Here is a 72,089-nt window from a genome sequence, read left to right as displayed (position 1 = left end):
AAAACAATCTTCGGCAACCCGCTCAGGTCCCCTTCCACACTGTGGAAGCTTTGTTCTTTCCCTCTTCACGATGTCTTGCTGCTGCTCAAAAAAAAAATGAAAATAATAAAAAATAAATAAATCTTAAGCATTTGAGCTAAATCCAGAGATGGAAAACATATTCTGTAGCTATGGTTTTATTTTTGACTACATGTGGAGCTCAGAATGAAGATGTATATTGAACAAACTACTAGAGGACACACTAAAATTCCTCCTGGTTGTTGTTATAGTATAATGAATGCCCGCAGCTCAGAACACATTATAATGTTCCTCTGAAATATTTCCTGTCATGAAATATATTTTAGAATCATGTTATCTTAGGTCATTTAGGCTGTTATGACAAAACACCACAAACAGAGTGTCTGATAAACAACAGAAATTTATTTTTCACAGTCCTGGAGCTTAAGTCTACAATCAAGGCACCAGCAGATTTTGTGTCTGGTGAGAGCTCATACTTCATACATAGATGGTGTTTTCTTGTTGTGTCCTCACACAGCAGAAACAGGAATCAAGCAGCTCTGGGTCTCTTCTATAAAGGTATTTATTTCCATCATAAGGGCTCCACTCTCATAACCTAATAACCTCCTGCATGCCCTACCTCAATACTATTGCATTGGGAATTCAGTTCCGACATAGGAATTTTGGAGAGACACAAACATTCAGACAATAGCAGATACCTATTTGCAATTTTTATGTCATATTCTACTTCTTTACCTTTAGTGAAAAGTGGCAAGATTGTTTTAGGATATAAATATATAGAAAGTGAAATGAACAATTATAATCATTTTTCATTCAATAGGTAAATAATGTGTACATACAGACATAGAGTGTGGAATCATAGGCGTTGGAGACTTGGAAGGGTGGAGTGGGTAAGAGGAGGTGGCTGATGAGAAATTACTTACTGGATACAATGTACATTAATCGGCTGATGGATACAATAAAAGCCTAGACTTCACCACTACACAATATAGTCACCTAAGAAAACTGTATTACTACCTCTTAAATTTACTCAAATTTTTAAAAAGAAAAACAAAATAAAAAATAAAAACATATAGAGGTGGCTGAACAATTAAGGCAGATTCTCTGAAGATTTTTATGAGCAACTCCCATAATTCAATAGAAGTTCAAAACGGAAGAGCACAAATAACCAATTGACTACTAGAAATGGCCCCTAAGAGTACGTCGACATGAAAACATTTTTTTGCAATGTTGCATGGGGAGAAATACTATGCTAGATGGGAGCAATAAAACAATGTAATAATTTCAAGTCATTCATGGTTTTTGAAGGACAGTCCAAGTAGATGTCTAGTGCAAGGTTCTCAACTTTGCTGCCAGACCTTGGATAACATTTTCCACACATTTCGATAATTAATATATTTATATATGAAATGAATATAAGAATGATTCAGGTAGGATAGTTGTGATTATTCGAGAGAATGAATGAGAACATACTCTATATCATGAAATTGCATCACTAAGTAAAATTATTATTGTTATCATTAGTTCTGCTTCTACTGCTAATGAGGAGTGGGAAATTAGAAATATGATTTTTTCTGAAATTAACGTACAGGCAAGATAAATGATGATGTAGTATTAATACTGCTAATAATCTACACCAACTATTGATAGATTGTTTTAATGAATTATGGCCTATTGGTCATGGAAAATATGTTGCTAACCTTCATGTTTTCACTTTAAAGTGATAACAGAAGCTTTCTCTGTAAGTAAAAAGTAAATATTAAGAGTCTAATTTTCAAAATGCTTTCCTTTATTGATTTTATTTTAACAAGACATTAAATGCACTGATGCCATACCATGGTTATGACTAAAATCTGAAATAACGGTTTTTGTCTAGTCTGAATTAACACTACAAGATTCTTTAATTTTTGTAAACATTAGAAGATAAGAAGGCATACCCACCATAACTTGAATATGTTATGAATTATGTTCTGTATAACCAAGTATTAAATAATAACAATAAAAAGCAATAATTAAACACTTACATGTGTTTTGGAAGAAAGTTTTTCCATGACTATATTGTAAAGTGAATCTGGAGGGACAATTTCTCCTGTCTTGCTATAGCAAAATAAATAAATAAATAAATAAATTTCTGTGTCATAATTCTTATACATATTAGCCAATTTGTGCATAAATATGAATCTTTTTTCATTTTTTAACAACCTAAAAGTTATTAAAATGGCAAGTAGATTACAAATGATTTTATGTTTTTTCTTTAAGTTCCTAAATCACATGTAACTTTATTTTTTCTGAATTATTTAAGAGTAACTTACTGACATGATGCCCAATCATGCAAGTGAAAGTCGTTGTGTATGTTTCTTATTAACAATCATGTTCCATAAAACCAAAGTAAAACATAAAGATCGAGATTTTATATTTATGTATTATCACCATCTACTCCAAAGACACATTTAAATTTCTTGAATTATTCCAGTATTAATAATATTCATTGAAAGATAAGGATATAGTTTAAAATGAAACATATGCATTTATTTATGTCATTTTAGTTTTATTTGACCTGGAAAAGGACTTTAGTCTTTCATTGCTTTTGATGATCTTGATACATGGTAATATTATTTTTGTAATTTATTTGGTCAATTTTATTAAGGTATACCTCACAAATAAAAATTGTATATAATTGACAAAGTTTTTTAAAAGTATGCAGCCTGATGTCTTAATATTCACATACGTTGTGAGTAAATAACACAATTGAGATAAATAACATATGCATTAACTCACATTGTTACTTTTTTGTGGTGAAAATATTTAACATCTACTTAGAAAATTTCAAGCATGCAATATATTGTTATTAACTATAGTTACCATTATGCACAGTAGATCTTCAGAACTTATAACTGTAAGTTTGATATCTGAGAATATTAAAAGCCAGTAATTTTGTATAATCCCCTTCAATTTGAGATCTTCAGGTATTTCATCATAATTAGATTTAGATTAAGCATCTTTCACAGGAGTCACAAAGAAGTGATACTGTATTCCTCCTTTCCAGTCTATCAGGGCCACAGCGTTTAATTGATTTCGTTGTTTATTGATTCTGAGCCCTTGATTAAGATGACACATGCTAAGATTATTCATTCTGAAGTTATTCTTTCTCCCTCGTTTCTTTTTGTTCTAAATAAGTATTTGGATGGAGATATTATTAAATATCTCATCATATTTTCTATGTATTCACTCATTAATTTATATTAGTATAGACTCATGAATTTCTATATGATTTAATGGGTCATAATCCATTACTATTATTATTAAATGCTCAAATTCCACAGTGAATATCCCTTTAAGTTGATTTCTATGTCTTTTGACATGCACCCACTGTTCTTTGAGCATTTTTAAAAATTTTCTGTCACAGAAAATTCTCCAATCTCATTTTGTACTTCTAGAATCAATCTAGAAATCTCCAAGGACCCCTAGATCATTTCAGTGGATAGTAGAGAAAAGAAACAAATATCTTGGTTCTACATGTACTCATTGCTATTGGTATGACACTGTACATAGAAATATTGTAGTACATGGAGGTAGAGATATATATGCACACATATCTGTATGTACATGTTCATATTTATATTAATTTTATATAGATATATTGAAATCTCTGAGATCATACTGTTGTCTCCAACTTGAATCCAACACTACAGGGTTTACTTTAATTTTCCCCATTTTTCTCCACATTTGCATGTCCTCATACTTCTTGGGCTCCAAAACCCAATAATGAACTCCTCCCCATTAATGTGATGCCTTATCACCTTGACATGTGCTATGACTCCCTACTATAAGCTACTAGCCCACCAATGATAATCTCCTTACTCCACTTATTCAATGATATCCCAGGGTAGACTGCAGCTTCCTCATATGGATATCATTCTACCACAACTCTAATTCCAATACCGTGGGCTGAGCAGCCACTGCCATTTCTACCAACTCCTCTGCCCAGTATGGATTTTCTGGGTAATATTGTTTTGTGACCAAAAGCCCTTGTGAGGATGTCCTTTTTCTTTGAACACTGTCCTCACCTTACTCAGAGTCTGACTCCAGGTGTTGCAGTACCATGGCTTACCATCAACACACTCACACACATAAGCACCTGCTCTGCTCAGTCCCACCTAGTAGCCTTTGAACTAAAATATTCAGGAAGAGAAGGAGTGAGAGGCAGAGGAGAGAAGAGAAGAGGAACAAGAGAAGAGGAAAAGGCAGAAGAACTCCAGCTTGTTTTGAAATGTTGTATCACATGTTAGAACAACATAATTTACAGAACGAGCCAAATATGAAATCTCACAAAAACAAACTCAACAAACTATTATGCATGTCACAAACACTGTGACCTACTGTCTATGAATATTAGATGTTTTGAAGAATTGCCTCCTAGAAGATACTATTTTAAATCTAATTTCTCATATATTATTGTTATTAAATTAAATGTTTATTGTTATAAGCAATCTTTTTGTATCATAATTTTAGAAAGTAAAATTCTTGGGAGATAGAAATTTAAAGTGAGCCTACAGTTAGACTCACTTTAAATTTACAGTAAATTATATGTTGAAGTTATATTTTAATACATTTATATAAGTTTAATATTAAAATAGTAATGTAAAGACAACCATTTATAAATATTTTGTGACATAAATTATCAAATTAAGAAGCATACACTGTGAGTACAGGCTAAGGAGCTAAATAACACTCATGACCTTGTCATAATATTAATGAATTTATTTTCCGGATTTATACCCTTCCATTGATTTGTGTGTCTATTTTATAACTAGTTTATTTAGTATTAAATTGGATAGACTTATAAAACCATTGTCCATGTTATAAACCCAGTGTAATATTATAAGAATTATAAAATGGATAAAGATAATACATAGATTTATTGATCATGGTAAGATGTCAATAATGCTGGTCAATAAGAATTAAAAGTTATTTGAGAAGCTATAATTGACCATAAAATATTTAGATTAAATTGAACCACATCAGGCCATATGCAGAATAAGCCATTTTATACCAGGTTTATATCTACTGTAATTTGAGAAGACTCCTAAGGTAGAGCTGAAAGTTAAAATAACAATAGACTGTATATAAGATACAGCACTTAATACAGTAATTATTTTTGGGAAATAATTAAGATTCTAAAATTGAAGTGTTTAAAAAGGGGGCTTGCCTGCCTGCCATGATGAATATGAGTAAAATTATAAAGAAAGACTCACCAAAATTTTTGTCTCAGTACTAAAATCATAGACTATCAAACTTGTCCAAAACCTCAGCTCTTTTAGTAAAAAAAATAATAATTCTCCTGTCATAAATCAAAGCCCGGGAAAAAATACTAATAATTGTGAAATTCAAATTATGAATAAAATAATTTCAAAAAATTCATTTATTTAATTATACAAATAACAAAATCTGACAGAGCCATTTGTTAGTATGTGACTCCAGATGCTACATTACTGGTGGGATTTTAAGTGGATTCTATTTCTGAAGGTTGTCAATACTGTGTACTCTACAACTCAGCAGTTCTATCCCCCAGTATATAACAAAGAAAAATTTTGTCATATGTACTCTATGATACATTTCCAAGAATTTTCACGGCAATGCTTTTCACAGTAACACATTTCAGAAAATAAACACAATTTTCCTTGGCAGGAAAATAAATTAATGAACAAAACAATATTATATTGCTGTTAAATGATTAAATTAAGACAAAGTACAATAGGGATGAATCACAGATATTTAATAGTACTAAGTAAATTAATTAAGACTCCCAAAAATGGACATGGAAAGTGATATCCAGTTTCCAAGGTTAAAAAAAGATGTGTGTTTTTATGTGTTCATATGCATATGTACATTTTAGTAAATATGCAGATGCATTAAAACTATATAACACTGTTGGTGGAAATGTAAAGTCAAATGGCCAGTATAGAAAATAATAGAAATTTTCCTCAAAAAAAAAAATTAAAAATTAAATTACCATTTGATTCATCAATCCAACTACTGGCAATACATTAAAAAAAAAATCTATACTTCAAAAAGATTTCCACTCCCATGTTTATTACAGCACTATTCACAATAACTAACACATGAAGAAATGTGTGTCCATTAAAAATTAATGAATAAAGAAAATATGGTATACCTACAAAATGGAATACTATTCCGCTGTGAAAAGGAAGGAAATCAAGTCATTTGCAACAACATGGATGAACCTGGAGGACATTATTTAAGTGAAGTAAGCTAGGCAGAGAAAGATCCCACTCATACATGGAAAGATCTCATAGAAATAGAGACTAGAATGGTGATTACCAAGGGATAGAGTGGTAGGGGATGAGGAGAGTTGGTCAAAGGATACAGAATTATTGTATCCCAAAGGATACAAAATAGTGGAGATAAGCTCAAGAGATCTGTTGAACAACATGGTGACTACAGTTAGTACATTGCATTCTTGAAAAATGCTAAGAGTGAAAGTGTCTTGCCACAACAAAATAAGAAACTATGTGAGGTAATACATATGTTAACTATCTAGATTTAGTCATTTCACAATGTATGTATACTTCAAAACATCATGTTTTATGCAGTAAATACAGACAATTTTATCTGTCAATTAAAAAAAAAACATGACAACTATATAACCAGGATTGCAGGGTTCAGTACAGTTTCTCAAGTGAGATAGATGCCAACTGATAATGGTGCACAGGAGCATATCAGTTCAATTCCCCAGCGAGTTTACTGGTACTTACTAATTACTGAAAACTAGATAAACAATGTGAATACATAAGTACAAAACGACCATGCACAGATTTGAATGAGATTATGGCATAAGCAAAAGATTGTAATAATGTCAATTCTAAGCAACTGAGGTCTGTATACCAAAGTAATAATAATAATAAAAGTATACTCATTTGTATTAAACGATTTGTGACTACTGCAGTCTCAGAATATTAATGAGACTTTTTGTGTGTGCTGGGTTTTTTTTTTTAGTGTTTTTTGTTTTTGTTTTGTTTTTTGATACAGGGTCTAGCTCTGTCACTCAGGCTGGAGTGCAGTGGCACAACATGGCTACCTGCAGCTTCAACTGCCAGGGCTCAAGCGATCCTCCCACCTCAGCCTCCTGAGTAGCTGGAACTACAGGTGTGTGCCATCATGCCCAGATAATTTTTGTATTTTTTGTAGAGATGGAGTTTTGCCATGTTGCCCAGGCTGCTCTTGAACCCTGGGCTCAAGTGATCCTCCTTCCTCAGCTTCCCAAAGTGATGGGATTACAGGTGTGAGCAACCACACCCACCGCTAATGAGTTTTTTAAATTAATGCTTTATCGTTTTTAAGCTCTTAATTTTTAAAAGTGTTTAAGAAAATAAGAATTAGGTAAATGATGATGGTTAACCGTACAAAAAAAAAAAAAGAATGTTTAAGATCTAATATTTGATAGCACAATTGGGTGACCAGAGTCAATAACTTAATTGTACATTTTAAAATAACTTGAAGAGTGTAATTGGATTATTTTGTAACTCAAAAGATAAATGCTTGAGAGGATAATACTCCATTCCCCATGATATGCTTACTTCACATTTTGTGCCTGTATCAAAATATCTCATGTACCCCATAAATATATACACGTACTATATACCCACAAAAACTACAAATTTTAAAAAATTTTAAAAAGAGTATCTTAATTATGAAGAGTATATAACTAAGACACTAATTCATTTTAGATTGTGGGAGAGAATGTACTTTCTGAAATTAAAGCACGTTTTAATTTAATTTAATTTAATTTTTGAGACAGGGTCTCGTCACATTTCCCAAACCAGACTGTAGAGAGAGGTATGATCAGCTCACTGCAGCCTGGAACCTCTGGGCTCAAGTGATTCTCCTGCTTCAGCCTCCTGAGTAGCTAGGACTACAGGCATGTGCCAAGTATACCAGCTGTTTTATATTTTTTGAAGAAATAGGATCTCGCTATGTTGCCCAGGCTGGTCTCAAACTCCTGGTCTCAAGTGATGCTCACACCTTGGTTTCTCAATAGGTGTGAGCCACTGTGCCAGGCCTCATGGTTTAATAATTATTTAATCAGTAGGAGTGACAGAGTCCAATGGGGATAGGAGTACTTTCATGCCTGTATGGTTGGCAGTGATGAGTTGTAAAGTGTTGAGGTGAGAAGTGAATTAATATAGGAATGCAAACTGGCATGGGGCTAGAGCTGAATTGGGTGAGTCCATATGATAGGTTGGGGGTACAAGTTTAGAAGAGGGTTGTTAGTGTACACCAGTTTGAGCAAGGAGATATCTGTACACATTTCCAAGCTGTGCCAGCACTGGGTTACACACTGGAGAAAAGCTTAAATGAATAAACATGTTGAGAATAATGGGAGAGTGGCTTCTCTTTTCCTGAAAAGGGAATTACAAATACAGAATTCAAGAAATCGATGTGATCATTGATTTTGATAGACAATGGAGATAGGTAGATGACAGATGATAGATAGATGATAGATAGATAGATATAGATAGATGATAGATAGATAGATAGATAGATAGATAGATAGATAGATAGATAGATAGGATAGATAGATAGGAGACACATATATAGTAATGTACAGGTGTGTGTGTGAAGTTTGCTCTGTTCACTGTAAGAGCATGAGTGCAGCAACATTAAAAGAGCAATAAACATATTGAGGCCAAGATCTCTGTTTCCAAAAATCATTCTCCATGATTGTCCATAAAATAGGACACCTTGAAAAAAATACAGGTTCCAGTTCTGAGAGAGAGCAAATACAAGATGAGACTGGAATATGTTTTGTGCCAGAAAATAAGGAAGAGCTCAAAAAATGATCAGGCCATGATCAAAGTCACAAAAAGGCAGGTTAAAGAATTCCCATGGGGCAAATACTGGACATTTTGAGCATCAAAATACTAATGGTCATAATTTTATGAACGAATTAAAATAGAAATTTATTATGATATGAAAAAAAAATCCCTAATTAGGTGGGAAAAAATGCTGTCTGGGTGCCTGAGTAGTTAATTGCTTCATCAGACCTGCAAATGTAATACTGAGTCAAAAAACAACAAAAACAAATTGAGTGCACCACAGATATGAATTCAACAGGTTTCACTTTCAGTTTTATCACGGAACCAGAATTGAGAGTTATCTATAATCTTGTAAAGTTCTCAAAGCTATTTTAGTTTACAGAACCAGTAAGTTTTGGGGCACATGAAACAAATGCTGAAGAGAAAGAAAAGCTACTGTGTGTAACTGTTACCTTTCAAACAGAACAGCCTTTAGGTAAAAGTATTGTTTATTCATGCAATTGACTATTATTTTGAACATGAAATGTGCTTCCAGATATTTATACTCATATCCCTTCTCAAATTGAGGATTATAGAAGACTAGGCCTGTGATTGCATTAGACATTAGCATAAAATACAATGAAGTTTATATTGATTATGGGACATAATATCTGCAGATTCCTATTACATTATTCAAAAATAAATGGGTCTGTGCTTGGAAAGAGAGATATATAGACAAATGAGCAACATGTTAATATAAGTAAAGGGTATACAGGAGTTCTCTATACTGCTTTACAACGTCTCTGTAATTATGAAAGTATACTAACAAAAATTAAAATTGTTGCATTGATACTAATTTACCTAAAAATCTCTTTCACTGAGTGGAAGGTTTTTCAGAGACAATTTACACAAACTAAAGCTGGTAAGCAAGGAATAGGGATAAGTTTGCTATATACATTTCATGTTATCCTCTTGGCAGGAAGAATCATTTCCAGATCATTTCAGCTGAGCTGAAAATAGACTTCTGCTGAGCATTTCCTAAGTTACACTGCTAAAATATTCTCCTTAGCTCTGGTGGCTTGATGTTTTACTCATGCTATCTCCTACATTGTTGAGATTGAAAAGAGATGATATTTCTTTTTTTTCATACATACAGTTTTAATACAAATGAACTTATTAATATGACATCCATTTATTACCAGGAAAAGAGATGATATTTCATATCATTGATACCCCACTGCATTCAACTATGAGAGCAGAATGTTGAGCTTAAGAGATACTAACATAAATATTAATTGATTGTCACAGAATTGTTTGCCTATCTGACTTTAAAATGTGTGTCTATGTGTATGTACGTACTTCAAAATATTCAAGATTATGGAACAGAGTTTTTTTGCTATCATTGAAGGTAAAATTCATGTGAAACCTGAACTAGAGCTCTCAGTATTATGAATGATAGACTCCATCTATCCAAGATAACATGTAGATGAACATGCATTTTCATATATTCCTTTTTCCTCAATATCAGGTTTCTTATTGCTTGTCGAACTTTTCACCTCCATTATTTACTTAAGGGCTTCATTAATATTAGTTTATCTCACTTTATTTCTATCCCCATATTAAACACAGAGTTGGAAAAATAAAGCTTTATATTAAGCAGTGACCAAGAAAGAAGCTCTTAATTATATCTACCTCCTTTTTGGCCTCAACAAGGCCATTTTCAAATGCAGCAATATTGTTTATCATGTTTAATACTGTCTTGAGGTTTGTAAATATGATAGAATTTATGCTTCTTCTATCCATTCAAAGGAAAAAATAAGAACCATGCACATTTATGCAGATAGGCAAGGGGAAAATAATATCATAGTAAATTTTTGTGCATATTTTTAGAATCAAAAGTTAAACATCAAAATTTTCAAAAGTCAATGCCCTAAAATTGATAAGCAACTTATTTTACAGAATGCTTTTAATAGAGCTGTGAAACATATTTTGTTATACTGTGGCGTGTTTGTGTGCTTGAAAGGAGAGTTTCAGTGAAAAATGACCAATGTTACTTTTAGTCAACATGATAGGAGTAGTCTTTAATAATGAGACTAGTAAGTAAAACACTTCCAGATATCTTAAATTGAGCCACTATAGACTGCATATTATAAATATAGTCTGTACCTCAGGATTTAGACAATTTTGAAAATGAAGAATTATACAATAAAAATACTGAATCTTGAAATAAAACTAAGCATTTTGTAATGATAAATTTGGCTTGGAGATTACACACCAGAGCAAAAATAATTTTTAAATACAGCATCTGTCCATTTTATAACTGTATTTGCTCTGTATTTTATATTTTGTTACTTTATTGAGTAGTAAGAAATTTATATGATCCCCAAAATAAAATTATATATAAGAAAAGTGTTTTCAGTTATGTACTTCTCCCTCAATCCTTTCGACTCTGCTCCTACCTATCTATGTTGGTAACCAATTTAATTAGTTTCTAGTTTATCCTTCCTGCATTTCTTTTTATAAAAATATGCAGATAAATGAATGGTTTCTTATTTCTTCTTTCTTTAACATAAAATGTCACACATTTTATATGCTCTTTTGTTGTACTATTTTACAAATAAAGTTTCAATGAGTATACTCATGCAGACGTGTTTTCCTGTTGAAGATGATTGGATTTAAGGGTAAAATATTTACAGATTTATTAGATGTTATCAAATTCAAATGCATAAGGTTAAAACATTTTGCATTTCTAAAGCAATATATGAGTGTTTGGTTCCCAAATAAACATACTGTTGCACTTTTATTTTTGATCAACTATGAGAAAGAATTTCTCAGGATATGTTTAATTTTTATTCCTCTTATTATGAATAAAGTTGAAAATATTCCCTATATTAACAAGCAATTTTTCATACTTTGTGAATTATTTTTATGTGTTCTAATTTTTCTGCAAAGTTTCTATTTCTTCCCCTCAACATTTATAGAAGCATGCTGAGTGCTGTTGATATGGGTTACTTATTTGTGATTAATGTTGCAAGTGTTTGTTTGGCATTTGTCCTTTGACTTTTTAATTGCATTTTGCCCATGCTAAAAATTGTAAAAAGTAATTTCAAGTTATCAGTCACTTATTTTATGTCCTTTTATATTGGTATCCTTATTAAAAACCATTCTGTACATTCAAATTAGCATGATGAATTCACCTATATTTTCTTCTTGTACATACAAGTGTCTGCAGGTATGCATGTTTTAATATTTAGATTCATGGTACATTTGGGAAATGTTTGTTTTATTACTAAAATATAAAATGTAATTATGAAAAATAAATATTCATCAATCCCTTTTTTCTTAATGAATTTTAATCAGAAATTGATATTGAGTGTTTAATGTGTTATCATTATACAGATAGCCATAAAATTTTCACCTTTGGTTTATTGATGTGGTAAATTAATTTAATGATTTTCCTAACATTAAAATAAACTTAGTCCCCAGTAATAAATCATTTTCCCACTTTGTCATATTGTATCATTTAATTAGTATATTTCATTCTATTAGTTTATATTTTATTTAGGATCTTTAAATTGATATGCATTTGTGATACTGATTTGTAATTCTCACATTCATGTGCTATCATTAATGGTTTACGTATCAATGTCTGTATTAGTCCATTTTCATACTGCTATGAGGAAATACCAAGAACTGGGTAATTTACAAAGGAAAGATGTTTAATTGACTCATAGTTACCTATTGCTGGGGAGGCCTCAGGAAACTTAGAATCATGATGGAAGGCAAAGGAGAAGCAGGGGCCTTTCACACAGGGCAGCTCGAAGGAGTGAGTGCAAGCAGGCGAAATGTCAGATGCTTAAGAAACCATCAGATCTCGTGATACTTACTTATTTTCATGAGAAAAGTGTAGGGAAAACTGCCCCCAAAATCCAATTACCTCCACTTGATTCCACTATTGACACATGGGGATTATTACAATTCAAGGTGAGATTTGGGTGGAGACACCATTGATAGAGCCAAACCATATCAATGTCATACTGGTAACACAGAAAAGACCCCCTTACTTCTGATGTTGTAGAAAAATTGATGTATTTGGGGGATTACATGTTTATTAAATGTTTGCTGCATATGCTTGTAAAACTTTGGGCTTTAAGTGTGTCTTTTGTTTGGTTTTTATTTTTCAAATTACTTTTATTGTTTTATTTTAATTCTTCCATACAATTTTATTTATGCTTAAGGCCATGAGTTATCCTATGATTATCAGTATATCCTAAAATATAAAATTTAATATATTTATTATTCTTTCAGAAGTTTTGTAATTTGTTTTTTTATAACATAAATATACATAATGTTTATTTGTCAAGTAAAAAATAAAAGTGAAATACTGTATAGCACTTATTTGAATATAGAAATTTTTCTATTTGTTGCCCTGCAATATTTAGGTCATTAATTAATTAATTAATTTATTTATTTTTTGAGATGGAATTTCTCTCTTGTTGCCCAGGCTAGAGTACAATGGCGTGATCTCAGCTCAGTGCAACCTCCATCTCCTGGGTTCAAGCGTTTCTCCTGCCTCAGCCTGCCCAGTAGCTGGGATTACAGGCATGCGTCACCATGCCTGACTAATTTTGTATTTTTAGTAGAGACGGGGTTTCACCATGTTGGTCAGGCTGGTCTCAAACTCCCGACCTCAGGTGATCTGCCCACCTTGGCCTCCCAAACTGCTGGGATTACAGGCGTGAGCCACCATGCCCGGCCACTTAATATTTTTTATAATTTTTTATTTCAATAGTTTTCAGGAAAGAGGTGGTTTTTGGTTACATGGATAAGTTCTTTAGTGGCAATTTCTGAGATTTTCTTGCACCTGTCACCGAGCAGTGTACACTGTATCCAATGCATACTCTTTTATTTCTAGCCTCCCTCCTACCCTTCCCCGCCATGTCCCCAAAGTCCATTATATCGTTTTTATGCCTTTGCATTCCGATACCTTGACTCCCACTTATGAGTAAGAATATATAATGTTGATTTTCCATTTCTGAGTTACTTCACTTAGAATAATGGTCTCCAATTCCATCCAGGTTGCTGCAAATGCCATTCTTTTGTTTCATTTCATGGCTGAGTAGTATCCCATGTCATATACATACTAAATTTTCTTTATCCATTCATTGCTCAATGGACATTTAGGCTGGTTCCATATTTTTGTGACTATAAATTGTGCTGCTATAAACATGCATGTGCAAGTGTCTTTTTCATATAATGACTTCTTTTTCTCTGGGTAGATATCCAGTAGTTGGACAGCTGTTTTGAACAGTGGTTCTACTTTTAGTTCCTTAGGGAATCTCCATACCATTTTTCACAGTGGTTGTACCAGTTTACATTCCCACCAGAAGTGTAAAACTGTTCCCTTTCATCATGCCCATACCAATATCTCTTATTTTTTTTGTTTTTAAATTATGGCCATTCTTGCAGGAGTAAGGTGATATCTCACAGTGGGTTTGATTTGTATTTCCCTGATAATTAGTGATATTGAGAATGTTTTCATATGTTTGTTAGCCATTTGTATATCTTCTTTTGAGAATTGTCTATTCATATCCTTGGCCTACTTTTTGACGAGATTATTTGTTTTATTCTTCCTGATTTGTTTGAGTCTCTTGTAGATTCTCGATATTAGTCATTTGTCAGATGTATATGTTTTAATATTTTCTCCCATTCTGTGGGTTGTCTGTTTACTATGCTGATTATTTATTTTGCTGTACAGAAGACTTTTAGTTTAATTAAGTCCTATCCATTTATTTTTGTTTTTGTTGCATTTGCTTTTGGGTTCTTGGTCATGAACTCTTTGCTTAAGCCAATGAGTTTCTCCAATGCTATCTTCTAGAATTGTTATGGTTTCCAGTCTTTGATACAAGTTTATGCTCCATCTGGAGTTGATTTTTGTATAAGATGAGACAGGAAGATCCATTTATTCTTCTACATGTGGCTTGCCAATTATCCCAGCATCCTGTAATGAATAGGGTGTCCTTTCCACATTTTATGTTTGTGTTTGCTTTGTTGATGATCAGTTGGCTGTAACTATTTGACTTTCTTTCTGGGTTCTCTGTTCTGTTCAGTTGGTCTACATGCCTATGTTTTATACAAGTACCATGCTGTTTTTGTAACTACAGCCTTGTGGTAAAGTTTGAAGTCTGGTAATGTGATGCCTCCAGATGTGATTTCTAGTTCTGTGATTTTTTTTCTAGTTCTGTGAGGAATGGTGATAGCACTTTGATGGAATTACATTGAATTTGTAGAGATTGCTTGTGCTCTTTCAGACTTTTTGATGTAGGTATTTAACGCTATAAACTTTCCTCTTAGCACTGCTTTTGCTGTATCTCAGAGGTGTTGATACATTTTGTCACCATTATCAGCTTAAAGAAGTTTTTACATTTCCATCTTGATTTTATTGTTGACTCAAAGGTCGTTCAAAAGCAGATTATTTAATTTCTATGTATTTGTATAGTTTTGAGGGTTCTGTTTGGAGTTAATTTCCAGCTTTATTGCACTGTGGTCTGGAAAAAACACTTGATAAAATTTTAATTTTCTAAATTTATTGAGACTTGTTTTGTTACCTATCATATGGTCTATCTTGGAGAATGTTCTATGTGCTGAAGAAAAGAATGCATATTCTACAGTTTTTGGGTAGAATGTTCTGTAAATATCTGTTAAATCTATTTCTTCTAGGGTATAGTTTAAGTCCATTGTTTCTTTCTTGACTTTCTGTCTTGATAACCTCTTTGGTGCTGTTGGTGGAGTATTGAAATCCTCCCCCCATTATTGTGTTGCTATCTATCTCATTTCTAAATCTAGTTACTAATTGTTTTATAAATTTAGGAGCTCTAGTTTTGAGTTGGCTGGCCTCCAGCCAGGAAGTGGTACTTTCAACAGAGCACCAGCTATGATAGTAGTAGGGGACTCTAAGATTACCCTAAGGTGGCCAGGGTAATTATTTTGAATTCTATGTCAATGGGCAGGGCCATTAAGCTCCCAAGAGTTTCTATGTTTTGTGTACAGCTACAAAGGCAGGAAGGGAAATACCATCAGGTGGGGGCAGGGTTAAGCAGGTCTAGGCTCAAACTCTTCTTGGGTAGGGCTTACCTTGGCCACTATGGGTAATGGGGGGTTGTTCTCAGGCCAATGGAGTTTATGTTTCTTAGGCGACCTTGGCCACCTCTTCTGTATTATATAGTTCACCCGGGAAGTGAGGGATAACCAGTAGTGAGAAGTCCCACCCAGCTCCCACACAGCTGGCAAGATCAGTCTCATTCCAGCAGTGCCTTGCTCAACCTTGCCTCAGGCTGTGAGAAGCCCCACTGAGAAAGCAAACATGGCTTTTGCACCTAGCCTCTTCACATCTTCCCACTCCATCATTGGCAGCCCCTGTGTTCCTGCACTCGCTCATACCTGCAGCATCTTCTGCTTGTCCCCTGGACTTCGCTCAAGAAAATTTGTGCCCAGTTGAAACTTTTGCCTGGTACTCAGGCAAAAGGTACTCTTCTTGGTTTTATTTGTATTGTCATTATTTATATTTAAACACGCTGTTTTAGTTGAGTCTCATAGAAATAACATTGATTTGGGTTCCTCCCTTTAAGACATCTTAAATTTTTTAAATTGGTGATTTGATTTTTACATTTACTCATTAGAGAATATAATTATTCCAATGTTTAAATTTTATCTAAAAGTATAAATGTTTGTATTTTAAGTATACTTGTTAGATTTACTGTTAAGCCATTTTAATATGTGTAGTCAACTGTTTCTATTAATTTTTTTAGCTTATACATTTTTATTGGTATACTTTGCCTCATATTATTGTTTATATCATAATCAATAAATGTATGTTTTTTCCTGTTTCATCTCTTATTTTCCAATATTTTAGTTTCATTATTTCTATTTTGGCAGTAAATAAAATATGTAAATGGTTATTATTCTATCTTCATTCTGACCTATGATCAAATCTTAGATCTAAAACTAAATATTTATTCCTGGAAACACCCAGACTCCCAAGATTGAATCAGGATGAAATTGAAATACCTGGACCTGATAAATTCACAGCTGAATTCTTCCAGATGTACAAAGAGGACCTGGTACCAATTCTACCGAAACTATTCCAAAAATGTGAGGAGGAGGAACTTCTCTTTAACTTATGCTAAAAAGCCAACATCACCGTGATGCCAAAACAGGGAAAGACACAATGAAAAAGGAAAACCATAGGCCAATATTTCTGATGAACATGGATGCAAAAATCCTCAACAAAATACTAGCAAACTGAATTCAATAGCACATCAAAAAGTTAATTCACCGTGATCAAGTCAGTTTTTTTTCCTGAGATGAAAAGTTGGTTCTACATACAGAAATCAATAAATGTAATTCACCACATAAATAGAATTACAAACAAAAACCATATTCTCATCTCAATAGATGCAGAAAGAGCTATTGATAAAATTCAAAATAACTTCATGATAAAAACCATCAATACCCTAGATATCCAAGGAACATACATCAAACTAATAAAAACAATCTTTAACAAACTCATAGACAACATCACACTGAATGGGCCAAAGGTGGAAGTATTCTACTTAAGACCCAGAACAAGACAACGATGCCCATTCTCACTACTCCTATTCAACATAGTACTAGAAATTCTAACCAGAGCAATTAGGCAAGGGTAAGAAATAAAAGGCATCCAAGCAGAAAAAGAAGCCAAATTATCTCTCTTTGCTGATGATATGATCTATAGCTAAAAAACCCTAAGGACTGCTCCAGAAAGTTCCTGGAACTGATAAACAAAATCAATACACAAAAATGATTAGCATTTTTATACACCAATAATTTTCAAGCCAAGAGCCAAATCAGCAATGCAATTCCATTTACAATAGCCACAGAAATTAAAATACTCAGAAATACATCTAAGTGTAAAAAGGAGATTAAACATCTCTGCAGAGCACTGCTGAAAGAAATAGACAACACAAACAAACAGAAAAACATTCTATGCTTATGGCTCTTTTAATTTCATGTCTGTTTATTTTAACAATTTGAAATGGATTCATAGTTAAAGAGTGTTTTCTCTCTCAGTGCAAAAAATAATCTTTTAGTGGATGATTTTAGTTTTCTGAGGATGTTGAAGAAGAAAATCTGCAGATTTTTTTTCTTGTTCTCTTTGATTTTCACAACATACATTTACTTCTATTGCTTTTATCTTGTCATAACATCAGTATAAATAGATGGCTAATGGTGGGAAGCAAGTTTCTCATTGTTTGAGTTAGAAGTTACATATAGGCTATATGGTAATGTCCATGAGGTGATACATTAAAGTTGGATACCTCTGTTTAAACTCAGGTAGCTTAATGTGGATACAGATGTTTATATGTAGAAATATTTGCAAAAATGCATATACACATAGCATATACACAAATATATTTTCTTGAATGGTCTTCTGAAAGAAGTAGTAATACCCTAGTAGCAATAAACTCAAATATTGGTCTCTGATATAATTCTTTAATAAAAGAATCCAGGAGAGATAGCCTCATTCAAAAACGGCTGTCAAAAGACTCCTTGGAGAAATACCTGATTCTAGGGCTGGAGCAGAAAATGTAGAAGTTGAGCTTAGAGTAAAAACAGAAGTGCTGAAAACCAAACAAACCAAACCAAACAACCACACAATGAAAAGTATCAAGGGGACCAGAGCCTACCAAAATAGCTCCCAAAGAACAGAACTAGAAAAAAATTAAGCAACAAAATTAAGTAATGTTGAATTTTAACCCAAATTGTAACATAAATACCCATGAAGCCATATTTACATAAATACATAATCAAAACCAAGCTCTCAATAAATAAATAAATTTAAAGAAGAGACAAATTTCTAATAATTTATGTAGAGAGTTTGCCCACAAGGAGGAGCATAAGTTTTCACTCCTTAAATGTAGATTGCATATAATGACTTCCTTCCAAAGAGTACAGTAAAGGGAAGAGGGACATTACATTAAAAAAGAAGACACTTTAACAACTAACGGGTCAAAGTCAACCTCAACAGTCACACCACACTGATATCATGCAGCTTTCATAGAATTAGATAAAAATAACATTTAACCTCTGTGATTCCTACAACTCAGAACTCTAGTTTAATCATGTTAGAAACATAAAAGAAATATTAATTGAGGGACATTTTACCAATACCTGGTTAGTACATCTAAAAACTGCCAAAATTATCAAAAATGAGAAAAGAAGCTATAATAGTCAAGGGAAGTCTAAGGGACCATATGTCTAAGGGTAATGTGGAAATCTAAATGGAACCCTGGTTCCAGAAAAAAGATACAATGAAAAGCTGAGTAACTGAATAACTTGTGAACTTAGTTAATAATAACACATCAACTTTGATTAATTAATTATAATGAATGTTTGATACTACTGTAGGATATTGATAGAGAAAATGATTTGTGGTATAGGAAACTTTACAATATCTTTTTTTCTATATATGAAAACTTTTCTAAAGAGTAATGTTTATTAAATTGAAATGTAAACATATTACTATTTTCTATTCCACTAGTATATGACTATAATCCATTCCCTAGTGAATTATGAGATATTTATGTAGTCCTGACACAGATACTAATATGGTTTGGCTCTGTGTCTCCACCCAAATCTCACCTCAAATTGTAATAATCCCCACATGTCATGTAAGGGACAAGATGGAAGGTAATTAAATCATGGGGGTGGGTTTTTCCTGCGCTGTCCTCATGATAGTGAACAAGTCTCACAAGATCTGATGGTTTTATAAAGGGGAGTTCCCCTGTACATGCTCTTTCTTCCGTGTTACCATGTAAGATGTGACTTTGTTCCTCATTCGCCTTCTACCACAATTGTGAGACCTCCTCAGCCATGTGGAACTGTGAGTCAATTAATCCCCATTTCTTTATAAACTCCCCAGTCTCCAGTGTGTCTTTACTAGCAGTGTCCAAACAGACTAACAGTAAATTTGTTCCAGTAGAATGGGGTGCTGCTGTAAAGATACCCAAAAATGTGGAAGCGATGTTGCAACTGGGTAACAGGCAGAGGTTGGAACAGTTTGGAGGGCTCAGAAGAAGACAGGATTATGTGAGAAAGACTGGAACTTCCTAGAGACTTGCTAAATGGCTTTGACCAAATGCTGCTCATCTCAGATGGGGATGAGAAACACGCTGGGCACTGGAATAAAGGTGACCCTTGCTATGTTTTAGCAAAGAGACTAGCTGCATTTTGCCCCTGCCATAGAGATCTGTGAAACTTTGACATTGAAAGAAATGATTTAGGGTATCTTACAGAGGTGATTCGGGTGCTGTTAAAAGCATTCAGCCTTATGTATTCACAAAGATATGGTTTGGAATTGGAACTTATGTTAAAAAGAGAAGCAGAGCATAAAAGATTCAAAAAATTGCAGCCTGATGGTGCAGTAGAAAAGAAAAACCCATTTTCTGAGAAGAAATTCAAGCCAGCTGCAGAAATTTACACAAGTAATGAGAAGCCAAATGTTGATCACCAGGACAATGGGGAAAATGTCTCTAGGGAATGGCAGAGACCTTTGCAGCAGCCCCTCCCATCGCAGGCCTAGAGGCCTAGGAGGAAAAATGGTTTCCTGGGCTAGGCCCAGGGACCCCTTGCTGTGTGCAGCCTAGGGACTTGGTGCTCTGTGTCCCAGCTGCTCCAGCCATGGCTAAAAGGTGCCAAGGTATAGCTCAGGCCATGACTTCAGAGGATGCAAGCTCCAAGCCTTGGCAACTTCCATGTGGTGTTGAGCATATGGGTGCACAGAAGTCAAGAACTGAGATTTGGGAAACCTTTGTCTAGATTTCAGAGGATGTATGGAAATGACATCATGGAGAACCTCTGATAGGACAGTGTGGAAAAGAAATGTGGTGTGGGAGCCCCCACACAGAATCCTCACTGTGGCACTGCCTAGTGGAGCTGTGAGAAGAGGGCCACTGTCCTCCAGACCCCAGAATGGTAGATCCACCAACAGCTTGCACCGTGTGCCTGGAAAAGCAATAGACACTCAACACCAACCCATGAAAGCAGCCAGAAGGGGAGCTGTACCCTGCAAAGCTACAGGAGTGGAGTTGCCCGAGGCCATGGGAGCCCACGTTTTGCATCAGCATGATCTGGAAGTGAGACATGGAGTCAAAGGAGATCCTTTCTGAGCTTTAAGATTTGGCTGCCCTGCTGGATGTTGAAATTTCACAGGGTCTGTTGCCTCTTCATTTTGGCCAATATCTCCCATATAGAAAGGGTGCACTTACTCAATATCTGTACCCTCATTGTATGTAGGAAGTAACCAACTTGCTTTTGACTTTACAGTCTCATAGGCAGAAGGGACTTGCCTTGTCTCAGATGAGACTTTAGACTTGGACTTTTGAGTTAATGCTGAAATGAGTTAAGACTTTGGGGGATTATTGGGAAGGTATGATTGGTTTTGGAATGTGAGGACATGAGATTAGGGAGGGGCTAAGGGTAGAATGGTATGGTTTGGCTCTGCGTCCTTACCCAAATCTCCCCTTGAATTGTAATAATCCCCACATGTGGTGGGAGACACCCATTGGGAAATACTTGAATCATGGGGGCAGGTACTTCCAGTGCTGTTCTTGTGATAGTGAATAAGTCTCACAAGATCTGATGGTTTTATAAAGGGTAGTTCCCCTACACAAGCTCCCTTTCCTGCTTCCATGTGAGACATGGCTTTGCTCCTTATTCACATTCTGCCATGATTGTGAGGCCTCCCAAGCCCTGTGAATCTGTGAGTCAATTAAACCTCTTTTCTTTATAAATTACCCAATCTTAGGTATGTCTTTATTAGCATCATGCGGACAGACTAATAGAGATACCCATTGTTGTAATTCTCAATTTTTTCAAACATTTCCTCACTTGATGTGAGAATTACAATTTTTGGGAAACAAACAAATTTCAAATCTAAATAACTTCTCACCTTTTACTACTTTCAAAAATAAAAGCTTCTGACATCAGGAATTTCTTAGGTTATATGGGAAAACAAATAGTACGTAAAATCTATCATTTTAGTTGCAATGTTATGTATGAGAACTTATAAAATGGACACATTCCCTATAGAATGTGTTTGCTACAACATTAAGCTTTGATAAATACTGCACACTGTTAGTCATGTTTCGATTAGTGAAATATACAAAACATGGATGATACTAAATACTGTAAGAATTAGCTAGGAAAGATATTACACAAATAAATCATATTTAAATGTTTTATTAGTGTAAGACAAATAGCTTTATAAAAACTATTTTAATAATGTACCATATGTTGATTTGATTACCAAGAATAAATAGTGCTTTGTAAAAAGGAAATTATATGAGTCACTACCATCCCTTGAGAAATCAAACATCAAAATATTTTTGAGTCTTGTGTATAACTTCAATTCCCTGTACTTTTTAAAGAAGAGCTTTATGATTTTGCATTTATTCAAATTTAATCTCTAAAGTCTTTCAGATGAGTAACAAATCAGTTTTGTGTTTCTGAGCAAAATTAGTAGTCACCCTTTACTTTTTTAATAAAAATGCATTTCATAGGCAGAAGAGAAAGTTTATTGATCAAATTTTTAGACATGTAAGAAAGCAGTAGATTAATTTTAATTTGCAGTAAATTAATTTTAATTTTAATTTGCAGTAGATTAACTTAATAAATGTATTCAACTTATTAAATTTAATTTGAATAAATGATTTTTCAAATATTTGAGCAATATTTAAAGCTAAAGTGTCAGCTATGTGCTTTTGAGATACAAATTTTCTACCTTGTAACACCTGAGTCATCCCTTTAGAAATGTAAATTTGGGGTTGTTTAGCTAACAATTGCTAAAGCCAAGGAAACAGGTCATTTGAGGGTTGATAGGCTGAATGGGGAAAAGAAAAACTATTTGAAAACTGGCAAATGAGAATTCTTTATAAAAGCTAAGATCTACCTCTGTTTGTCTATATTTCTATAGGTGTTACCTGTATATAATAATATTTGATAAAAATAGTTTTAAAATTGTTGGTAAACTAAAATAGAAATGGCTTCAGAATTATCAGTTTAATATAATTCAGACATTTTTGCATGTGTCTACTGGTCAGACAGGTTATGTTGTCTCTGCTATGTGTTTTACAGTCAGACAGGTTTATGTTGCCTCTACTTTGTGTTTTAAGGTCATAAAACTGTTGCTTCTATAACCTTTTTGATACTTGCCTGATGTAATTGTTAGTCTATATTTTCAGTATTGAGCTTCTTGATTCTAGGGTCAGGACAGGTGGCCAAGGTGAGGCCTGGGAACATGTCCTCAGTGAATTCACTACCAGCTGCAAAGAAAAGTCAAACCCACTATGACTCCTTCCTCTATGGCCTAGCTTTGCCTCCTGGGCAAGCTGAGAGGGCTTGAACCCTCCACACGTAGTTACAGCTTTATCTTCTGTCCTAAGTGCTATAACTGGTGAGTAAGTTCAACACCCAGATGATCCTTGCCCTTCATAAATATCCTGGGTGTCATATGGCTACTTGAGACCTATAATGACTGGGGAAGACATAAGGGAGGATACCTGTGTCATAGTTTCAAAATGCTTTTCACTTTTCAGTAATTAAAATCTTAAAGTCATGTTATATTAAATTAAATAATAGTTATTATAAAATTTCTAAGTCATTTGTAAGTAATTAGTGAAACATTAATTATTAAATATCTGTTTCAGCTGACATACTTTGTCATCTAATTTTTCTATAATCTAGAAAAGCTAAATATATCTAGATCTATTAATAAGCAAAACATTAAAGAAGCATATCTTTCTAAAATATCATGAAATGGATTTCATCTACAAATACTGATATAAAACTGTACATAATTACTTACTTCCTATGTTTTCACTAAAAATTAGGCTTCCTAAGAGTTAAAATTGTAGTTAATATGTATGATTAAAACTACTAGATATAAAATATTCCATATATAAAGTGTATATTAAAAAGCAAGTTACACTTTTTAATGAAAGTTGTAAAGGCATGAAAATGTGTGTTTTTGAAAAAAATAATTTTGTCTAGTTTCAAATTTACTTTAATATTGCTTTGAATTAAAGAAATGAAAAGATATAGATAAAATTAAATAAAGAGTTGGAAAGAGAAAGTTGGAAAGAGAAATAAAATAGAATAAAATTTTGTAAGAGATAATAAAAGGTTTTTGGAACTCTTGTGTGGTCAAAATAATGACTGAGATTGGCTTATTAGAGTTTATTACATTAGTTTTAGAATGGTTTTCTCTTTTAAACAAGAATTTTCATGTGGCACAATTGTGATAGTAGAAGATTTTTATTCACATTTTGAGTAAACCGTAAAAAAAAAAAAAAAAAAAAGAGAGAGAGAACAAAAGAGAGACAAGGGAGAGAAGAAAACAGTCTGTCTCAGGCTATTTTCCTCAGCTCTTTCGATTGGAAAATTGAGTCTCCTATCAAAGAATAAAAGTTTTTGCTTTTTTAATTTTTTTTACCACTTTGGCTAAATGAATGACTATTATTTTTTAATGACTTGTGATTCTATTTTGATTATTTTAAGCCTTTGTAAGAAAAAAATGTTTAACCTTTTTGAGTTAGGTTTCAATTACTATGTTATTAATGTATGTCCTAATGTTGTATGAGATTCATAAAATTTTGATGTATCTTGGTATTTTTATTAGTCATAATTATTGTAATTATATTAAATTATTGTGGGCCACAGAAATAACCAAATTTTCTTGTCAACTGTGTTTTTAACTATGAGCATTTTAAGTTGTTTCTACGGTTAGTTGCTTAACTCTGATGTAGTTTCTGTAAGCTCTTCACAGGCAAGTAGAATCCTACGGTATTATTTCTCCAAAAAGATTCATGGAAAAGATGGAAAAGGTGCTGACAAGCACTCTTGAGTACAGATTTTCAGTAACTATGAGATCACATCATTTGGTTTGAGTAAGAATTTCCAAAACTCCAGGAGACTGATTGGTTCATAAATCTGCTAACCCGAGTGGTATAAAATTTAGTTACACACCAAGGACACAGCCTGCAAGATTTCATGCTAAATCAGCCAGCACTAAAATTATTAAAATATGTAATTTGGATGAACTCCATGGCACAAGTCGAATTACCAGTGATAACCCATTTGTTAAGCAGTTTTAGGAACTCGAATTAAGGTAACAAAATTGGTATTTAGGAGCATATAAATCCAATGTTAAGCATGGACTCATGGAGAGTCAATTGCTTTTTGCTGAATTAACTCCGTAAAATTTAATTTGTTTAAAGTTTTTATTTTAACACAACTAAAAATCGATCATTCGCAAACCACATAAACTTATGTGAATTTTAATTAGAGCACTACCAAGACCATAAATAATCTTATTTTAAATAGCCCTGTTAGATCTCCATTGGCAATAATGTCTGGGACCACTATCATTAAATATTCTGCATCTTTAACTTGAAAACTGAAGCTTCTTTCTTAGAATCGTAGGTTGTTTGGCAGCATGTTCTTCCACTAGAGACCAGTTCCATCAAAATTTAAATTTGATACGTGGCATAGCATTCATTACTAATCAATATTGTAACAAGAAATGGCTTTACATCTACACTTTCTGCACTGTCAGCATCACAATTTACTTAAAGTTTTGGCAAAAATATAGTAGTTCTTGAAGCCATTACTTATATGAAGACTATATAAAGAATTCAGCTTCTGCAGAAATTTCAACATTTTTTTCTAAAGATTTTTATATATTGCTTAAGCTTTCTTAGGAAAGTGCCCCTTAATGATTCATACTTTTGTGTATTATGAAAATTACCCATGAAGTAACGCTACATCTATGTAATACTAGCAACACTGTGGAATCGGATATCGCACAACATAAACTACATAAACAACATGAATTGTAGTATAACAGATTATATTTAATATTTTTGTCTGTTTTCTAAATTTAGAATATAATACAGCTGAACTATCATTACAAAAACTTAGTAATTTTACATCTACTGACAAATTTTTTCTAAGGTTTTTCTCACACCGTTGATTTAATTCAGGACTTCATGATCTCCTCCACTACATTTTTATTATATTTTGACTAATTCTTTCAAATATTTTTATATTTGTTGAAAATAAATTATAATATTTTTATAATTTGGTCTTATACTGCTTACTCAAATTCTCACATGTTACACATTTTGCATTGAGCACTCGTTTAATTTCTTAACTGTTCCCCACACATTATCCTTATTACATCTTCAAGACATGCTCCAAGGATAAAGTAAATTTAAGCTGTCAGGATAATTTACCTGTTGAATTAGGTTTAGGATAGAGCAATAAGGGCATAAAGAAACATAAATTAATTTTCTCAAATAAATAGGTACAGAGACATAAAGAATAGGCTAATTTGTCAGCACTATGGAAAGAACATTGAACCAGGTTTGTTCTATCAGCCTCAAACCATGTAATTTTATAATCAAAATTACCTTATAGTACAAAATGGCTACAGGAGCATTAGCCATCACCTGTGCTTACCAGACAGCAGGAAAGAAGACAGAGAAAAGTCTAAAGCTTACTTGTTATTTAAAAAAATAAAAATAAAAAAAATCCTATAATTTTCATACAACACAACAACACTTCTTTAACAAATACATAGTTATTTGGCTACAGACATAAAAGAAGTTGGAATATAATGTGGTAAATTATGTTTCAAATACCACATTGAATTATACTTAGTAATAATGTAATTTTGGACTCTATAGGCATAAATATGAATTCTATAAATCTTTATTTTTATTTCATATATTTTTCTTAAGTCTTTGCATCAATTGTGCATTTACTTTTAAAATAATTTAAAAAATTACTGTTTCCTTTATGTTATGAAAACTTTAAAGTTGCACAATAATTATATATCCTTAAGATGTAAAAATATTTTTTCATGAAGTGAGCTATTTTCCAAAGGTTTGTTTTATGAAAAGTTACCAAATTTCTTTTCTCAGTTTATTTATATTTTCAACCTCTGTTTAACTCACTTTGAATTTTTTTCATTTTCCAAGAAAATTCAGCATGGCAATCAAATGCTCATATTTATTACCATGGAGCAAGCAATATCCTACAATTAACTATAGCAAGTAATCTCTAATAATTTTAATGGTATATTTATGTATATTTAATAGTATATTTATTTATTTTATTGTCTAGATTCGACTGTAGTGGTTTTGTATTCTTTTTCATAATTTGAGTAAGAAGGGCTGTTACAAGCTTCTGAGTCTTTCAAGAACCAAATCTGGATTTGCATTAAATTAACTGCTTTTCCCTTTTATTAAAAAAAAAACACTACTTTTATATTTATCTTTAGTGATTATTAGTCTGTTATTTTTCAAAAATTTTAGTTGAATGCTTTATTACCCATTTTAAATATCACCAATATATTTAGCCAAGTGTTTAAAACGATGCTCTTCCATTCTTCACAAATCCAGCACATCACTAATCTTCCAAAACTATTACTGTTTAAAATTTTTGAAGCTTGAATATTGTACAGTCAACTTTCCAAATTGACAGGTTCTGCATTTGCAGATTTAGCCAACTTTAGATAAAAAACATAAGAAAAAAAGATAAAAATAACAATATAACAATAAAAACCAATACTAATTTCAAAAGTGTAGTATAACAACTGTTTACATACTATTTACATTGCATTAGGTATCATAAGCAATCTAGAGATGATTTCAATTTGTAAGAAAGTTTGTGTATGTTATATGCAAATATGATAACATTTTATGCAAGGGACTGAAGGATTTTCAGATTTTAGTATATGTAGGGGTCCTGCAACCAATCTCCTGCAAATACCAAGAGACAAATGTGTGATAAATTATCTTGTCTTCAAGGAAACCATGCATAGTTAACATAAATGCAGGTTTACTTTCTTCGTACTACTTACATGGAGCTGTCTGTAGCTACCATAAAATATATACACTTTAATTTACACCTTTACTCCTTTTTAAACACAGGAAAACATTTCTCACAAAATTTTTATGTAAAAAAATATGCACTTGAAAGGTAAACATAGCAAATAAAATTCTATTCAATTAAGTTGGTGCCTATATGTGTTAAGAAACTAAATTTGCATTCCAGTAATTATTATTATTAATATTACTTTAAAAAATTTTTTTTATTATACTTTAAGTTTTAGGGTACATGTGCACATTGTGCAGGTTAGTTACATACGTATACATGTGCCATGCTGGCGTGCTGCACCCACTAACTCGTCATCTAGCAGTAGGTATATCTCCCAATGCTATCCCTCCCCCCTCTCCCCACCCCACAACAGTCCCCAGAGTGTGATGTTCCCCTTCCTGTGTCCATGTGATCTCATTGTTCAATTCCCACCTATGAGTGAGAATATGCGGTGTTTGGTTTTTTGTTCTTGCGATAGTTTACTGAGAATGATGGTTTCCAATTTCATCCATGTCCCTACAAAGGACATGAACTCATCATTTTTTATTCACAATAGCAAAGACTTGGAACCAACCCAAATGTCCAACAATGATAGACTGGATTAAGAAAATGTGGCACATATACACCATGGAATACTATTAATATTACTTTTGAGACAAAGTCTCACGCTGTTGCCCAAGCTGGAGTGCAGTGGCGCCATCTCGGCTCACTGAAACTTCCGCTTCCCAGGAGATTCAAGTGATTCTCCTGCCTCGGCCTCCCGAGTAGCTGGGACTACAGGTGCACACCACTATGCCCAGCTAATTTTTGTATTTTTGGTGGAAATGGGGCTTCACTACGTTGGCCAGGATGTTCTTGAACGCCCGACTTTGTGATCCATCCACCTCGGCCTCCCAAAGTGCTGGGATTACAGGCATGAGCCACGGCGTCCAGCACCGGTAATTATTTTTAAACTAAGAAATCTAACTATTTTCTCCTCCTTGCAACATAACCATACATATGATCACTCTTTTTTGATATAGCTACCTACATTCAGTATAATTCTTGACATTAATCTACTTTCTAACCAAACAGTGCTTGCTTAGTCATTTGGTCATTTTTATTAAATTTTAAAGCATAGGTAACTTTGCAATATATTTTATCAAAGTCTCTTTGATCTTTCCTAATTGAAAAGGTTATACAGAGCCCATTTACAACAATGGAAGGATTCATAAAAACAAGAGGTAACATATAACACACCTGAGCATGAGTGGTCAAAGAGAATTTATTGAAAAAAATATCCTTATGCCCTTCAGATTTCACCCTTATTAATTCTTCAGCATTTATAAGCTTTATTCAGCAGATTCATTAATATTTTGTTTTAGTTGAACAAGTGAGAATTTGAAATGAGCCATGTTGGAAGTAGCTGGCCAAAAGCCTACTCTCTTCAGTTTAGCCACATTGCCGTTCTCTGTATATCAATGGCCGCATTTCTCATTTTCCCCTGTGTCAGGCAGCGCTGATGCAAGCACAAAGCTTCTTTTGAATTAATAGATGAGCACTGGGGTCAATTTATCAGACCTACAAGGAGAGAAGAAATGAGCTCAACAAGCGGAGGAATGATCTGGAATACAAAGACAAGAGCAAAATGAGATTATACTAGACACATCGCTTTATATTCTATTTTGATTCTAATAATCTAATAGCTTTTACAGCTTTAAATTCTGATTATTCCTTTTTATTTTTTAGCAACTTAAATTAATTGAGCATTTGCAAAAGAATAACATATTTATTTATAAATAATTTATTTGGTGATCTGTAGATAATAGAAAAATAAACCATTTCCTCTTAGATAAACAATGATATACAAGAAATGTATCCTGAAGAGCATTTCTTGTTATATTGTTTTAAAGCAGCATTGTTCAATAGATACATAATGTGACACAGATGTAATTAAAAATTTTTCAAGAAGCCACATTAAGAATAATTAAAAAGAAGCAGTTAAGGTTAGTTTTACTAATTTATTTTACCTAATATTTTCAAAATATTATTTCAAATGTAATCATTACATGAGTATTAATGCAATATCTTATATTTTTGCTTTTACATACCAAACCTTCAATATCAATTATGCTTTTTATATCTGATAGCGTATTTTAAGTGCTCAATAATTATATATAGGAAGGGCTTATATATTAGGTAGTGCCAGGTCAAGAGAAATAGACCATTAAAATGATAATTGAGAATAATCTTTCGGATGTTCTGCTGAATGTAATCACTTATGAGCTCAAATATTTACTATATACTGGCCGGGCGCAGTGACTGTCACCTGTAAACCCAGCACTTTGGGAGGTCAAGGCCGGCAGATCACGAGGTCAGGAGTTCGAGGCCAGCCTGACCAACATGGTGAAACCCCGTCTCTACTAAAAAAAAAATACAAAACCGGGCACGGTGGCTCACGCCTGTAATCCCAGCACTTTGAGAGGCCGAGGCGGGCGGATCACGAGGTCAGGAGATCGAGACCATCCTGGCCAACATGGTGAAACCCCGTCTCTACTAAAAATACAAAAAATTAGCCGGGCTAGTGGCGGGCGCCTGTAGTCCCAGCTACTCAGGAGGCTGAGGCAGGAGAATGGCGTGAACCCGGGAGGCGGAGCTTGCAGTGAGCCGAGATCGCGCCACAGCACTCCAGCCTGGGTGACAGAGCAAGACTCCGTCTCAAAAAAAAAAAAAAAAAAAAAAAATACAAAAATTAGCTGGGTGCGGTGGCGGCGCAGGCCTGTAATCCCAGCTACTCAGGAGGCTGAGGCAGGAGAATCACTTGAATCTGGGAAGCGGAGTTTACAGTGAGCCGAGATTGTGCCACTGCACTCCAGCCTGGGTGACAGAGAAGACTCCGTCTCAAAAAAAAAAAAAAAAAAAAAAAAAATTCTATATGTTTAGTGATTGCTGTGTCGTATAATCTGTATAACCAAATATATATTGAGCCTGTGCCACTCAGATTATGTGATAGTATCTTTATTTACCTTTATTTCCACAGATTATCTTTTACCAAAATAAAAAACCAAACCAAAAATGAAACCCCATATCATTGTATTGACCATTGGAGGTATTTACGTCTTCCTTTTTTGTATCTGTGTAGCTCAGTTCTTATAAGAATACTTGTTTGGGAAATAAATTTATTCAAAGATTTTTGATTCGAGAGCTAGCTAACTTTATTACAAACTACCAGAATTTATATAAATTGCTATCAATCTCTGAGCCTCTGAAAGTTTAATTGTGATCATGATAATGTCATAATTATTATACCATCTTCATAGGTAATCTGTGTATCACAGGCAGAATCCTAACCCTCCCCACCAGCAAGATGACATATTCTGATCCCTGGAACATGTGACTATGAGAGACATCTCTGCCATTATTACATATTATGTGGCACAGCTGACTTTAAAATACTAGATTATCCCAGAGGCCTGGCCTAACCATTTGAGATTTTAAAAGCAGAGAATTTTTTTCCAGCTGATGGCTGAAGAAGTCAGAGCGATTCAAAGCAGGAAAAGGATTCAATGTGCCCTTGTTGCTTTGAAGTTGGAAGAGGTCACTTGAGAGGGAATGACATATAGCCTTGGGGTACAGTAGCAGACATCAAGCTGACAGCCATCAATGACACTCCTGTAAGAAACTGGATTTTGTAAACAACCTGAATAACCTTGGAAGTAGATTCTTCTCCAAAGCCTCCAGATAGAGTGATACCCAGTGAATGATACCTTGATTTTGCTTTACGTTGGTCTTATGAGACCTGGAGCAGGAAACCTAATAAGGCATACCAGATTTATCACTTATAGAACTATGAGAAAAAAAGATATTGTTTTAAGCCACGAAATTTGTGGCAAATTATTACAGCAGCAATAGAAACCAATATATTATGTGAAAATATCTTTCAGTTTTCTAAATTTTAGGCATTACAATTAGAACATATAATACATTGGATTCTCTCTTTTATTTAAATTCTTTGTACATAGATTAGGCTGGTCTGTTCTATGACCAAATGTAGTATTTCTAAATACAGTACTTCCAGCAGTTTTCCAATTTGTATGTTATCCTTATTAACATGAACTACTTGAGAGTAATGACAAGCAAGTGCTAATTAATTACCATTGTGGAATAGCTCAAATAGTCTAATCTAATTAACGGGATATAGTAGAACACAATTAGCAACATATTTACTTTATTTTCTATCCCACATACCATAGCATGGGACAGGGTAATTTTCTTAATAAATAATGACAAATAATTCTGATAAAGACACTGATAATTAGATTACAGTGGCAATATTCAAAATTTAAAGAGAGAAGACAAATATACTTTGAAATTAGTGTACTTCTATAAAAGGCTGTTTTATGGTACTTTTCAAAAATCAATTGAATATTTTATTAATTACAGGTATGTCAAATGTAATGATCGTTATTCTGATATTCAAGATCAGTTGGTGAATATTATGAATATTAATGACTTAAAATGAAATTTAGTCTCAATGACTATGATTTTTTTTAAAAAAGGCTTGATTTGGCATAATACCATGCATTTTAATATACAGGTACAGAATACATGTCCCAGGTAGTGTGCTGCAATGGTTACTTTTCATGTGAACACACACACCTTTTCTTAGGTTATAGTGTCAGTTTGGGTCCCCTGAAGCCAGGCTAACATTAGATGATCAAAAGAATCTTGAGGAAACACCTGTGAAGGTGAAGAGGGCAAGAGAAGACAAAAAGAACCTTCAGAACACGATTCAGCCCTGATAGCTGTTGAAATAAGAGAAAGAAGAAAGAAATGGTAGTCAGTGCCCTAGGTTACAATACAGGTCTCTGAATATTTTGGACCGTCCAGTCAGTGGAGAGTTTCAAGCAGAAGTCCATTCGAGGAATCCTATCGTGTATATTGCTGAACTCTGTAATCCGCTCCCTTGGCGAATTTTTAAAATTCTTGTGTTATTATTACCACACTCTCTTAATTACTACAGATTCATTATAGATTTTTTCCAGGTTTATTGAGGAATAATTGTCAAGTAAAAATTGTATATATTCAAGGTGTACAACATCATTCAATAAGCATTTATATTGTGCAATTATTACCACAATAAAATTAATTAACACAGTCTTCACCACACCGTACTGTGTGTGTTTGTGTGTATGTATGCGTGTGTGTGTGTGTTCGTGGTGAGGTCACTTCAGATCTGTTCTCTTAGCAAATATCCAGTAAACAATACAATATTATTAATTATAGTCACTGTGCTGTACGTTAGAAAATCAGAAGATATTGGTCATCCAACACAAACAAATATCTGTATACCTGTTGTTGTCAATTCTCTACCTCTTTTTCCTTTCATTTAAATTTGTCCTACCAATCCTGGCTATTTACATTGCTATGTGAATTTTAGAATTAATTTACCAGTTTCTGCAAATACCCAGCTGATATATGGCTAGTATTTCTTTCAAGAAATAGAATAATTTGGGGAAAAAATGACATATTTATGTTGCTGGTTTTTCAATATATAAACATGAAATAATTACCTTCCATTTAGTTAGATATAATTAATTTTCTCCTGAGTAATATATCATAGTTTCTTGTATAAAACACTTGCATACCTTCCACTACACATATCCACAGAAATTTGGGCTTGTTTTTTTATACCTTGCTTGAGAGTGCTCAGTGAGACCATTCTCTAACAAACATTTCCCAATAAGTATTATGAAATACAGATTAGAAACTCCGTCCTCACAAGAGTGGGAGTATGAGATCTATATTCACTTGCTTTTTCTTCTTTCTGTTCATGAAAATAGTCAGCTAATAACATAGGCTATGGTCCACTGTGTATGTGGTGACAGCACACTCAGAATAAAAAATAAAGATATTATTGAAGAATCCCAATGCTATGATTATATATTTTTCTCCAAAGTCAAATATATATTCCTCATATCAGAAATGTGTGTAGATCAGCCAAGTTAATAATTGTTTTCTCATGTGCAAAAAGAGGTTTATGAAATAGGTTGAGACAAGCACAAAACTAAAGATATATTATAAACTAGGTGAAATCTTTATCCCCTAATCTATCTTCCTATTGAATTGTGCTCAGCTAATTCTTCCAATCAAACTCACCCATAAGGATAATTTCTTGAAAATGACATGGTACTATTATTTAAATAATCCTCTGTCTGTGTTCTAGAATGTTGTAGATTGCAGAACTTAAAACTCAATTCTATTATCAAATTTATGTTAGTATAATTAATCCTCAGCTGTGAAATTTCTTTTTTTTAGCCACAAATAAATTAAAATTCTGAATAAATATGTTTCTTCAAGAGCTGATCTGAAAAAAGAATAGTTGGGGTGACTACATAAGAATCACCTAAGGTACTTCTAAAAATATGTATTTTATCTATATTCTCTTTACCCAATCTGATTTAGTAGATAGGGACAGACACAATATTATATAAAAATGCCCAGGTGACTTTTCTATGTGGCTTGATTGGGGAACAGCTCTGCATTGTTCTGGTTATATAACATCATTAGTGTTATTGCTGTAGAGCATGGAAATATGCAGTACAGGAAATTAAAACCATAATATTTATTTATTGTCAATGGACATTATTATTTTGCCTAGTTATAATCAGAGTTCCTACTTTAGGAAATATAGCCTAAATGTTTGCCAATTAAACAGTTATAGCTCTTTTAGCACTTCTCCATATATACTGATCTGAATAACCCAAGTCTTTTATGTATCCCTTTTTCAAAAGGCCAAGAAATCAATAAGATTAAACAAGGCTTGTCAACATCCCTTTTAACTGTGCTTGAGCAAAACTGTTATTTCCACAGTGCCACTGCCAGACTTGATTTCAGAGACTAATAAATGAAGATATTAAAAAGTTAAGAGAAATTATTCAAAATTTCATTTTCAATGGATACATACAGTCCGGTCAAACAGGTTATTCTGAGTCTACAACTGAAAGGTATACTTTGTTTTGGAGAATTATCCTTCCCTCAAATTTAACCGTGGCATTTCTCCCTTTAACAATGAGAAGAATACAGATGACATGATCCAACTTTTATTGAGAATCCAAATTCATACACTCTTCTTTCTCATTGATGGGAATAACTGAAACATACGTATTTTTTCATACTGTGTGGAAATATGTAACAATATTTCAGTTCTTGGTTTTTCTTGACCTTTACTAATATGTTTAGCTACTTCAATTTTTACTTTTCCATTGATCCTTCTATTTCCAGTATACAAACATTTTGAAATAAGTGTGGATTTTGCACGAGACAACTCCTCTCTTCCATTTTCTTCCATTTTGTTAGGAGGATACTCTACAGTTAATGCAGGAAATATTAAGCAAAGGCCATGAACTTGGATTTCCTGCATTCCAAATATTTTCAACTTACTTTTTTTTTTTTTTTGTCTTTGGAGACAGAATCTAGCTCTGTTTCCCAGGCTGGAGTGCAGTGGAGCAATCTCAGCTCACTGCAACCTCTGCCTCCCGGGTTCAAGTGATTCGCCTGCCTCAACCTGCCGAGTAGCTGGGACTACAGGTGTGTGCCACCAGGCCCTGCTAATTTTTTTGTATTTTTAGTAGAGACAGGTTTTCACCGTGTTAGCCAGGTTGGTCTCTATCTCCTGACCTCGTGATCCACCCGCCTCGGCCTCCCAAAGTGCTGGGATTACAGGCATGAGCCACCGCACTCGGCCTTCAACTTACTTTTTAATATGGACCTCTTTACTGTCCCAGACGTTCCATTTCTAGTGCCTTCGTAATTTTTCTCTATCCCATTTATTTTCCTAGCGTATGCCCCCAGATTTGTGTAGTCCTCTTAGTGGAAGCTGGGAGTTCTTTGGTTTTCAGTTCTATAAAAAGTATCCATTGTTCAAGAAATTGTGATCAATTTTATCCCTTAAAAATTTCTTCAAAGTTGCCTTCTTTCAACAGTTCAAATTCTGACCCTGGCCTACATTAAATCTTTTGTGTTTCTGTCTCATTCCCTTTTAATGCTTTTCATATTGTATACCTTTCCTCAGCTAGTCACCTCATAGTTCATTTCATTTATACTTCCCTATCTATATTTGACAGGTGAACTAGACTTTCACTTAGAAAATGCTTATGGTAGCTAATGAAATAGTCATAAATTAACAGGTTTAATTAAAAAAAGTAATTGCAAGATTATGGAACATCTAGTTTAGGGCATCAAATTCTTACCTCTCAATCATCATTGTAGAGGATGTGGCACATGTAAGAAGAAAGTAAATATTAAGTGAACAAATGAACATAAGATATAATGGTCTTCAGCTCTACTAACAGGCTAATCTTCCCATTCCCTGCATCCTTATCCTATTGCCTCATGACCTAGCCCAAATCCACCTAATGCAGTTGTAATTATTCAGACTTGAGTCTAACAAACGTGCAAAGGCTGACCCTGACATTCCTTTGTTGTGTGACTTTTGGCAAGTTACCACTCTTGAGCTTCAGTTTCTTCATTTATAAAATTGACCCAATGATAATATCTATGTCACAGAAATGATGTAAAATAACGTATGTGAAAATATTTATCCTGGTAACCGAATATGGTGAACACTAAACATGTTAGCTGTTTTTACTGTAAGGTCCTCAGAGCAGGCTGAGCTATGGCCAAGCCATTGAGACCCCTGTGACCTACACGTACACATCCAGAAGTTCTCCTGGAGCCAGTTAGTCTGGGACAACAGGAAAACCCCAAAAGAAGAAAAAGCCGCTAGTTCCTGTCTTAGCTGATTAGCCAACCTTGCGACATTCTACCATTGTAACCTGCTCTACCCTAACTGATGAATCAACCTTGTGACACTGTGCCCTGGGACCCCTCCCACCTTGTGATAATGTACCTTGTGGCATTCTTCCCCTGCCTGCAATAAACAGCCCCTAACTGTAACTTTCCACTGCTTACCACTAACCTATAAAACTAGCTCCAATCCCACCACCCTCCTCTGACTCCCTTTTCGGACTCAGCCCGCTCACACCTGAGTGAATAGACAGTCTTATTGCTCACACTTAGCCTGTTCAGGTGCTCTCTTCAATTACACACATGCATCACATTTACTATATTCGGTGAAAATTAGGATTTGTTAGACATTTTTATCTACACTTACCATATAGGCTTGATTTTTATTTTAGTTTTATTTTTTAAATATTGATTAAATAACCTGATTTAAAATTGTGTGTTGGTGTTGGTTATTTATTCTAGTGAATACATAAAAAAATTTTGGATAGTGACATGTATATTTAAAGAAAAGAGATATGTGATTTCCAACTGATAGAATTATTAGCTCCAATATGACTTTCTGCATTAAAAAAACAAAAACAGAAACACAAACAAATGATCTTCATTGAAACTGCATGTGGTTTGATATTTGGAAGAACAGTTACATGTGTATTCAGATTTCTTATGCAAGTGCCACTATTAAAAAAAATCATTTGTGTTTTTTCCCATATTGTTAACCTATATCATTTTGCATTAATTTGTCTGGCATTCCTTAGGCTTACAAGACTTTGGAACATAGTTTCAAGGTTTGATTTTATTGATACGTTTACACAACAAAGCATCATTTAAAATGTCATTAAATAAGACAAAAAGTTACATTACTCCCTTTAGGATCTGAGTAAATGTGAACACCTGAGAGCTTGCCATTTATGATTAGTATTTCACGGTACATCAATTAAGCATCCTTCTTCACAAACATAATAAGTTTCCAGCTAGTGTATGTAATACCTATAAAATCTAATGTGGCTAATGAACAAGAATAAAATAACGGTAATCTATGAGAATAAAATAAAACATAAAACAAAGGTGAACAATATATTGTAGAATCAGGGACACCTTAGAAACAAGGACATAATTTAAAGTTTAAAATTCAAAAATCATGCAAAATAAATGTACAGGGATATGCACTACCAATTCTTTTAATTTTGATTTAAATGAGAAATAATGCTTACTTGGAAGACAGGCAAATAGAAGATTTAATAGATGATTATTATGATGAAAAATATTATCAACTGTCATACACCAATACAATGGCATATGTTCTGTGAAATAATGAGATGGGAGAGTTTCCTTGACCCCTTGTGGGACTTGCAACGGGTGTGGTTTCCTTACTTGGCTAGTCACTGTGCTCAAACCCATCATGGGACAGGGAGAACTCAGGTGAGCGGGTACCTGGGCCAAGGTGAGCACTTTTAGGCTCCAGTCCCACAGCAGCATCTAGGGGTTTGTTACAATTAATGCTCCTTTAGCAGTTGCTGTCTGCAGATGGCTAAGTATTAACCAGCTCAGTGGAGAGTCAAGTTGACAGCCTTTTACACCCTGCCCTCTTGGTACCCGGGTTCTTGTTAGGCGTCCGGGAAGAACCAGGTCACATGAATGGTTTGAAAGGTGATGAATGTGGAGAACTTTATTAAAAGGTGGAAGTGCCTCTCAGCAGAAAGGGAGCTGGAAAGGGGATGGTGCAGGAAGAAGGTGGTCTCTGAGTGAAGCTGCATCTATCTGTAGTCTCCAAGGCTCATTTGTTTCTTCTCCTCTAGAGTTTTAGCTGCTTCTTCTCTTCTCTCCTTCTCTGCTGTGCTGCTCTGCTCCTCTGCCAGTGAAGCTTGGGGTCTTTGTGGGTACAGGGTGAGGGACATGGTGGGCCAAAAGGCAACACTCAGGCAGGAAAATGGGAATGTGAAGGATGTGAAGTTCTCATTTAGGGTCACAGGTTTAGGTTTGAGGATGGAATCTTTGCCAGAGACCCTGCCCTCTTTTACCCAGTATTTCCCTGTCTCCTATCCATATCAATAATAAGTTAAAAAGATTGGCTAGTTGGAATCTGAATTAGAGATTTGGATGGAAATGTAAAATAAAAAGTAAAAGGTATTTCAAAAAAAGGTCTTTATAGCATGTATATTTTGTCCTATTGGGTTTATTTCTAAAGTTTTGTTTTCACTAAAGGCAAATTTTCTCTCAAGTGACAGCTAAGGAATATTGTTTTCTTGTTTAGTCTAAAGTTAGTTTCTGGGAAAAAAAATCATTAGGTTGTATGAAACATAATACATATGTCAGTATTTTTCCCTAGCCTAATAGCTGAACTGTACTTATTGCTGATTTTTTCAGACTGTTTGCTGCTGCTTGCATCTCCTCCTTTCAAACATAAGGGTAATGTATATTTGAGAAATGTACAAGACTTTTTTGTCTAAGAAAAAAGGGAAAATCGAACTCTTTCTCCAAAAGAAAACAAAAACATTGGCATCAGAAAATAACATGTTGCTGTGACTACATATTCAAATTGGAAACGAAGTTATCAGCTTATTCTGGTACTGCAATCAAAATGAATATAAAGAAATTACACACATTCTAATAGCTTCAGTGTCCTCTACGTACATTTTATGCAGTATGAGCAATTTTTTCTGATTACTTTTTTCCCATTGTAAAAATTTATGTGAGAAAAAAAAACAACTTGCTCTTACTATAAAAATCAAAATAGAGAAATAGTAAAACTTAGTGGGAAACTTATGTCTTTTGAGGACAGACAGACTTGATCTTGACTCATATGTGGACCAATCTTGAGGTAGTGACCTTGGGCTAGTAATTAAACCTCTTTGAATTTTATTTTTCTCATCTATTACATTGGGCTAGTAATACCTACATCTTACAGCTATAGTGAAGTATTGTGAGGATTAAATGTGTTGAACTTGCTTGGTATGCCTGATAGATTTAATGTGGATGAATGCTACTTAACATGATTAATATTTCTTTGCTACTATGTACATAAGTTAGTACTTGGAACATGGTAAGCATTTAGGATATTGTAGAAATTAGGTTGTGATAAACTCACTTTTGCTCAATTTCAATATATTTTTAAAATTAGACGTGTTAGTACAGAGATTCATAAGGAGATGTGTCATTCATTTTTCATAGAGTGGTTGAATGACAACTAACTGCTATTTCATTATTTATTTGAATATACAGCATAATATTATATATATCTTGTAGCGTATAAATCTAATCATGTTACCAACCTTCTTAGAAGCCTAAAAAGATATTTTACTGCCTATTTTAAACGAAAAATAAAATTCTGCGCCCCTCAATCAATTGAATGGACCCCCTTCTTTACCAAGGAGACCCCAAAGATACCTGAAAAACTAGTTCAGGCCATGATGGAAATGGAGGGTTGGACATGCCTCATTATGCCCTTCTCCCTTTGGAGTTGTGGAAAGAAAATAAATCTCGGTACCCTAACATCACTAACCCGGTGAAAAATGTCAGACTGGGTACTGCTTCGGGCAAACCTGCCTCTCTTTCTATTCCTAAATAAGATAGCTACAAAAAAGCTACATATCTCCCTACAATTTGCCCACAAGGAAATTCCTTGTGGACAAAGGACAAGCAGAACACAAAGTCATCCCTATGCTCACATGAGACAAATGCATACCCAATTGCTTCCTTTGTTCCACTGTTTCACTAAGCCAGACAAAAGCACAAGTGACTATTTCTGTAAATTGTATATTCAGTGAAAAGTTAATCAGAAACTCAAAATAATGGAACAATTTGCCTCTTATCTACCTATGAGCTGGAAGCCCCTTCCCCACTTTGAATTGTCCTGCCTTTCAGACCAAACCAATGTACATCTTACATATATTGATTGATGTCTCATGACCCCTAAAATGTATAAAACCAATCTGTAACCTGTCCACCTCGGGCACATATTGTCAGGACCTCCTGAGGCTGTGTCTCAGGCACATCCTTAAGCTTGGCAAAATAAACTTTCTAAATTGATTGAGACTTGTCTGAAGTACTTTTTGGTTTACAGAGTTTACACACAACTGACCAGCATTAACATTAAAACAAATCATGAAATCCACCTATGGATCCTCCTATGACCTGAAAGCCCCAACTTCCAGATGTCTGGTCTTTCTGGGCCAAATCATTATTTATCTTACATGTATGGATTTGTGTCTTTGGCTGTAGCTTCTGTCTCTCTAAAATGTATAAAACAAAGCTGTAACCCAGCCACCTTGGGCACATACTCTCAGACTTGGACCTCCTGAGGCCGTGTCATGAGCCATGGTCTTTAACCTTGGCAAAGTTAACCTTTAAATTCATTGGGATGAATCCCAACTTTTGGTTATACTATGGAATAAAAACCAAATGCTTAAGTATTAAATGCCATGTTTTTCATTCTTTGTCCCATATAATTTTATTTAGTCATATTTATATCTTTCATTTACTTAGTCTTTATTATTTTTGTTCCTTCCTTCATTCATTTATTTTTTGAATTTAAATATACCTGAAGTTATTGTAAATTATATATATGATATAATGCAGCAAAGCATAACATTCTCTTCTCACACCTTCATTGCTACTTCCCAGAAGAGACAAATACTATAAGTTTGTTATATACTCTTTCGGAACCTTGACTTTATTTATGGAGTCAGAAAATATCTTAAAATGTTAATTTTAGTTATTTATTTTCCATACTTCCTTATATATGCTCCTCATAACCTAAGTGTCCACAATGCAAAGACGTCAGTTATAGCAGGAAACTAGTAAATGACCTTTAACTATTTTTGTTTTTCTCATTCAATATAATTTCTTGAAGCCCTCAACAGAAAAAAAAATACAAATCATTTAACTTAGAGGGACATCTTTCATTTTTTTTCATTTGGCTGGTTGGGAGAGAGGCATCTCTTAATAATCAGACAAGAGGTGAGATATGGTATATGGGCCTTAATCTCATAATAATAAACTTATACCAGTTAATGTGGTATTTGGTAAATATTCTGTTTTGATTTATCTGAAGCACCTGGTAAGATTGCACTTCCAATCTACCTTGTAGGTTTATGGGATTTTGTGGCAAATGCTGGGCAAGGAACTGAATGTGCTGATGGAATAGTTCTTTTTGAAGCCAGCATCTTTAAATAATTAATGCCAATATTGACAGTGACACGAGACAGACACACTCCTAGGCAAACAGGGATGAGTCCCTGGTGAAACCCGACCTTCAAGCCGAAGACAGTTTAAAGCCTGAAAACCGAGCTGCTAGTTCCAGATAGAGTTCATGATCAGAGTTAGAAGTTCTATCCCCAGCTTACCTTCTCTCTCTTGATTGGTTCCTTCCGGATGATGCTTTTTAACCAATTGGATGGTGATTTTTTCAAAGAACACCTATGGACCAATCAGCACACATTCTCCCATTGTAAACCCAGACAAGCCCAGACTCAGCCTCACAGATGACAACCCACTTTCAGGGTCCCTTTTCACAGTTGAGGGCTTTCCTTCTGTCGCTCAATAAAATTCTTCTCTGCCTTACTTACTCTCCAGTGTCCACACACCTTATTCCTCTTGGTCACAGGACAAGAACTTGGAACTCACTCAGCTGTGGGCGGCTGGAATGAAAGAGCTATAACACATTCCTGCTCACCGGACTACAGGAGAAAGACAGCTATAACACGCTCCCACTGGCTGAGCTACGAGAGTAAAGAGCTGCAACTTTTCTTGGGGCCCAAACCTTGGGACTCCCCAAGCAAGAGCTGTAACACCACTTGGGGCTCCGCGATTGCTGGCATCTCTGAGGTTTTGGGCACCACCAACCTTCGCCTATTCTAGACGCCTGCGCCCTATACAGAAGCCACTCACAGCACGCCTGATTCAGGCTCAAGCTGAGCATAGAGCCAAGGCAGTCATGGGATCCGGGCCAGGGAGTGAACTGAGTGCAGGCTGCTGGGCTGAGCAGGCAGAGCGAGTCCAGCTGGCCCTAGAAAGGCCAGGCCAGAGGCAGCCGTGGCCACAGAGATTTCCAGGCAGTGCTGGCCACAGAGATTCCCAGCTGGCAAAGTGGCACCAAAGGAATCCTGTAACAATATGAGACCCACCATAGTCACCTTTTCTTTTTTTTCTTTTTCTTTTATTTTCTTTTTATCTGCCAGGACAATTGGGCATAATACAGATGAAGGCGTTCTATCGTTTTTTTATTACAGGGTAATGATGACACAGAAGTGTCAGCTGACCAACAATGAAAACACAGCCAGAGCAGGAAATAAACCTTTGTGGCAAGTGACTGCATTTTGTTGTTATTACAGAAGTATTGCCTAATAACTTCCAGCTAAAACAATATTGCAGATATGATTCTTTTGATTTATGACTTTTGCCTGAATGATATTATAGTTGAAAATAATTCAGTTGGGGGACATGTGCACTGATTATGTAAAAAGCAAGTTGTGTATAGAAATCTTGTTTTGTTACATAATAGTTGTATAAAATGAGAAAACTCTAAAAGTTTTCTTATATTGTGCTCAGTTTCATAATTGTAAATAAATGATGTTTTTCACAATGTTATTGTTATGATGATGGAAGATAATTAATTATTCTCTTGTATATAGAAACACCTAACCACATTAGGCAATACAGTAATGCCTATTGAATATGTCAGAATAAATACTTATTTGTCATCAAAACTCTATTTGAATAAATATGGCCAATCATGAAACAGATAAATTGAAATATCACGAATATTACTGCATAAAATATTTGTTACATATTTCATCCTGTTTTTCCACACAGGTATAAACTAATAAAAATCTGGCACAGTCAATACATTTTTTTCAAATGTTAAAGCATTTATTTATCCTTGTAGAACATTTGAATATACAGTTTCTTCTCATTTCCTCAGTTCTTCACTATGATGCATTTACAAAACAATTACTGTCAAAAGCTTCATCTGACAAGAGTGACTTGGAGTGGTAGAAATCTGCTACAATATTTATTTAATGATCTCTCACGCCTACTCAGAGCAAGTGTTCTGGAATATTCCAGCACTTGCTTTTGAATCTCCCAAACTGAGGTCTGACACTTATTAATGAGTTATTTTATGAATGAATTTTTAATGAGATTTCTAATGAATTATTTATTTTCTGAATCTGTATTTTTCACATAGGAAATGAAGAAAAAATTCACTATTTCCCTTAATGTGTGTTAGTTACAAAACTGTCATCTAATAGGTCTTAATTTATCTGTACTCTATAAGTTGCAAAAAGCAATCTTTATTTTCTATATAGTATTGCTTACATCAGTCATTCAATTAATGTAGCAATTGCTATTCCTCATTGGCTGATGCTGTCTCAGTTTTAATACTGAAACTCCCAGAAACCAAAGAAATTTCTATAGCTCAGTACACTAAATAAGTATCAATAGATATTACATATTCTTTTCTTTAAGAAGCCTTAATTTCACATATATACGTGGCAATGTACTGACTGAATTTTATCTATTAGGCTTTTGCATGCGGCCCCTCATTCTGATAGCAAAATAATAATTTACTTTAACTTAAACCTGAGACTATTCTTATTATTACTGCTTTTCCTAATTTTCAGGATCATTCTTTCGAAAACTTGATTTATGATTGGAAGAGGAGCCCACATTATGAATTAATTATTCATGTTTGAGAAAACACATTTTGAAAGTGTTTATTTTTAGGCTAAGAGAAGTCAATTTACAAATAATAATATTTTTAATTGATTTTGAGCCTCTTTGCCTGGGGTGGGCTCTGGGAAGAAGTACTTTCAGAAATGCTCAATTGATTTTTATTATTATGCAAATTTGAGAAACTATGCCCAAGAAGATAATCATATTTTAATTTGTAACAAATACAACTATATTATTTATTTGCCATAAAAGTGTCATAAGAGAAATGTTGCCATTGTTTAAAACACTACTTAGTGATAAAGAAGAACAAAATTTTGTCATTAGCTGCAATATGGATTAGCTTGTGGGCTGTTAAGTGAAATAAGACAGGCACACAAAGATAAGTATCACATGTCCTCTCTCCTATGTGGAAGCTCAAAGAGTTGATCTCACAGTAGTAGAGAGTAAAATAGTGGTTACTAGAGGCTAGGAAGGGAAGGGTATGTCGGGGATAGCTAGAGATTTGTTAATGGGTGTAAAAGTACAGCTACATAGCAGAAGTAAGTTCTCGTGTTCCATAGCACTATTTAGTGACTGTAATAAACAACAACCAATAGTATATTTTCAAATGGAAGAGCAGATTTGAATATTCTCAACATAAAGAAATAATAAATGTTTGAAGTGATGGATTGCTAATTACTCTGATTTGATTGATACACATTGCATGTAGGTTTTGAAATATCACCTTGTACCTCATAAACATGTACTATTATTATGTGTCAATTAAAAATAATTTTTAAAAAGTTGTCAGTGTAATACATTAAAGATGTTTGTCTACTCCTATAAATGCTTCTGAAAGAACATAAGAAAATGTATAGATTGTTATATTGGTCCTTTTATATCCTTTTGAAAACACAATAGAACTTCTTTGCATTTATAAAATAATAAAACAAATGTGAACATATATACATTTCTGCTATTTTCATTTGATTCATATCAATGTTGAGGAGAACTCATAAATTTGTACATGACTTTTTGCCCCATGTCTTGAACACTAATACATGATTTAAATTGGTATAAAAATGCAACTTATTTAAATAAATAAACACTAAAAATAAGCTCTCTACAGTTTCATCATTTCCATTGATATATCCGAAAAAACACATATATGCCTTTTAGATTTGTTCTTTGTATGCTGAATATTATAGAGTGAATATGAGGCTTTGTTTTGGAAGGGATGGGAGGTTTCCTGGTCTCTGGGACTTGCAGTGTTAAAATAAAGACAGTACTGGCCAAGATATATAAGTAAATATGTTTTTAAAAATCTTATGTAAAAATGAAACTGATATATCTTATGAAGTGTGATAGTAGGCAAGATGCTTTAGGCAAACACATTGATACTTGTAACCTCAAATTTCTCAAGGTTTATTAATACAAAGTTTTATTCACTAAAAAACTTTCCCTTACTTTGTCTTTCTCTCTCCTGTTCACATACACACAAAAATTTCTTCTGGAATAATTAATTCATAGTTCCAGTATATCTAGTGAATTTATTTGAAATAGATCAATAAGGAAGAATTTCTTAAACAAAATAAAGGTATATTTAGTTCTTTATGTGAACAAATTCCCCTAGGGCAATTTCACTTTCATAAATTTTGGGTAAAGTGTTTAAACTGTTGCATAAATTGATATCTTTTACTTTCCTCCCAGTCTCATTTTAATCCACATATTGCAAATTCAGTGCTCCTAACAAATGAGATACATTTTCTGCCTCCTAAATATCAATGGTCTTTTTAATAAATAATTTACATTTCTTGCATATGCTCTTGATATTTTGCTCTGATGCTTTATATTATTGCCGGTGAACTAGAACAGTTATTATAAATATAGTACTAATGAATAAGTCCATTGAAAACACTTTCTATCAAAGTGAAACATAAAATTTATGTATGTTATATGCCTGTTAACTGAAAACTTCCTAAAAGGCATCAGAAAAAAACTGTTAAATAGTTATTTGTATTAGTCAAATATTTTATACAGCAGAAAACCACAGAGACTGTGTTAGTGGTATCTCAAATGGAGACCCAGAAGGAGGATAATGATAAAATCTTAGGGCCTAGAGTAAGACATTTTAGGACGGCTCTTGCAAAGCAAAAGACTGAGTGATATTGCACAGACTTTTATGGCAGTTTTCTTTCTTTCTGTTTTTTTTTTTTTTGTTGTTGTTGTTTGTTGTTTGTTCTAAAGATGACACATTGAAGCAAAAATCTTCAAGCAAGTCTTGATAAACAAGCTATTATTAGCATTATTAAGAAAGCTATTTGAGGGAGTTCACAGTTGCAACTTTGATCAGCATTTTTTCCCCCTGAAACACAGTAGCTAAGGTATTTCTGGTCATCGGCAGTATTTAACACAGGAAAATTAAGCATCCATGGTTCCAGTATGGTTTAACAAAGAGACAGAAACAAATGTTGCTTTAATTTTCTTGGGTGTAATGGTTATAATTTTATGTGTGGCCTTTTTCCTAGTATCTATTGACTTAATATAGAATAGCAGTGTAGACTAATGTTTGAATATTTCTGTTATCCAGTCCAAAGCAATGTATTTGAATCCCAACAATGACACAAAGATTTGTACCCATGGCAAGTTACTTAACTCTTTAAGATCCTCTCTACTATTCTGAAAACATTTTCTTCAGTAAAAAAAAGATTAACTAAAATATTGCATATATATTCTTAATGTAGACCATGAAACATGGTAAGTGCTTTAAGTATTAGATAATAATATATAAATAATATTTCTAAATTTATTGTAAAATTATTAGTATTATTAGCATAGGCTGTAGTACATGGTAAGTGTCTATTACTAGGTTATATATACGTATATATACGTATATATATATATACGTATATATATGTATATATATATACGTATATATATGTGTATATATATATATACATATATTAATATATAAATGTATTATTTCCCATTAGGGTTATCTTGTTTTTTCTTTTTAAAATTATTACATTTGTTCCACACATTAATTTGTTTATATGGAATATATAGAAATATTATTCTTAAAATGTGCAACAATTGAATAACTAATAAGTAAACAGTCAACCTGACACTAATGAGAAAAGAAATTAGGTAAAAGACTATTTTGTATGTGTCACTACTGTGATACCAATGTTTTCACCTCATAAATAAAAGCTATATGGCAGTAAAAATTATGTGGATTTATAAGATAGTGGAATTTTTTAGTTATTTTGAGAGTTTAAATCTCCAGAAAATGAGAAGATTATTCCAGGTACATATTCCATAACAGACACCTCCACAACAGGGGAGTAGAAGCAAGAAAATGCCTGGTACTGCGAAGCGATAGCTTAAAACTGTGTACAAAAACTAATTCGATTATGACGTCAAAGGGAAGCCAGATAGAAAGCACAAAAATATTTCCTGGAATTTGCTAAATTCTTCCACTCTTCCACAAAGAAAGCGCCTGGTACATACTATGTGTCCCAAAAAAACATCCTCACTGTATTAGTGAGCTAGGGCTACTGTAACAAAATACCACTGATAGGGTGGCTTAAAAAACAGAAATTGCTTTTTTATAGTTCTGAAAACTAGAAGTCCTGGTCAAGTTGTTGGCAGGCTTAGTTTCTTCTGAGGCCTCACTGTGTCTTTCCATGGCCATCCTTCTGTGGATGTACATGTCTGGTGTCACTGTGTGTACAAACTTAGTCTTCTTAAAAACACACCAGTCATATTAGATTAGGCCCACCCTACAAGACTAATATTTACTTAATTTATCTTTTAAGGATCTTATCTCCAAATATAATTACATTTTGAGGTACTGAGGTTTTAACACTTCAAAATATACGTTTGGAAGCCAGTGCACAATTCAGCCCATAACACTCATTCTCCGTGTTTTTAAAATAACACTAAATGGGAAGAGGGAAAGACAATATATTTGAGCAAGTTGCAGTAGCCAATGTGTCAAAATGAAAAGCAAGTTAAAGGATACATAACTGCAACATCTTGGTAGAAAAAAATCTTCCAAAAAATTAAAAGGCTTTGGACAGCTGAAATAAAAATAACACTTTTTTTCTATGAGTATTATTGAGAATATTAGTATTCTAAATCAGTTTTCCTTATCAATCTGAGTGGTGTACAATTTCAGTATTCACTTTATTATGAATAATCTAGATGGCCTCATGTCTATTGATGTTAATTACCAAGGTAATTAGTCTGTTTAATTTTAGCAAATTTTTATGGCATGATCTCTACCAATAGTATTTTTGATAAATATTGTGTTATGTCTCTGAATTTTCACCAAGAACTCAAATGTGGTAAATGGTTTCTATCTGAAGATATCCTAGAGACATCCCTTGAATTCAGTTGATCATCTTAGCAAGATGCCTGCAGAGTGAACATGACATTTTGCAGTAAAATTCATGTTTTAAAGTCTTCTTTTATACAATGTTACAGCATAACTACATGAGGCATTTTCTTGGCTTAAATATATATCCAAATAGTGATTTCATGTCAGTATTGAAGTTTTAATATAAAAGTTCAATTATATCAGTTCTTTATGATGTCATCTTAAAAATTCTTTAGAAAGTATACTGTTGACCCAGATGGCGAAGTCCTGAAAATATCATGTAAAACACTGCCTCCTTTAGGATGCTAATATTCCAGATAACATTTATATTTGTGAGTATGGCGGATGGTGGTAGTGAGAAGTGTAACTGCATTTATGTCACATTTGTTTGAATGCCTTGGTTTTAGGTAATGGGGGTTGTCAGAAGAATAATTCTGGCATATATTTCAAAGCTGTGAAAGTGCTGAGTGGGCTTCCCTGGTTTCATTTCAAGATAGAAGGAAAGTCTCATGGCACATGAAGTGCTGGAAACAGGAAAACTGCTATCAGATAACATCATTATACAACACAAGCAGTTCTGCTTATCTGTTCTGTTTCAAAGAGTCAGACTATATTCAATTGATTGAGTGTGATTTGAATTGAAGAGAAAAATTGCATGGATGTATCCCGCCCCTTTTCTTGATTTTTTTTTGTTTATTTTTGTACTAGACTACACTTTAATAAAAAGAAAAAAAATAAGTCAAATAGACTTAAGACACAGCAATATTTTATATCTACAAATCATAGTGAGATAATTGCAACCTAAATCAATGTAGTAAAATTTGGTGAGAAAAGATAAAATCCCAAAGGTTTAACCACAGTGATTCCTGACATCTTCTGCTGAAATGGAAAAATAATACAAAATCCGGAAAGTATGTCTTGAAAGTTATGGTGAGAACATTTACAAATTTTCTTGTTTAACTTTTCTTAGGAAGAAACAAATGTCTTAAATTGTAGTGTTATGGGTTTCCCCAGTGAAGTATCCTTATATATTTTGCCTAGGGAATTATTACTTGTCTACCCAACTTCCACAGGTGAAAAGAAAAATAATTACAAATGACAAATTTAGAAACCTTTATAAAATAAATCATAAAAAGGATAGTGTTAGTATGAACGATGAACAATTTGAAGATCTGGTAAAATAATTAAAATTGTAAATTATTTTTTCTATTTTAATATTTATTGAAGTATTGAATACACATAGAAAAAAGCAGTCATTAGAAGAAGACAGTTTGCTGAATTGTCACAAATTAGACACTTATATATCCATGAAACCTCTTTGAATAAAATAAATCCATTTGTTTTAAATGAATTAGTTTCCATTTTAGGCAGCTAGATATATGATAGAATTAGTTTTCTCTTACTGCATAACAAATTGCCCCTCAAAATTTCTGATTTACAAGAATAAATGTTTATCATTGCTTACAGTAGGGGTCTCCATCTCCTGGGCTATGGATGGGAACCAGTCCACAGCCTGTTAGGAACTGGGCTTCAGGGCAGGAGGTGAGCAGTGGGTGAGAGAGCATTACAGCCTAGCTCCGCCTCCTGTCAGATCAGCCACAGCAGTAGATTCCCATAGGAGCAGGAACCCTATTGTGAAGTGCACAGGCAAGGGACCTAGGTTGTGCACTCCTTATGAGAATCTGATGCCTGATGATCTGAGGTGCAACAGTTTCATCCCAAAACCATCCCCTGCTGTCTGTGGAAAAATTGTGTTCCACAAAACCAGTTCCTGGTGCCAAAAATGTTGGGGACCAACTTTTGGGCTGGTACGGTCTCTATGTGTCATAATTATAAAGAAAGGTTAGCTGACAGTTTTTTTGGGAGTTGTGCTTCAGTGTCACCTGCGGCTTTAGTAAACTGATGCTGCTTTTAAGGTGTCTCACACATGGACAGCATTGTGTACTTGTTATTAACAGAGATCTCAGTTATTTCCTAAGTGAGCCTCATTACAAGTTGATCAAAATATAATCATGACATTAGATTCTGTGATCCAGAAAAGCAAGAGTGAAGCAGCAGTGTCTTTTATGACCTGGTATTACTTGAACAATATTCTTTCTGCCCTAGAAATTGTCCCTTATTAATTATGAGTTCAAGGAGGCATAGATCATTGATGATCATCTTTGAAACTAACATATTTAAGTATAAATAAATATATAGCTATGCATTTGAAATCATGCATCTTAAACAGAACCAAGTGTTTGCAAACATATGCTTAAATTAAAATGCAGACACTTATAGAAAAAAAGAGCTTAGAAATTCAGGGAAAGTTGCATGAAAATCTTATGTGTCATATGTCTTATGTTCTAGGAAAATCACATAATATCATCTTTTGGTCTATATTTAATCTAGATGAAATTTAATAGTCTTGAAATAACCAAAAAAGTTTGCACTTATCGCCCATAGGAGTTAAAGGAAAAAAATCTGTTAAGGATGAGTATGAAGAAAAGTTTTAAAAACATGTTACTTAAAATAGTTAAAATCAATATGCAAGAATAGCAGATGTGCCTCAATCCAAGTGGCAGGGATTTCAAGGACACAGATATCAGGAGAGTTCATTCCAACAATCTCCAGGAGACAATCTACAGTTATAACATTTTTTAAATAATATTACTCGACCACAGAGTTTACACCATGAGCATCATTATTTGCTTAAACCAGTCCTGTGGGTTGGGAAACAAAGGAAGATTATGTCATATTTGCCTGATGTACCAGTCAGAGTTTATGATATTTATATTTTTTATAGATTTATATTGTTTACTTATGAGATGGGGAAGTTGAGATTTTTTTCAAATCATTGATATACACTTAATAATTTAATTCCACTAATAATTTTTGCTTCATGTTGCCAGTGTAGATTTTCATCAAAACCTTGGTCTTTGTAGTTGGTATGGCCTTCACAATACTGAAGAATACAGTGGATGATCTTTTAGATGATATTAGAAAGCTATATTGTAGAAAATCTTTTGGCAATTAATAATGTTTCCCTGTCATAAAAAAATTAGCTTTAAAATAGAAAGTTTTGCATTGAACTTCATTAATCACATGTCACCATTATGGACAGAATAGAAAAAAAAATCCTTGAATATAATTTTATGAAGATGTATTTATAAAGATCATTTTATCTTTTTCAATTAATCACCCTTTCTCTCACAGACACAGTCTCTTTCCATGTAGATTTAAGAACAATATATAAAATATATTATTTATAATTATATAACAAAATGTATATATAATTGATATAAAATACATAATTATATATTACCTATGTACATTTATAATGATCTGTATGTATTATAAATTGATAGGTTAAATTTAAAATTTATCTACAATATATGTGTATATAGATTATAAATGGATATATCTATCTAGATCATATAGAAATAAATAGATTATATATCTGTCATGTATATGTGGATGGATAGATAGATAGATACATAGATAGATAATTGAAAGAGAATAATAAGAGCTACAGTGACAGGTGTTGAACCCCCTAAACAAAACCGGTTTTAATTCTAAATTGATAATTCTTAATACCAGAATTTATAATTGGCTTATCGGCTATTACTATGTAACAATTATGTTATAAAATTTCATCCTATCAATTAATTGACATTGACTTCTTTATTCTTCTCCATCTTTGTTACCTGTATTTCGTAAATACAGATAAATGTTTAATCTGTATTTCATTAATTGCTACTCCTAACTTACATTTTTTTCTTCTATTTTCAGTGTGTTTTGCAATTCTTTCATTAACTTACTTATTTGTGTGTTTGATTTGCTATTTTTTGGTGTTATTTTCTTATAGGAAAATATATATATAATTCAACTGAAAAAAAAACCCTGCAATATGTATAACTTTCTTGCCCTTGGTTAACAAATTAAGTCAAACAGCCAGCACTGTTTCTGCAATCTGAGAGGATTGCCCTTACTATCACCCACCGTGTCCTTTGGTTCTATCTTCTGGGAAGTCTTGCCCATTAGTCTTCTTGGCCGCTTCTGTGTTAGATGTCGGGAAGATAGTCTTCCTAGAGGATTGAATTTTTATAGTTCTTCTTCTGTTTTATTCAGTTTAGAGTTTATGGGATTGAAATCATTACATGTTGTAAGGAGTTTCTTTGGCAAGATAACCCAACAAACTCTTATCTTAACAACCTGATGGATTAATTACTTCAAATAAATTTTCTTGCTGAGTAACTATAGCCAAATATTTTTTCTAGATAAACCTTTATACTTGAGGTTCTCATCCTTTTATTATACGGCCTCATCTTTGGCTGTCTCCTAGCCATTTATTTAATGGCTTTTTCCATGAAGCAACTCAAAACGGTCTTTGTGATAGGAAGGCCGCATCTTTAATACAAATTTTAGTAATAAGAGCAATGGTTATCTTCCATATCTTGTATTAGTTTTGGGTTATTTTCACATATTTTCCTTCATTTTTTTAAATTAATTTTTTAAGCAGAAAATATAAGGCATATTACCAAATAATTATTTCTATATGAAAAAAATAGATAACAGCAGGACAGTCTACACAATTTGTGGGTTCTAGGACAAAATGGAAATGTGGGCTTCCTTGTTCAAAAATAATTTCACAACATCCATGGAAAAGCCAAGTATGAGGACCTTCTAAACCTAGGACCCTGTGAGACTGCACAGGTTGCATGGCCAAGAAGCCAGCCCTGAGTAGAGATCATGAACAAGAAAACTCTCATTTATTCTGAGAGAAGTTTTGAATTTTAAAATATTTAGTCAAGGAACTTTCAAGAGTTCACTGTGTGAGTAGTTATCACATTAATACACTTGAACATAAAATTGGAATTTGTTGTTCAGTTTCTTAAGATATTTAAGTTAATGTTAAATAAGACGAAACAGTCATTTGCAATGTCACCATACCATATGAGCACATTTGTAATAAGTGTATAGATTGGACAAATATCATGATTGTCTCTAAAATTTGATAAAGGCCAAGTGAGGTGGCTCACACCTGTAATTCTAGCACTTTGGGAGGCTGAGGCGGGTGTATTGCTAGATCTCAGGAGTTTGAGCCCAGCCAGGGCAACATAGTGAAACCCTGTCTCTACAAAAAATACAAAAAACATTAGCTAGGCCTGGTGGCTTGTGCCTGTAATCCCAGCTACTTGGAGTTGGGAGGGCTGAGGCAGGAGAATTGCTTGAGCCCAGAAGGCCAAGTTTGCGGTGAGCTGAGATCGTGCCACTGCACTCCATCCTGGGCGGCAGAGTGACAGCCTGTCTCAAAATAAATAAATAAATAAATAATAATATTTGATACAAATAATCATTATTCTGATTACATACTTAATTTGTTTATTTCATAGCTGTATTCCTTAAACATAATTATCTATATTTAGTATTTATGACACCAAATCTTATTACATGTGACATTAAATTTTAATGTTTTCTATGAAACTCTTAAAATACATTATCTTCAATTTCTAGATGTCTTTCATTTAGATAATAAAATGGAAAGTAGGTTTGAAAATCTGTGATTATACTTTTAATTTTGAGTTTAAATTGTTGACTGTCCAAAAGTACTTATTACTTTTGGTGAGACTACCCCTATTTAACACTTTTATTAGCATGCTAATAATTTTACATCTTTAATAATTTTCTATAAATTTAAATGATTCCAGTGGGAAATAATTCCAGAGGCTTAATATATAGTAAGTACTATATATTATACTAGAAGTATATAGTACTGAGGCTATCATAAAAACAGAATTATTCAAATTAGTAAGTAGGCACTGGCCTAAAATAGCATATGAGGTCATTAATAATGAGGCATAAAAACATACCCAATTACTTAATTCCCAGCAGAACCATACATCTAGTTTTATTGGCTATATGGTATGAAATCTCTTAATCGCTAAGATAATAGTTTAATTGACAAGATTCATTTTAAACTAATAAAATAATTAATTTATACTACATTTAATTTTGACTCCTTTGTATTCTTATAATCTGTTTTGTCCTATACTTTGTGACTATTCTATTTCTTTCCTGAAATGTCTTTTATGGTAGGATAATAGTAAGGAAACATCATGCATTTACATAGACATTTTCTTAATTACTTTTCATATATACACATATAAATGTGTGTGTGTGTATACATATATACACACACATCTTTAACACCGTTTTATTTTTAAGTGAAACATGCTGAGCAAAAAATTTAAAAGAATGTTACTATTAAAAAAGTTTTCTTTTAAATTTCTAGAATAAGTCCCAGTGGGACCTCCATTCAAAGTAACTTCCATCTGATGTAATCAAGTGTAACAGAAATAAAAAAGATCTTACAGAAGACAGAACCAAAGATCAAGAAGAACGATGATAAATGATGACAAGGAGAGTGAAATAAGTGTCTGACAAAGAACATTTGCTCCTCTAAGAACCATATTCCTTTTAATACATATCCAGTGAGGTTTTAGAATCTTATTTAACAAAGACGCATAAGCCTCCCTCCTATTTTATCTCTTAAATATCATATGTGTGTGTGTGTATATGTATACATATGTAATGTTTCTGCTCAGTTATCTCATTTTTATATTGCACATTTGTGTGATGAAGGACAATAACTATTGCTCTTTTCTTTTAGTTTTCAGTTGTCCAGAGCAAAAGAAGCCATGTACATCTGACATAGAAGAAATCACAAAACACAATGGGATCTTGGGCCTAGTGCTAGATATGCTGATTAGGTGGGAAATTTGGGATTGGGTAAAAATGTTTCATACATGGGTGAGGAGGAAACCAAATATTTGATGGCCAGAATGACAGAATGCATTGGTGTTCAACCATATATGGGTCCCATCTTGAAAAATGCCATATTATAAGGTCAGGTTAAACTATGTGACTTATATGCCAGAAAAACATAAGAAAAATGACCTTCTGGGCAGAACTTAAACCACTGACAATGATTTTTAAAAATCTTTTTTTTTCTTGACTCTGAAATGCTAGAGTTGTATTTCTATGGAGCTTATGGTGTTCCTTAGATATATTGATAAAGTCCACTTGGCAACCTATAATGGACATATAATCCAAACCAGACACTATGACGTTAAGTCATTGATATTAGATTGTGCATTTTTTCTCTATAGTTTAGCCAGGATGTGGATAAAATCATCTTTCTTCAAAACTCTCATATAAGCCTCAGTGTATTAGATCAATTTCTATGATAAATGTATCAGATTGGTTCCCACTGTGAACTAAAATTAGTATAATTTAAGAAAGTGTTAATAAAGGGACTACTTTGAAATTAAAATTCTCTAAAAGATATATCACAGTACACTAGAGCCAATAATAACACGTTCTGTTAGCCTGAACAGGGATGTGCAATTGTAGTTACCAGAACCTGGAAGGAAAGAATTCAATGGAGAGAACCACCTTGAGTGGTGGCGTCAACAGCCAGGAAAAGATAAAGCAACAGAGAGAACTGTGGGAATAATAGTTCTCTAGTCACTGTTCTCTCTCCCTTTGACTTTCTGGTAGCTCCAACAGGTCAGTCTCTTTTAACAGAGAAGGGTGGAGAAGGCAAATAAATGAAGAAGTAAGCAGAAGAGTTCCAGGTCGGTGAGCTTCAGTCAGCTTTTTTGATTGACCTGGAAATAGCAACATTAACAAAGTCAGAATGATATTGCAGAAAACTAAACAATGAATTAATTAAAATAAATTAAAAACTTAAAAAATAAAATAATAAAACAAAAACAATATTAGTAAGACGGCCTAGGTTACAGGTTTGAGGAAAAAATAAAATAAGCAAGATGGGAAAGTGGAAGGAAGTAATGCATTAAAGACTTAAAAACATGTAGCAGAGCTGATGTTAGTGTCAGTGTTTGAATAATGAAACATACAATGAGTATGTTATCAAAGGAGTAAAAGTACAATTTTTTCTCTCCATATACTTTTCCAGAGAGAAGTTATTTCCTCTTCAGTGGACATCATTCCCTTCACTACCACTCACACACATACATACACAGGCTCACATTCACACTAGATAATTATATTTCCTCAAAGAGTACTTAGTTTACTCACCATAATAACAGGTTATTACATGTTTAGACATACATATAAATTGAAAATAATGTCTTAAAATAGTTATGTCAAAATGTTCCAATTATGTAAAAATTACTCAGATGTAGTAATTCTTACAGATTTAACTCAAACTGAATTTGATTTGGAATACCTATAAAATAATCCACTTCGTCCTCAGTCACTTCTTTGAGTACAAAATGAAGAAAATATTTGTATTATTTCTTATATATTTTATAAAAACAGGTGAAATAGTTTTGAATCTTGATTTTAACTCATTAAATGATGTACTCTTCTAGTAAGATCCATTACTTGTTCAGTGCAGTGGCTCACACCTGTGACCCCAGCACTTTGGGAGGCCGAGGCGGGCAGATCGCTTGAGAACAGAAGACTAGCCTCAGCAACATGGTGAAACCCCATCTCTACAAAAAATACAACAAAATTAGATGACTGTGGTGGCTTGCACTTGGGAGGCTGAGGTGGAAAAATCACTTGAGCCTGGGAGGCGGAGGTTGCTCTGAGCCAACATCACGCCACTGCACTCCAGCCTGGGTGACAGAGCAAGACTCTGTCTCGAAAAAAAAAAAAAAGTTCCATTACCTGAAATATAAAAATCATGGTTTGTTTAATTTTGTTGTTTCTCAGAAAACTCATTCCTCTGTCCTGTGCTGTTAAAGGATGTACAGACATACCATGTTTTACTGCATTTTGCTTTATTGTGCTTCTCAGGTATTACATTTTTTTTACAAATTGAAGGTTTGTGCAACCTTGTGTCAAGCAAGTTTATGGCACCATTTTTTTTTGACAGCATGTGCTCACCTTGTGTCTGTGTCACATAATATTCACAATATTTCAAACATTTTTATTATTATTGTATCTTTTAGGATGATTTGTGATCAGTGCTCTAGATTGTTACTATTGTAATTGTTCTGGGACATCACAAAATTATATGGTGTTTTGGGGCACAGTGTAAGATGACAACCTTAATCGATGAATGTTGTGTGTATTCTTACTGCTCCATAGACTGGCCTTTCCCTGTTTTTTACTTCTCCTCTGGCCTTCTTTTTCCTAAGACAAAACAATATTAAAATTACGTCAATTAATAATCCTACAAGGTTCTTTAACTGTTCAAGGGACAGGAAAGTTTAGATGTTTTTTACTTTAAAACAAAAGCTAGAAATGATTAATCTTAGTGAGACAGGTATGTTGAAAGCCAAGATAGGTTGAAAGCTAAGCCTCTTGCACAAAACAATTAGCCAAGTTATGAATATAAAGAAAAAGTTTTTGAAGGAAATTGAAAGTGCTAATTCAGTGAACATATGAATGATAAGAAACCAAAACAGTCATTGCTAATATGGAGAAGGTTTTAGTTGTCTGAATAGAAGATCAAACCAGCCACAACATTCTCTGAATTTGAAGCCTAACCCAAAGCAAGGTCTAACATTCTTCAATTCTATGAAGACTGAGGAAAGTGAGGAGGCTTCAGAGGAAAAGTCTCAAGTTAGTAGATGTTGGTTCATAGAATTGAAGAAAAGAAACCATCTCTATAACATAACAGCAGAAGGTGAAACAGCAAGTGCTGATGTAGCAGCTTTACAGCAAGTTATCTAGGAAAACCAGCTAAGATAACTGATGAAAGTCACTACAGATTTTCAATGTAGACCAAACAGCCTTCTATTGGAAGAAAGTGTCAACTAGGGCTTTCATAACTAGAGAGGAGAAATCAATGCTTGGCTTTAGAGCTTCAAAGGACAGGCTTACTCTCCCATTAGTAGTTGGTGCAGCTGGTTGGAGCCAATGCCCATTTCCCATTTAAAAATTCCTAGACCCTTAAGAATTACACTAAATCTATTCTGTCTGTGCTCTATAAATGGAACTACAAAGCCCAGATGACAGCACATCTGTTTACAACATGGTTTACTGAATGTTTTAGCCATGTTATATAACATATTTCATGTTTATATATATTAACATATTTCATGTTTATATCTATATATAATGGTTTATCCCATTTATCAGTTTTTGAATATTTGAAATGCATCTACTTTTTGGCTATTATTATCAATGCTTTGGTGACTATCTTTGCACAAGTCTTTATATGGAAGTGTGTTTTCATTTTCCTTGCCATGAGTCCTATGAAAAATATTAACTTTCAAAAAACAATGTTTTTCAAAGTGGCTATACTATCTTATATTCCTATCAGCAGTATATGTTAGTCCTAATTTCTCCATATCCTCAAAGACAGTTGTTATTTTCCTTCCCCTATATATGTTGACAATAATAGACAAATAAAATTATATATATTTAAAGTGTATGTTGTAATATTTTGATATATGTATCTGTTGTGAAATATCCAATGTGATTATCTGTTTGTCTGTCTCTCGAAGTTTGGGAGCACTGATTTTCCCTGGGACTTAACTTTTCTGTTCAATCTAAGGATTGTTTTTCACTTTCCCATTTTTCCAGCTTTTTATTTGTTGGCATGGAGTGGGACTTCTAATCTTCTTTCCTGCTGAATGCAAAACTAGAAGTTTGAGGATATATTTTTAAATTAAGAACTTATTTTTTTTAATCTTTCATTTTTTTGCCATATTACATTTTTTGTTATTTTTAATTTTTATTCTAAAAATATTTATTGTAACTTTATTAATCTTTGCTGGCTAATTCTAAAATTCCTCACATGTATTGGTTTGTTTCTATGATATGATTTATTTCCTAGTTATTTGTCAGATGTCAAAGGAATTTTCCTGCTTCATATGTCAAGGAATTTCTGATAGGATGCCACATATATTATGCTGCTATATTAGCACTTTATCATTTTTCTGTGGGAGATTTTGAAATTTGTTTGGCAGACATTTAAGTCATTTCTGAATAAATTTGACCCACTCAAGTGTTATTTATAAGCTTTATTGATACAGCATAGACTTTATATTCCTATTTGACCTACTTCTAAGGCATAATATTTCTGGGATCTCTGCTCAATGTCACAAGTATTAAATAAAATTTCTCCACATTCACTGGTAGAAAATTGAATGGTTTCCAGGTGCATTAGTCTGTTCTCACACTGTTCATAAAGACATATCTGAGACTGGGTAATTTAAAAGGAAAGAGATTTAACTGACTCACTATTCCACGTGGCAGGGGAGGCCTCACAATCATGGCAGAAGGCGAATGAGGAGCAAAGTCTTGTTTTACATGGCAGCAGGCAAGAGAGCTTGTGTAGGGCACCCCCCTTTATAAAACCATCAGATCTCATGAGGCATTTACTATCACAAGAAAGACTCACCCCCTGATTCACTTACCTCCTACCTGGTCCCTCTCATGACACATGGAAATTATGGCACAATTCAAGATGAGATTTGGGTGCAGACACAGCCAAACCACATCACCAGGTCTGCATGAACTCTCTAAAATAATCAAACAAGTCACTACCAAGCACTGTTTCGATGCCTGACCTAACAGAGTTTTACTCTATTTATGTTCAGATTAATATTCTTTCAAATATTTCAGTGAATTACATTTGTACATTTTTGGAACTCTTTCACTGGGTTTTTTCTGCTTACCTCTGACACTTGAATTCACAGATTTCTGTTATCTTGGCCTCTCTTATTTCTTATTCCTCTTTCCTCTTCTCAGCAAGACTACTGGACTGTCCTCAGGTTCCCAAATAATGTGCTTCAGTCTGGAAACTGCCGTTATGCAAAAAATCTAGGTATCTCACAGAACACACCCAATTTACTTATCTTCTCTTAGAAGATTAGAAATTATGGTTTAGGAGTCACGCAGCTGGAGGCTGCAAGATTCTGATCCCCCTAAACTGCTCCTAACATCAGTGCTTGAGCTATTTTGCAGATCTTTCATTTGATTGATCAGCTGGCACCATCCAGATTGATAAACTGGCTCATCTGATCTTGTGGCCCCCACCCAGGAAGTGACAGTGCAATAAGACAGCTTCCACTCCCTATGATTTCATTTTTGACCAACCAGCACTCTTGCCTCTCTGACTTCCCCCAGCCCATCACGTTGTCCTTAAAAACTCTGCTCCCTGAATGCTCAAGGAGACTGATTTCAGTAATAACAAAACATCTCCTGCACAGCCGGCTCTGTGTTAATTACTCTTTCTCTATTGCAATTTCCCTGTATTGGTAAGCCGGCTCTGTCTATGCAAGGTGAACCCATTGGGCAGTTGGTTACAGAAGATCACCTTCCTGATGCCTTATTTGACTTTTCCTGCATTTAGGAACCATTTTTCATAACTATACTTTGCGTATTAGCCACCTCCTAAATTCTGTCTTATTTTCTTTTACTTGGTGGGAGATACCTTATTTATTTTATTAGAAGAGGCGAAATGTGTGATTCCATTTTTAGCAAAACGTTTTTTCTTAGCATTTTAAGCAATGGCTACTTTCTAAGTTTATTTATATAATTTAATAAAAACCATATTAATGTTCCTGTTGTAAGTGTGTCATTAACTCTGATTGATAAAATATTTTAAGAAACAAAGTAAAATGGAGACATTGGCATGAAGGTAAGGGTCTTGTAGTCAAAAGGCAAAATGTTGTTATTCTTCAGAAGTGAAACATTAGAGAACAGTTTGAAGTTGCCATCTGGAGTAATAATAAGCTCAGTAAAATAGCAGATGTCAAGGCCAGTTTCTCCTAGTCAAAACCAAATGTAACAAGTAACTCAATTTTTCACTGGGGGACAATTTGTTTTGGGGGAACTTTTTTACTTTCTCACAATCCCAAATGTCTCATTTGTATTTCCCAAACTGCCCTAAGCGCAGTTATCATCTCCCTGGATGATCTTTTTCTCAATGTAAAAAAAAGTACTGTGTTACTGAAGACAGATTGTTGTTAAACCAGTCTCCCTCCTGTCATAATCTCTTTAATTGTTGAAAATGACTCATGTGGGAAGTGGATTTAAAGTGAGGTGAATATTGCAACATCTAACTGAATAACAATTTCACATTTTCTTTCTCTTTTCTTTGAATTCATTTTGAGTCTTTTCAATATCACACATAGGTTGATTAATCTTAGATTCTTTTCTAATATAGCACATATATTTTTATACTTTAAACAAACCTGGGATAGTCTTACAATCTTACTAAAATAATTTGCAAACTTCTTACAGACAACCATAATATAAGCACTTTGGCGTATTTCAAACATCACCTATTATCACACTCTTAATTCATAGTTTTAACTTCTGGTAACAAAATTTAGGAAGTATTTTTAGATCCTCCGATAATTTACTCAGATCCTAAGCTGTCAAAATAACCCATATAGAAATATATTTGTCAGGTAGTAACTATGTTTATTCATTAATTAACATACTATTCAATATTATTGACTGAATGTCTTCTACATCACATCCAACTGAAATGACATATGGAATAAATAAAAATAATTTGCAGTATATTAAAAAGAAATTATACATTTAGATTTATTATATATCTTTCTTGCAGTTCATTGCCATTTACAATATACTCAATACCTTTTTTACATTAGGCAGGTGGTATTCGAGTCCTTGAGTATCCTTGCATCTATACTAAAAATAAACTTAAATATGTATCTGAATGTAAAATGTGTTTATTTTTCTTATTTGATCAGATTTTTTTTCTTACATGAGGTCTGTCTGTAAGGATCTCAAATTTTCAGTTTATTAAACACAAAAAGCAAAATTTTCTATGACTCAGTCATTTTGTATTTTTTGATGAGCTATCTTTTAAAATATAATTTTACATTGAAAAGAAAATACATACATGATTTCTCAACTAGAATATATTCCTTTGGATGGATTTTCATACCAACATATTCTTTAGAGAAAAGTACAAATTAATATGAGTAAAATAATAATAACCTATAATATTAAATTAATTTCTTCGAAAGCTGGCAATTTAAAACAATTTCATGTGATGCAGGTTATTCTAGCTAACCAGTAATGCAGATGAGCTGAGTTAAGTTACTAGTAGGTTGATATAATTGAAAATAACTCATAAGAGAAAGGTTTCAACTGATAAATAAAGAGAAAAATGTAGGAGGAAACAACAAGAACAAGAAGCCAGAGTCATTTGTGACTCAGTCCTAGTAAGATGGCAAAGCTCAAAATAGAGACCTAGAATGACTCCCACTGGATATGTTCAGTCATATCCCAGACAGAATTCGCATTTCTCTTGAAACATAATACTGCATAACACAATATTTTATAATAAATATTTATAAATGTGGAAAGAATCTTATTTTTTCCATTTCTTTCTTTTCCATCTTACAAATTTACTGTTTAAAAATTCTTGCTACCTAACGTTTTCTGCTTATTGTGCTTTAGTATGCAACATCTTCTCCTGGATTCACTATGTTTTTTAAAAAATAGATTTTAAATATCTCTTTAAAGTATGAGCATTTTCCAAAAAATATTCCCAAAACATAGTATTTAACCAATTATTTGAAGAAGTATGTTGATTGCTTCATCCCTAACTCAGTGAGCAATACAATCTCCGGCATATTGAAGCTACTCTGACTAGTATTTGCCTATAAAACCTCCTAAATTACACTCTCCTATAAAACCATAATACAGACAATAACATTCGGGAAATTAACATTGATGCATTATTACCCTTTAATCCAAAGTTACCCTTAAGGTTTCACCAATCATCCTAAGGATGCTCTTAATAGAAAAATAATATAGTTCAAAACTGTATGTTGCGTTTTGTTGTTATGTCTCTTAGTTCACTTTATTCTAGACCAGTTCTTCTGACTTTTTTGAAGATTCAATCTTGTCACATTTAAATTGTACAGAACAATTATTTAGCAGCATGAACTAAACAAAATGTTTGTCAGATGGTTGTTCAGTTCATGATTAATACAAATTATACATCTTTGGAATATGACAGGCATGGCGCTGTGTTTCTATGTCTACATACTACTACAAAAGACACAATTTCAATTTATTCAATTATTAATGTCAAACACTTTGAATGCTTGATTAATGTCTGTGATGCTTCCACAATAAAAAGTTACTTTTTATCCCCACATTAATTATTTTGTGCAAGGTAATTTGTTTACTAGGACTCTGATACACACTTGGGCCATTGCCAACACCCCCATTGATATAGTTTGGATATTTGTCCCTCCCCAAATCTCATGTAGAAATGTAATCCCCAATGTTGGAGGTGGGGCCTGGCAAGAGGTGTTCGGATTATGGAGGCAGGTCCCTCATGGCTCTGTGCTATCTTCCTGATACTGATTTCTCATTAGATCTGGTCATTTAAAAGCATGTGGCACCTCCCACCCCATTCTTTCTCTCTAACTTCTATTTTCACCATGTGACATGCCTGCTCCCACTTTGTTTTCTGCCATGATTGGAAGATTCCTGAGGCGTCCTTAGAGCAGATGCCAGCACTGTGCTTCTTGTACAGCCTACAGAACTGTGAACCAATTAAACCTATTTTCTTTATAAATTATCCAGCTTCAGGTAGTTCTTTATGATGATGCAAGAATGGTCTAATACATGCAATGAATTATCTGTTTTCTGCCTCCCTGCCACTTGGATGCAGTCGACCTGTGAGTACATCAAAACTCTGTGCTATGACTTTTGCCCTCATGGACATCCTTCTCATTCTCTCATGCCCTATCAGACACCACTTCTGTGTAGATTCCTCCTCATGAAGTGTGGATTTTGATACCTCATGACAGGGCAACTCATGTATGGAAACTGAATCTGAGATAAAAGACTTTTGAAATATAGCTAGACCAATAGCTAGAGTGCCAGGTTATACACTCTAGTTTTCCAAGCCCTAATTCCCACAGGTAACTTGCGGGGCGGGAAGGATTTTAAAAATGCACATGTGATAGATGACCATATAGCAGAGGAACAAGGGTTGAGAGAACAGCCCTAATTGCATAAGCATCAAACACTGTAGAGAGCAGCAAATAAGCAAGACCTCGTCTGAGCGGTATTTAGAAGGTAGTTAGGCTCTGACTTGCCTGACTTACGTGGTCCAATCTCAATCGCTACAGAAACTACTCATTATCAGGAAACGGATAAGGATTGCGGTCTGGAGTGCTCAGAAAGAATGCGCCATCATGCTCAGAGCCCAAGGCAGACGACCTCTGCCAGCAATCACCTCAACATGCTTGGGTTCTGAAACTCCATACCAGGCCTTGCCCAGGATGTAGACTCTCGTGATTCAGCCCAGGCTCTGACACTCTATGGTAGGCAGGCCTTGCTTTCATTTGAGTGTCTTTTTCACCTAATTTGGCCTCCGACCCCTTTCCATGCCAATTCACCTTTTCACAAACATGCCTACTTTGCTCCGTCCCGCTTCATGGTATTGGGATTGATATTTCAATATAAAGAACAATAAAGGGGATTTGTGAGGAAAACATGGTAAAAAGTGAAGGGAATCAGATAAAGAATGAATAAGAAAAGGGAAAAAGGAATAGGAAAGAGGAAAGGAAAAAGAGAAAGAGGTCGAGAGAAGAGGAAAGAAAGAGAATGTGGTGGGAATAACTGTTTATATTTGTTTAGAATGGAGCTCTGGATAGATACGGCTTTGCACAATCTTGGCTAAACATATTTATTTTTTCTCTCCAAATTTTCCATATAGTGGTATGTGTTGTGTGTGTGTGTGTGTGTGTGTGTGTGTTGTGTATGTAGTAATAAGCTGACACATGTATTCCCCTCAGCAAAGATGCCAATTTCAAATTCCTTGTACTTGTGATTGCTACCGTATTTGGAAGAAGGGTCATTCCATTTTGCAGACATGATTAAGTTAAGGATTGTTTTGTTTTGTTTTGAGACGGAGTCTCGCTCTCTCTTGCCCAGGCTGGAGTGCAGTGGCGATCTCGATCTCGGCTCACTGCAAGCTCCGCCTCCCGGGTTCACGCCATTCTCCTGCCTCAGCCTCCCGAGTAGCTGGGACTACAGGCATCTGCAACCACGCCCGGCTAATTTTTTGTATTTTTAGTAGAGACGGGGTTTCACCTTGTTATCCAGGATGGTCTCGATCTCCTGGCCTCGTGATCCGCCCGCCCTGGTCTCCCAAAGTGCTGGGATTACAAGCGTGAGCCACCGCGCCCGGCCAAGTTAAGGATTTTGAAATGAGGAGATTATTTTAAATAACTCAGGTGGGACCTAAATGCCATCATAAATATCCTCATAAGAGAGGCAGAGAAATTAGATGTACAGAAGTGAAGCAGGTCATGTGAAGATGGAGGCAGAGATTGGTATAATACAACCCCAAACCCCAAGGAATGACCGAATCTACCAGAAGCTGGGAAATACAAGGTAATTATTCTCCCCAAGAGCCTCCATGGGGAGTGTGGCCCTCCCAACACTTCGACTTCACACTTCTGGCTTCTGGAACTGGGACGGAAAAAATTTCTGTTGCTTAAGCTGCTGTTTTTATAATAATTTGTTACAACAGCCCATATAGTTTACAGGGCTATTGTAAAAATTATTATATCATATATCACATACATGATAATTATATATACTCATACAGTTATAAAATATTATTATTTACAGTTTTACATAAATAATTATTGTCACTTAGCAAAAATGTATTGTTTGGTAATTGTTATCAAAATGTATTAATTGAAATCAGTGTTTTTTTTTTAAAGTCTTCAGCATTGCACACCCCTTCAACTTTATTAGGTTTCTACTTTGAAGGACACTTTACTATTTTCTTTGAAATCTGCTTTATTTAATGTGACAAGTTAGATGTATCCTATACAAAGATAAGTAATATTGCTTTACATTAACGAGGATACAGGGTGACATAAAGAGTCATAGGTAAATATGATGGGTACTTTAATTCTTAATAGAAGATTCTAATTCAGTCAAAAATATACTCCTACATAAAATATGTCTAACGTATGTGTGCTGGGGTGTGTATGTATGTCCACGAGTGCATGCATGTAGCTATTCTCAGATTGAAAAGGTTTTATCAGCAATCAATTACCAGGTTCTTAAAAGTATGTCCAACTTTCTAAGGTTGATTTCCAATTGCTGATAAACTAAAGAAATGAAAAATCTTATGTGCTCTCTTCTAAGCAATGACATCTTATAAAACTAAAACTTGTGAAATATAATAATTTGTTGATGTATCTTCAATTTATTTGAATTTTGATGAAATAAAATAGTCTGATAAGTTGGGGGACCACGTTTTGAATTCTTATAAAATAATTTGCTAGAGTTGTTCGTAATGCTATATATTCTTATATTTTAATTTGATAAAAAATGAGTCAATCTTTTTAAAATATTAGGTAAGCTTACCTTATATGCACCTAAAATGACATTAAATTTCACTTGTGTATTTATTTATTATCTCATCTGTTTATCCATCAAGAGATACCTACTACTGAGTAGATATTGAATCTTAGATGTTACAACAAAAATACCTAAAAAAATAAAAAAAGAGAAAAACAAATATTTTCTTTATAGCAGTCATATTTTTAAAAAAAGCTTGACATAACCTATGCAATTAACTTTCATGATATATTAACATAAATAAAGGAAAGGGAATACAAATAGTTGAAATTGAGACAGGCATAAAATTTTTGAATGGTCAGAAAAATCCTTCTTGGAAAAAGTGAGCTTTGAGTAAAGACCTAACTGAAGTCAAGATGGCATTTAAGGATATCTGAGGTCAGAGCAATGTGCAAGTGCAAGTAAAATATTGATGAATTTTATATAAATGCTTGGTTTTACACTCTGTTCAAAGTAATTTAACTGTTTTATTTCAAGTATTGAGCAATATTCTTCTCTTTTTAAAGGGAGTAACAAGGAACGATGAGAAACTCCTACAAAGTATACTAATTCTACTAAAACAAAAGCCATATTCTGATTTATTTTAAATCCTAGATTTACAACTATATGTCTATATTAATATTAATCCTTACATTGAGTATGCACTATAAAAATAGTTAATAAACATGGAAGCAAAAGGCTAAAATACAGTCTTAAGAGGCACCTAATGTGAAAAATTGACCTAAATTTAGTACATAATTGAGATTTGAATATATTAACATTATTTTCATGTTTAGTTCCCAATTATCCTCACATACACATAGATGATAATAATTTATTGTTTGTTCCTAGGTATTAATAATGTACTAAATATTATTGATGTTTAAATGGAAAATATTATTTAGATTTTTTTATCTCACATGAACTCATTACGGAGTTTTCTGAAGATTTATTTTAATAGGTATTTTATTATTATAATGATTACCGTCCTAAATTTATTTTTTTTTTAAATTACAGAAATGTATTGCTTTTCCTACATTTTTACACATTTGGGATACATTTAATTTGTTCAGGGACATAGATATCTTCACTTTCCTGATCATTTAGAGTTTTATTAACATTATCTATTTTGCAGGACTCTCTGTAACCAGTTTTCTGATCGTATGCCTTCTAAGTTTCTGACTAGAACACAATTTCTCATTACTAATGATTCAGTGTAGGTTCATGCATTTGTCTAGTTTTCTTTCCTGCTGCATTGATTGAAGTCTTGCACACTGGGAAGATGCTCCTTTCCTGCAGTCCTGCAGGGCTACTATTGAGTGGAGCTGTAATTCCTTGGTTATTCACTCGAGTGAATAGCAGAATAATGTGTGCAACTATGTGTAACTAAAGCCATTTTTTTTGGTAAAATTGGCCTACAGGTTATTATAAGTAAGAGCCCATAAAGCTACAGTTCTAGTCTACAAGAGTTGACAAATAAGTACGAGTAGGTGTCACAGGGTCTGATTTAGTTGCTTATCCAACTATTGGTACCATCAATACTTCATCACTTGCCTCCTTCTCATAGGCAGAGGCTACAGGGTGGAGTAAGTTGTCCTTCCTCTTGCAGAGGGTTTCTTGCTATGTGCTTTTGAAAACAAAATACACAAATGAAAGTCAAGGCAAGTACTTATGACCCTTATCTATGATCAGACTGTGTAACTATATAGTGTATGATTTTGCATTATTTGCATTCACAGGCTGGCATGTCATTGAATACTAAGACCTTATTTTAGTAATCGATACCTACATGTTGATATGTGTGTGTATACACACATATATGTATATATATGTGTGTATACACACATATATGTATATATATGTGTGTATACATACATATATGTATATATGTGTGTATACATACATATATGTATATGTGTGTGTATACATACATATATGTATGTGTGTGTATACATACATATATGTATATGTGTGTGTATACATACATATATGTGTGTGTGTATACATACATATATGTATATGTGTGTGTATACATACATATATGTATATGTGTGTGTATACATACATATATGTATATGTGTGTGTATACATACATATATGTATATGTGTGTGTATACATACATATATGTATGTGTGTGTATACATACATATATGTATATGTGTGTGTATACATACATATATGTATATGTGTGTGTATACATACATATATGTATATGTGTGTGTATACATACATATATGTATATGTGTGTGTATACATACATATATGTATATGTGTGTGTATACATACATATATGTATATATATGTGTGTGTATATATGTATTTATATGTGTAAATACTATATATGTAAAATATATAGTATTAAATATTAAATACTATATATGCAATACATACAAAATTGATATATACACATATACATTATGTATATGTGTATATATGTATATACAATGTATATACAATGTATATACAATGTATATACATATTAATGTATATATACATATATGTATTATGCATGTAATATATACATATTAATATATGCATATATACACTATGTATATGTGTATATATGTATATATGCAGGTATATACATTATATACATATTAATATATACATCTATACTATTTATTACTTAATACTATATATTTTACATATATAGTATTTCTATATGTTATATATAGTATATATGTTAGATATAGTATATATAGTATAATGTCTATACATATACTACATATAGTGTATATATGTCATATAGTATATATGTTAGATATAGTATATATAGTATGTCTATACATATACTACATATAGTGTAATGTATCTAGTTTGTGTGTGTGCGTGTGTGCATGTGTGTGTATTTAAAAGCCAAGAACCTAAAGAAGAAAAACCTCAAAGAGGTATTAGAGGTCTGGGACATATCAAGGTACCCTCTGCAAGAGGAAGGACAACTTACTCCGTCCTGCAACCTCTGCTTATGAGAAAGACCCAAGTGTTGAAACATATATATATAGTTAATTCATTTTGTTACCCAGTATTTTAATAATAGGCTTGTATTTTAATACTGACTTAGTTAGCCATATTTTTATTTATAGAACAATTTTTCTTCACCAAACCCTTATTCTCTGCCTCTTGTTTTTTTCAACTAAAAATCATTTTAGCTGTGACATATAAACATGTATATTAGGTATTGAAGAAATAGCTTTAATTCATTTAAATAAACTATTTAATGATGAGAATTTGTTGTATTTTCAAAGAGATGCTTTTTTAATAGTAGTATTTTATGTTTTAAAGATGTAGATATTTTCTGTAACTGCTCCCACTTTCATTTGCTTATGAAAAAAAATTGCTTAGCAAACAAAGTTCATCTACTTAGAAATACAATTCCATTTTTTTCTTTGTGTATAATAATCTCTAAGAGCCTGGTTGTTCACGTTCTTTGAGAACCAGATATATGATACTTTATTTACATAATAAAACAGTCATGAAAGCTAACCCTAGTGAGATTGTTATCAGCTGGGTGACTAGTACCAAGTTAAATAAAGGAACATAGTATTTAACATACTGTGTATAAATATACAAATCTATAAAAATGGATGGAAAATTGAGTCACCAGCAGTAATATGAAAACAATCATGACTCATTCTCCATGCTGAAATTGTGTTTGGTATAAATGGAAATATCAAGGATGTTGATATTAAAGTTCAGCACAAAGCAAACTGAGGTGGACATTTTTAGTCATCTCAAATTTTTGATGATTAATGCCATATAGAGAGATGAATACATGGAGCCCCCATTTCTCGTAAGATATTGGTGGTTTGGAATCTCTGAAGTTAAGTTATACAGCACCTGCCTATAAGCAAGGACAATTTATACCTATGTTAATTCATAGGACTCTATGAAAAATTGGTTTCTAATAAGTCAATGACATGAGTTATACACAATGTCAAATGATCATTTTTCACCTTAACATAAGTACAAGAGGCAAACTCTCTACCAAATTCTCCAAAGTTATGTGAGAGACCCCCAACTGGTATATTTTGGGAAGGGGGATCTCTAATATAGCTTGAATAAAAATACTAGATGGTACTAATATACCATTGAAGGAATGAAAAAAAGAATCCAGAACAGCAAACTACTATCCAGGAACCATATAAGATATTACAGATCAAAATGTATGTTCTTTCTGAAGTAACAACTTGAGTAGGCAGATAGATCTTATCCTTTCTACCCGTACTTTTTCTATATATTGGGGAAGTCTAGTGGGTCCTGGTATCAGTATTCAAAGCTATTAAAACAGATATAAAAATTATTTCCAAAATTCAAAGGAAAGTTGTCCTTTTAACAACTTTATTTTTAGTTGCATTACAAATAGAGAAAAACATATACATAAGTAGACAACCATTTGTATCACTTTTTAAGCTACACATATTTCAGTTATCCTGCAGGGCTGTATCACTGCAGAAATATTTTTATAAAAAGAATTGCTTTCTATAACATTTCTCTTCAAAATGAGATGAATGGACCAGGGCCAACCAGTCTAGGAGCTTGTTAGAAATGTATAATCTCAAGTCCTATCTTTGAATTATTGAACACAAATTGGCATTGTAGCAAATCTGCCAGTGATTAAAGAAGCAATGCTTTATACAAAATTAAACCTGATTTATTTAATATGTACCAATTAATCTTAGTCTGATATTTTCTCCTATGGCAAGGTTTAGTAAATGGCTCCAGTATGGGAAAATGTTATGTCCCAAAAAAAGCTACCTTATTCACTATATTTAATAAATAGAACAAATACTTTTTCAAGTGATTACTGAAGAAACTTGAAAAAGTGACTTTATCTTTTAATTATTATAATTCAGAAAAAAGAAATACAGTAACAGGTTAATCAAATTCAAGTCAGCAGAGATTGCAACTTCAGATGCCTTGAAATCTAGACGTGGCAAATCCTGTGTTTAGATGACTGACTCCAAACATTTTTTAAAACAAAATGTGCCTATGTGACATATGTGTCACCCAGTGTTTGACAAGAACATGAATTTAAAAGGCTGGATTATACAATACATGTTTTGATTGTCACATTATGGCTGCTTTAGCTAAAACTCACATAGCTGTTAAAAATTTTAATATGTAT

General features: G+C 33.5%; 1 long non-coding RNA gene across 1 annotated transcript; it reads right to left on the bottom strand.

Moving 5' to 3' along the window:
* Positions 1–29,058: 29,058 nt before the first annotated feature.
* Positions 29,059–42,537, bottom strand: LOC124903242 (uncharacterized). The gene is made up of 2 exons (XR_007063928.1): positions 41,942–42,537; positions 29,059–29,372 (listed from the first exon to the last, which is right to left on the bottom strand). It is a non-coding gene; the product is annotated as an uncharacterized LOC124903242 (long non-coding RNA).
* Between the last annotated feature and the right edge of the window lie 29,552 nt (positions 42,538–72,089).

The sequence above is a fragment of the Homo sapiens genome, chromosome 13, assembly GCF_000001405.40.
Source record: "Homo sapiens chromosome 13, GRCh38.p14 Primary Assembly".
Lineage (NCBI taxonomy): Eukaryota > Metazoa > Chordata > Mammalia > Primates > Hominidae > Homo > Homo sapiens.
The sequence above is the reverse complement of the archived record's forward strand: the minus strand, read 5'-3'. Positions and strand labels throughout refer to the sequence as shown.